Source organism: Solanum verrucosum, unplaced genomic scaffold (assembly GCF_900185275.1).
Source record: "Solanum verrucosum unplaced genomic scaffold, falcon-dt-bn FXZP01000060.1, whole genome shotgun sequence".
In the NCBI taxonomy this organism is placed as follows: Eukaryota; Viridiplantae; Streptophyta; class Magnoliopsida; order Solanales; family Solanaceae; genus Solanum; species Solanum verrucosum.
In genome coordinates this window covers 10,457,530-10,528,410 of record NW_026020129.1, presented here as the reverse complement: position 1 = coordinate 10,528,410, position 70,881 = coordinate 10,457,530, and the positions used below count along the sequence as shown (strand labels likewise).

At 32.1% G+C, this 70,881-nt stretch overlaps 11 protein-coding genes across 11 annotated transcripts; 10 read left to right on the top strand and 1 right to left on the bottom strand.

The window, feature by feature from the left end:
• Positions 1–416: 416 nt before the first annotated feature.
• Positions 417–4,656, bottom strand: LOC125826270 (uncharacterized protein At5g41620-like). Its single transcript, XM_049505592.1, has 3 exons — positions 3,975–4,656; positions 2,612–2,737; positions 417–2,048 (listed from the first exon to the last, which is right to left on the bottom strand). Exons 1-3 carry the CDS (start codon positions 4,365–4,367, stop codon positions 531–533), a joined length of 2,037 nt encoding a protein of 678 aa, XP_049361549.1. The 5' UTR covers positions 4,368–4,656; the 3' UTR covers positions 417–530.
• An 8,504-nt stretch (positions 4,657–13,160) lies between these two features.
• On the top strand, positions 13,161–17,766 carry LOC125826267 (cation/H(+) antiporter 18-like). The gene is made up of 4 exons (XM_049505588.1): positions 13,161–13,180; positions 14,751–15,012; positions 15,326–16,327; positions 16,412–17,766. The coding sequence occupies exons 2-4, from the start codon at positions 14,815–14,817 to the stop codon at positions 17,618–17,620; spliced, it is 2,409 nt and encodes an 802-aa protein (XP_049361545.1). The 5' UTR covers positions 13,161–13,180; positions 14,751–14,814; the 3' UTR covers positions 17,621–17,766.
• A 7,028-nt stretch (positions 17,767–24,794) lies between these two features.
• Positions 24,795–30,164, top strand: LOC125826268 (cation/H(+) antiporter 18-like). Its single transcript, XM_049505589.1, has 4 exons — positions 24,795–24,852; positions 26,166–26,418; positions 27,706–28,707; positions 28,794–30,164. The coding sequence occupies exons 2-4, from the start codon at positions 26,224–26,226 to the stop codon at positions 30,003–30,005; spliced, it is 2,409 nt and encodes an 802-aa protein (XP_049361546.1). The 5' UTR covers positions 24,795–24,852; positions 26,166–26,223; the 3' UTR covers positions 30,006–30,164.
• A 2,568-nt stretch (positions 30,165–32,732) lies between these two features.
• Positions 32,733–33,284, top strand: LOC125826756 (dirigent protein 5-like). Its single transcript, XM_049506095.1, has one exon. It carries the CDS (start codon positions 32,733–32,735, stop codon positions 33,282–33,284), a length of 552 nt encoding a protein of 183 aa, XP_049362052.1.
• A 2,132-nt stretch (positions 33,285–35,416) lies between these two features.
• LOC125826286 (dirigent protein-like) lies at positions 35,417–36,009 on the top strand. The gene has a single exon (XM_049505608.1). It carries the CDS (start codon positions 35,417–35,419, stop codon positions 35,984–35,986), a length of 570 nt encoding a protein of 189 aa, XP_049361565.1. The 3' UTR covers positions 35,987–36,009.
• Positions 36,010–37,281: 1,272 nt separating this feature from the next.
• On the top strand, positions 37,282–37,833 carry LOC125826755 (dirigent protein 5-like). Its single transcript, XM_049506094.1, has one exon. The coding sequence runs from the start codon at positions 37,282–37,284 to the stop codon at positions 37,831–37,833; it is 552 nt and encodes a 183-aa protein (XP_049362051.1).
• Positions 37,834–40,655: 2,822 nt separating this feature from the next.
• On the top strand, positions 40,656–42,361 carry LOC125826754 (uncharacterized). The gene is made up of 3 exons (XM_049506093.1): positions 40,656–41,652; positions 41,751–42,032; positions 42,162–42,361. Exons 1-3 carry the CDS (start codon positions 40,656–40,658, stop codon positions 42,359–42,361), a joined length of 1,479 nt encoding a protein of 492 aa, XP_049362050.1.
• A 5,152-nt stretch (positions 42,362–47,513) lies between these two features.
• Positions 47,514–51,402, top strand: LOC125826753 (uncharacterized). The gene is made up of 5 exons (XM_049506092.1): positions 47,514–47,932; positions 48,034–48,145; positions 48,231–48,518; positions 48,776–48,883; positions 50,977–51,402. The coding sequence occupies exons 1-5, from the start codon at positions 47,523–47,525 to the stop codon at positions 51,400–51,402; spliced, it is 1,344 nt and encodes a 447-aa protein (XP_049362049.1). The 5' UTR covers positions 47,514–47,522.
• A 5,945-nt stretch (positions 51,403–57,347) lies between these two features.
• On the top strand, positions 57,348–57,923 carry LOC125826288 (dirigent protein-like). Its single transcript, XM_049505610.1, has one exon. The coding sequence runs from the start codon at positions 57,348–57,350 to the stop codon at positions 57,912–57,914; it is 567 nt and encodes a 188-aa protein (XP_049361567.1). The 3' UTR covers positions 57,915–57,923.
• A 4,530-nt stretch (positions 57,924–62,453) lies between these two features.
• On the top strand, positions 62,454–63,210 carry LOC125826287 (dirigent protein-like). The gene has a single exon (XM_049505609.1). It carries the CDS (start codon positions 62,454–62,456, stop codon positions 63,021–63,023), a length of 570 nt encoding a protein of 189 aa, XP_049361566.1. The 3' UTR covers positions 63,024–63,210.
• A 562-nt stretch (positions 63,211–63,772) lies between these two features.
• Positions 63,773–69,880, top strand: LOC125826278 (protein PAM71, chloroplastic). The gene is made up of 12 exons (XM_049505601.1): positions 63,773–63,917; positions 64,662–64,719; positions 65,147–65,437; positions 65,746–65,799; positions 65,992–66,053; positions 66,318–66,386; positions 67,212–67,263; positions 67,358–67,432; positions 67,715–67,844; positions 68,081–68,151; positions 68,490–68,537; positions 69,662–69,880. Exons 1-12 carry the CDS (start codon positions 63,811–63,813, stop codon positions 69,692–69,694), a joined length of 1,050 nt encoding a protein of 349 aa, XP_049361558.1. The 5' UTR covers positions 63,773–63,810; the 3' UTR covers positions 69,695–69,880.
• The last annotated feature ends 1,001 nt before the right edge of the window (positions 69,881–70,881 follow it).

The window sequence follows — 70,881 nt, the reverse complement described above, 5'->3', positions numbered from 1 at the left end:
ATGCACAGTTGTTGTAGACTTATATAACAAAACACTATCAATTATATATGGGGACCCCCCCCAACCACCACCACAGAATAAGAATCCTATGTAATTTAGAAGCAAGTTTCTCATGTAACATGATGTACTCAATGAAACATTAAAGGTACAGAAATCATTCAAGTGGCCTAGACAAGAAGCATTCAACATATAATTAAAAGGACCATTGTAGTACCTTTCTGAGAAATGTACATGATGTGCAGCTAATGTAACATTTATCATCTAAACAGAAAACCTCAAAAATCTGCAGAGGAACTCAAACATAGCACTGACGGATATTCTGTTGCGTTTGAACTTGTCATCTCGTCCATCGTTATAAAAGGATCCGTTGGGACTCAGAAAACCAATATCTTGAATTCGTCTCGTTTTATGTTGTCCAAATACGTGTATCATCTCGTGGTTATTAGGAACGAATTAAAATATTCACATAGCACAGATCCTCGTGGCATGCAATAAAATGTTTCAAGCTACCAAAGCATTTGATTGTAGAACTAGAGGGAGATCTTGGTACCTTTCAATCGTGATCGTGAACGTTGACCCCTTGTTCTTGCTTCCATTAACTTGGCCTTCAAAGTGTTCTCCTTCAAATCTGGTGGCAATTTAGTTGATGACTCGGATATGTTCTCATGTGAGGGAAGCTTCTCCGTCCATTGCCTGACAGGACTAGCTCGAGCCCTTCTAACAGAAGTACCATAAGAAGCTAACTCATAATCATTTTCAGGTGGCATGTTTCCACTATCTGACAATAAATAATGGCTTCTAATTAATTCATCAATCATATAGTTTGAGTTAACTCCAGGAGTTCCATCAGCTTTGTTCTTTTTCCCAGAACTACCTTCTTCTGTTACTTCACATATCTCGAACTTGTTCGAAGTGCTTATTTCAACTTGGTTCTTTTCACTAGTTTCTCCTAGATCATTATCATCAAACTCGTTCCTGCTTTCACTTGGTAATGCAGCCCGGTTCATCTGTTCTTCAAACTTCACTTGTAAATTGGACATGCTGCTACTCTTTGACCTTTCGTGTAATGCAGGTTTCCTCAATATGTAATTAGGCCTCATTGTTTCTTCAGCACTCTTTTCCTTGGCACCATTTTCGCAGGGTCTCAAGTCAGAAGCACTTGGTTTTTGCAGCTCAAAACAATGTGAATCACTGCTAACAGAATCTTCGTCATCGCCCTCATCTTGCGGAGCGCTGCCAGCAACATTAAGAGGGATGGAATCCAGAGAACCTCGTCGGTAGGTGGGATCCCCTAAGTTAACATTATTCCTGATACCGGTTTGTTTAGTTTTAATAAATGTCTCTATTTCAGACCTGAATTTTTCTATGATTGAGCTTTTATCACCTTGACCATATTGAGGTTCCATTTTTGTCTGCATCCGTTCATCAATCCATGCTTCGGAAATGTGCAGAATTAGTTGATCACTATTAGTCCTTTCAGTCCAATCTTTGTCAGATTTATGTCTTACAGAATGCAACTCCTGTTCATAATGTCTTATTCCCCAAGCAAACTCATCACAAAGGTCTTCGAGAAGTTGTCGAGACTTTTTCTCTTTGTCCCACTCTTTCGAAGCATTGGCAAGAGATGTTTTCACCTCATACAGCTCCCTAGCCAGTCTCCGATGCAAGCTCTCTGAGCGTTTTCTTAGCTTTCTTTCATCTTCCAGTTCATCTCTGACAGACTGAACCGCAGCACTAATTCGATCTTGCTCCTTACTTTTCCTTACCACTTTATCCTCTGTTATCTGTTTCATCAATTCATCTATTTCGTGTCTATCCACTTGCTGATCTCGCACCAGCTCCTTGATCCGCACTCGAGCATGGTCTAATTCTTTCTTTAATGCTTTCACGAGTGACATGTTGGATGCATGCTGCTCTTCCAGGCCCCAGATTCTATTCAGTACTTTTAGAAGTTCTGTAGATGTTTTGAGGCTGTAGCTTGTCTCTCCAATCCTCCCTTTCAAGTCTATAGAACTAGACGATGTAACTGCAGCGTTGTAAGGTGCAATCTGAAAAAATTTATCACATGAGTTATTGCAAAGATGTTTTTGCTCATTTTAGCCAACACCTTTTAACATACCCACCCTCCTGAAAATAGATCCTCGCTAACTAGTTTACAGATATTGATTAGATTGGTCTAACAATAACTACGGCGAAAACAGACGTAGAAGATGAACTAAAAAGAAGACTGTGCATGTTGGTTAACAGATAGCTGATGACTGCAGTTACCAAGAGGATACTATGGAGCCAATGTTTTAAGTTACTAATCACTTTCTGGAACCATGAGATAAAATGATCCAATCAAGATGTTTGCAGTGAAAGAAGCTTCGAAGATTGAAATGATGAACAAGTAGAGCATGTAGGACATGTGATCTATGTCTGCAGAGAGTCAACTAAAGTCTTTGACGATTCTCGATGCTAAAGAGTATAAAATCCTATCACCTAAATTACTTTGAGATTTTCATCAGCTCTAAATTCCTTACTGAAATGTTGTATTGAAATGACCTAGAGAGGAGTTTAATTAAGTATCACTCGTAAAGATGTCATCAATGCAGATTAGCACTCTCTTTACCTCCATTGAACTGCCATAGCTTGCAGGAGATACAGGTTGAATCGCATGATTAGTCCTTTCAATCGATCGATGATGTTGCATCAATGATGCAGCAACATGCCGCCTCAAACTGCCCGCACTTCCTGGCTGGCAAAAACACACACAAATGTTCATGGAGAATGCTGAGCATTAAAAATCATGAAAACAAAATCAGACAACACGATAACTAAACAAGTTTCCCAGTCCTCGCTGGAGACCCAGTTAGAGGCATAATAATTTGTTGGTCCTTAAAAGCTTATTACACTGACATTCTCTAAGGAATCAAAGTTACAATCTTTAGTACAAACTAGGCATAGAGTCTAACTACTTGGTCACGGCTGTCAATCAACTTATTTCGGGGTTAATCTGTCCAACAACTCTAGGCTGACAAACCATAAAGCTAGAGGTATCTCTTGCACGCTAAGATACTCGAATCATAGAACCAATTTTGGGAGTATTTGAGTAAATAAAGAATCTTAGGCAGATGAAGAATGGCGAAGGTAGTAGTCATGTGGATCAAATTGAGATCAAATAAAAACAAAGCACAGCAGAGACAGAGAAACAGAAGGGGACAGCAAAAACCAGTAACTCCAACAACATCAGTCACCTCAAAGGTCCCAACTTCAGCACAAAAATCAAGAAAATCTAATCAAAAGGATCCATTAAATGACACATGGTTAGCTAAACTACCATGTTCTGCCACTATTAAACAAAAGGGTAATTGCCATTTAAGAGCTTATTAAGAAAAAGGAGAGAATTCTGATGAACTATCAACTCCAACACATCAGTCAGCTCGAAAGTAACCTCAAAGATTCCACTTTTACCACAAACAATCAAGAAAATCAAATCAAAAGGAACCTCCAAATGACACAAGATTAGCTAAACTAACAAATTCTTCCACTATTAAACAAAAAGGTAATTGACATATAGCTCCTTTTTTTCATTTCAAAAGAAGAAAGTAGAGAATTCAGATGAATCAGCAACTCCAACAACACCAGTCAGCTCAAAAGTAACCTCAAAGATTCCAACTTTACCACAAACAACGAGAAAATTTAATCACCAAATGACACAAAATTAGCTAAACTACCAAGCTCTGCCACTACTAAACAAAAAAGTAATTGCCACTCACAGAGCCATTAAAAATAGAGAGAATTCTGATGAACTAGCAACTCCAACAACATCAAGTTATCCAAAAACACTCAAAAATCACCTCAAAGATTCAAACTTTACCACAAACAATCAAGAAAATCTAGTCAAAAGGACACTACCAAGTCCTGCCACTACTAAACAAAAGGGTTTTTGCCATTAACAGAGCTAGCTATACAAGAAAGATGAGAGAAATTACCAGGTCAGGTGAACTTGGTGAAGGATCAGGATGTTCAAGAACCCTACTATCCTCATAAAGGTGGTGTCTATGGTGGCGATAAGGCTGAAGACGGCGAATTCTTGAAGATGGAACATTATTACTATTAACATGATGCATTTCAGAAAAAGGTATCTTGTATTGATGAAGCTCCCAAAGAATTGCAGCAAGTTTTCTAGCAGAAACACAAGAATTCTGAAAAGGGGTTTCTTTAATATGACTTTCTTGAACAACACAAACAACACTTTGTTGATGATTATGTTGGAGCCTCAAAAAGGGTATTACTGGTGTAGTGTGTCCCCCTCTTTTCCCTATTTTCTTCAACTTTTCCCCTAAATTTTCTTGCTTTTCTGCTGTCCCTTCTCCACTTTTCATCTCTCTCTCTCTCTCTATGTACACAATTTTCTATTGTTTCTTTTCTTTTCCCCCCCTTAACAACCCATTATCATTGAGTTAACTCAACTGTAGTAACTGCCACAGCTACTGCTACTCTGTATTGTGTACATCAGTAGAGTCTTTGAATTGAGTGTTGAATTCAAGATTCTTTGAGTATTTGTGTTGTTTAAGTTCAACATCCATGGCCAAAAAGCAAAAATAAATTAAGACTTTAATGGGGGAAACTCTATGGTTTTTTTGTTTTTTTCTATAGGTGTTGGTGTATGCATTGAGCTTAACATTAAATCCTAATGAAAGACTATGTTGTGTAGCCACATAGGCCTTGTAATTTTGTTGACTAATATGTTAAATAGTACAACTCATTTTACCTCCTTTGGATAAACCAATATTTTTGACAAAATAATTTTATAATAAAGTATTTTGTTGATATGGATAGAGTAATAATTATTAGAAAGTGAAAGTTAATACCAAAAGATGTGGTGCAGTGAATGGAGTTGTTCATTTCTTAATCAAAGGCTTTGAGTTCAAATCATGAATATGAAATTTCTTTTTAGTAGGAAGGTGGATCTCCGAATAGCGTCTTATTTGGTCGAATTTTGATTAGTTAAACTCTAATGCGTGTACTGAATACCAAATGGAAAGAAAAAGTGAAAGTTGACATTGCTAGCTTCTCTTGCTTTTACACTTTCTTTAACCTACCATGAGCATGCATGTTACCTTTTTTGCGTACTATTATCTCAACGTTATTCATTTCAATTTATTAAAAGAAAAAAGGTAACTAAAGGGAATAATGATTTCAAAATTAAGATATATATACGTGTGTAAAAAGTAAAAACACCCATATTTATATATTTTCAATGGTATATTATCTAAAGAACAAGAAAGAAGCGATAACGTTATATAGATATCTTCTATATGTGTTGATAAAAAGTTATAAATATATAAAATAATTAAGATGCATATGAATTGATCCGAATACCTCTAGCTTTGAAAGAAGTAAAAAAGGTGATACATAGGAACGTGATTAACAACGAAAATGCATGAATAAATAAAAGGAATTTAACTTAAACGTTGAACTTTCGAATTTTGACTTTTAAATATCTCTATATAGTGTTAGAAAATAGAAAGAAAAGGCTTAAGGCGTAACATTTATTATTATTATTATTATCTCAATAGACAGAATTAGTAATAGGATTAGTAATATTATTATTATCTCAAAAGATAGGATTATAGACAAATTCTCTCGTAATATCTTTTACTAATTATTTCAATATGATATCCAAACTGCTTTGGCGATAATACCCAAAATAGTTATTTTAACCCTAGACTATGACCAGGGGCGGCCCTTGCATATATAATTTGAGGCACATCCTCAAATTCTTATCAAGAATAAATTTTTGTTAAGTTTTTTACATAAAATTATATTATTTTGTTCTCCTTAATCCCATTCAAAAAAATCAATTATTTTTCACTTAATACTCATATTATTTATCTATTTGAATTCTTTTTTTTTTCAAATCTTTAATAAGGTAGAGTAATAGTCGGTCAAAAATATGAATCAATAGTCGAAAAGTGTTGAACAAAGTAAATTACAAATTCTTTTTTTATTTCTTCTTAAATTTTCAAGCAATACAACAAACATATTAAAGTAGGATATACCAAGTTATCAACTTCTTGAATCAAATTCTATGATTTTAATTCTTGTTTTTATTTAAAGTTTGTCAACTTATTACTAAAAATTATGTTAACAATTCATATAGTAATGGTCCCGGTAAAAGAGTGTTTTCTAATGTTGAATTGATAAAATCTTACCTAAAACTAATAATAATAAAAAAGATATTTAAAGAAATCATCTATAAAGAAAATTTAAGCAAAAATTTACATCTAAAAAGTTAGAAAAATAATTTTTAAATAAATATATATGAAGTTTATTTAGATTTTAGGCCTCTAATTGAAATTTTGCTTTAGGCCTCTAATTACTTTGAACCGCCCTTGACTATGATCGAAATTCTAGAGACATACCTTAACTAAACTAAGGTCTTATTACCCCATGAATCCATTTTTTTGTAATGTTTGTACACCTTTTTGGCTTACGTGGCATCCAAATATCTCTCACACGCCTCAATTGCGTAGAGTCACGGAGTGTGCCACGTAAGTCAAAAGATGTACAAAATTACAAAAAAGAAAAATGAATTCAAAAAACAATAGGACCTTAGTTTAATTAAAGTGTACTGCCTTTGAGATTTTGATCATAGTCTAAGGAGGTAATTGTGCTTTATTCCATAGATAATTACACTAATATGCCAAACTATACAACATAGAGTAATTATTAGTGTGGAGGTAAGGCTCACATCCCCCTCCATTTATGTACTTGCGTTTTAAGATTAAAAAAAAATAAAAAATGTGATAAAATAATTGATTAAATTATGATCAACACAAATTGAAGGAATTTTTTAACATTACATTGCAAGTATATATATTCTCGTCTTTTTAACAAAATCAAGAATATCAGATATCAATGAAATTCCTAAAACCAACATACATATTATATTGCAATTTATAGCATTTTTCGTATAATTTTTGAATATCTAAATTTTAATTTTAAACTATTGAATTAATCTAACTGATCACTTTAATTCTGAATATTAGTCAAATCGATTATATCATAAAATAAAACGTAACGAGTAAAAGTGAACAAATGGAGTATAATTTATCACACTTGTAATTAATTTATACCAAAAAATATGTAGGAAGCATGTCAAACAAAAGGCACAGAAAATTATACATGTGTCTTCTTGTCATCGAAATCCCTTTTTTTAAAAATAAAAAAGAAAAGAAAAAACTAAAGCATTAATTAAAGAAGAGCACTTAATTATTAATTAAATATATGTAATAATTAGCATTGATTAAGGTTTAAATATGGTGGTCCAAGGAATGTCCTGCTATCTCAACCAAGTCAAGGTTGTAGGGTATGAAGGCATAATTGTTCATAATACTACTTTTAATTATTAATTCTAACATTATTCGAAATAGATTAATTTTATCTTTTGTTACGTATTCTGTTCAAAAATATTCTTGTTAATCAGCTAACTGATCAAAAGATGTCCTCCAACTGTCGAAATAGCTAAAATATAATTTTTCTTTTCTTGAAAGTTGTAAAAAAATGAAGCAACATATACCATGTACGAAAACTCCTAATAAGAGGTATTTTAAAAAAATTGTGTGAGTTTCAAATCGAAGTTTGTGTCACCATGTTAAGATCATAATCATTTATCTTTGAGCTGATTTATCGCGTGCAAATTGATGAGATAATATCTCATATGGTCACTCAACTTTGCATACTTCACTTAGAAAGTCACTCAACTTTATTTTATAACTCAAAAGTCACTCAACTATTGATATTTTACTTAGAAACTCACTCAACTATTGATATTTCACTTAGAAAGTCACTCAACTTTCTAAATAAAATATCAATAGTTTGGTGACTTTTTAAGTAATGTATCAATAGTTGAGTGACTTTCTAGGTGAATAACTTAAAGTTGAGTGACCATATGAGATATTATCTCGCAAATTGATATTATAGTTGATGATCAGCTACACGATTATCGAAATAATAAAGAATGATTCTTACTGCGTGAAAAAATATTTAGAGAAAGAACGAAGAACTAAGTCCTTATTTGCTAGGCCCAAGCATGTGGACTGGACTTACTAGAGATGGGTACTGATGGGCTTTAGGCCTGTTGGATATTTCATAGAGAAAATTTTAGAAATAGCTATAAAAGTAAAAATGAAATTAGGCAAAATGACAAATATATAGAGTGTATTATGTGATATAGCTATAGTTTTGATTATTTTTAATACGTATCAATATTTTCGTGAAATTTTGCTATTCAATTTATCAATTGTATAAATTCCGAATTTATATAATTTGGTTCCTGATTGTATATGTATACGATTTGTGAAAAATTCATTATAAATTACCTTGTTTGTATATTGGCAAGCAAAATATACAAATGAAGTTCTAGAAAAATCGTAAAAGTATAACTACAAAATTTTGTATATACTTACCTTGTTTGTATATTTGCAAGCGAAATATACAAACCACAGCCTTCATTTGTATATACTTACCATGTATGTATATTTGCAAGTGAAATATATAAATTGGCAAAGCAAATATACAAACCGCAACCTCCATAGCAAACAGAACTATAGCTATCAAGTGCAATTACCGAAACCATAACTATACAAAATTATTATGTCTATTATTTTTGCTATTTCTGAAATTTTCTCTTTTATCATCACTTGCCCATTTGATGTTTAGGGAACTTTTAGGCTGATTATGTAAATTTCTTTTTTAGGTTATTATTTAAAATTTGTTCCAAGTTTTAAAGTCGTGCAAATATAGCACTTGAAAAATACTTTCCCATACAATGTTAGACTCGAATCTAATATTTTTTTTCCATGTATTACTCAACCTTACAAACTAAATATTGTTGGTCTAATTTTTTTTTCTCATAGACAATTCTTAGTTTTATGCACATTATTTGGTTGTTATATTTTTTGGGGGTCATTGTTTCTGTTGCCACATTTTTGAAACACAATTACTATATTCTCTTATTAATAGAAATAATAAAGGGTATTTAATTATAAAAAGATGGTTAAAAAAAGAGAGATTGTATTTAACTTATTATTTCTTGAAATGGACAAACTATCATGAAAATAGATAAATAAGATATACAATTAAAATATCCAAGATAAAACGAAATTTCACACTAAATTTATGAAGACATTGGAATTTTATGTTTATTGAAGGGGAGGCTATTTATGGTAACTGGTAGGGTTGTTAAGATTTTTTAAAATTTTCGGTACCCACATTGGAGCCCGACTAAATTTGAATTCACGCTAGGAAGTTCATATTGGGGTAAAACGCTCCCTAACAAAGGGGATTCCATACCATGGAGAGACCTAAACTCGAAACCTCTCGATTAAAGATGAATGAATATTTATCACTCCACCACAACCCTTGTGATTGTATGGTTGTTAAGATTACTGTCATGATAGCTACACTTTGGAATTATTATATCTGTTACAAAGATATTACTATTGTACTATAAATGTATATTACAGACAAAAGTTTTGTCATCGTGAATAAATGAAAAAAATTGTGCTATAAAATATGATTTTCTTATTGAATCAAATCATTGAAAAAACGCATGGAGGAAAAATAATTTTTCACTGAAATTATATTTTTTTTCACAAATTCACTCAAAATATTTATGAAAATAACTTATTAAACATTTTTCAATGAAAAAATAATGATTTTTTTAGTATTGGCCCCCTATTAAATTAAATATATACCGAAAATGTGTATACTTGGTTAATAACATAAAATTGTACGTTTTGTTGTTTAAATAGTTGGTTTTAAATTTTTGTTCTATAGAAATCAAATTTATGTCAACTAAAGTTCTTTGATACTTGAGTGTGACTTGTGAAATATAACGATATGAGAATATAAATTTATATCTAGTAAAAAAAATCATTTATCACGAGAACATAAATTAAAGAACTAACATAAAATATGAGCGAAAATGTACATGACCCCTAGTATGACTTGTAAAATATAACGATATGAGAATATAAATTGTATTCGTTCGTTCAATCTTGTTCAATTTCATTCAAGCTCGATTTTTTCTTCTTCTTCCTCTATTTCTTTTATATCTAGTGAAAACATCATATTTATTACGAGGACATAAATTAAAAAACTAACATAAAATATGAGCAAAAATACACATGTCCCCTAAAATCATTAGGTGATTGCTTTCACATTTTGACTTGGACCTGTAACTTACTACAACAAAAAAATATTTCCATACATGTAAAGTGTATCAAAACAATATTGATGAAAAAGACAGAATTTTATCAGTATAGTTAAAGGTTATTGATGTCCTTATGAACTTACTATAATCGAATATATGCGTAAAATTATAGTAAAAACTACGACGAATATAACTCGTTGTTAATCGATTAATCTGAATCTAATATATTTGACGTGAATTAAACATAAGTACATGTGTGAACACATATCATAATTGAAACAAATATTAGATTTGAACTCACAAAATCTTAAGTATAACGAAAAATTAAATTCTGAATTCGCCTCTAATTGATATAACATAATTATCACCAACATGAAATATTTATTTATTTTTAGATATTTGAAAAATATATACGAAGTGTTATTATGTAGTATACTTGCTAGTTCTTCTTTATCTATTATTCAATTAATTAATTAAATGTATGGCAATAATGCATCCAAATTAAGGACAAATATTAATTAATGTGCAACATGTGATGACTTGTGACAGAAAAAATACTTGCTACTACTCCATTTCGTTTTATTTTACTTGCTCTATATATTAAAAATATACATTTCATTCTATTTGTTCATTTTAGCAAGTTACTTGAGAGAGTTTCTTTTCATATTATTTTTAGTATTAAATAACTACATAAGTATAGCTAAATTTAGAGTTTCAAAACACTATCAATAAAATTAATTTAATAAAAACACTTCTGATTAATTATTTTTTTAAAAGGATGTTCAAATCAACATGAGTCAATTAATATGATATAATCAACGTGGATTGTAGTACAATGATGAAGCTGCTTCATCCTTAATTAGAAACATCAAATTTAAATAGTGAATATAAATAAAATTATATTGAGAATATCACCTCCTAATAACATGTTGTGCATGATTTGAATTTAGTCGATATTTTATGAAATGGAGCAAAGTACTCATTAAGCTATCGATTACACGTGTTCACTGACTGCAAATCACGAATATCATTTCTTTATAAACATTATCAATGTAAAATAATTATTTTATTATAGTTTTATTTAATAGTAGTAAAGAGAGAGTTAAGGTGCCGTAGAGGGAAAATAAAATAAATAAATTCGTCAACTTTTAGAGAGTAACTGTGTAATTTAGATGGGATCATAGATATCGATATTTTATAGGACTCTATAAACATATTTAATTTTAATTAGAATACTACAAGTCGTGTTCAATTAGAACACTATACAATAAAACATGTTAATTTTTACCATAATCTATTAAGTTGTGTTATATACTTATCGATTTATTGTTATGTATAGGAATAAATACATATTTATTTACAACAAACTACAGAAGAATAAGGAGATTATCTAGCTAACACCACTTAACCATGTGTCATAAATATAGCTAACAAAACTTATTTTTATGCTAACTAATAGAGATTACTATCTTAATTTATAGCAATTAAACTTTATCTCTAACATATACAAGGCTAAGTAGACAATAATTTGCGGTGCCAAAAGGTTAATGTCAAAATACTTGTTATATTTTATTTTTCGAAAGTTTACTATAAGTTGCAACTCTTCTTAATATGATCATTACTAATATATCTTAAAATATAATAAAAATATATAGTTTAACTCTAAAAGAATACTACGTGACGAATGAGACAGAAAAAATATTAAATTATGTCTCACTAGCATTATTACATTAATTAATTGAAGATCCTCTAATAATGCAAAGTTCTAATTGACTTAGCTTTCATGTGCAACAAATGGAGTTTAGAAAATGATCACTTGCAACTCCAATATAATTGTCAAACACTTAAAAAAGGATGACGATAATAAAAAGAAAATTGAAAGCCCAATGATAGTTGTATTTACTCTTAAGATTTGGAGACATTATCTACATGAAATAACGTGCAAGATATATACATAGCATCACAATATAAAATCTATATATTCAAGCAGAGAAATTTGAACGTGATCGACAATTTTGATTCAACCTTTTGAAATAGGGAATAATGAGTCCTACGTAATGCAAATATCAAATTAATTGACATTTTAAAAGATATATGAAAAATAAATTACGATAAATTTTTTAAAAAGAATAATCTTATTTCCTTTTTAGTCCGTTTAAAAAAGAATTACCTCTTTCCTTTGTTGGTAACATTTTAATTTCAGTTTTACACGTGACATGTTTAATGCCACAAGATTAAATGGTAATTTTGTACATTTGACATAACTTTAATTTAGGATCACAAGATTCAAAAGTCTTCTTTATTTTCTTAAACTCCGTATCAAGTTAAACTAGGTCATTCTTTTTGAAACGGAGGAAATATTTATTTAAATCTCAAAATTTAAAAAAAAACACGCAAATCAAAACAAAAATAGGTATTATTAGAAAAAAGTGTAGTCAAATATAGTTCCATCTTCAACTAAAACTCCAATAAATTCCACAAAAGTAAAAAAATATAGAAAAATCTATGACCAAACACCAACCTAAAAGAACCCCATTTTTTTGGGAAATATTCTTTTGTTCGTGTAAATAGCCAAACCACCCAAGGGTATAACCGGAACAAAAATAATTATTTCAACTCTACAAATACGGAGAACCGAAAACTCCATGTATGGGCCTCTTCTCTTTCTCTTTCTCTCGTTGCCCTTTTTCCTCACTCTTTGGAACTGTTAATTTTTTTTATATTTTTCTGTTTCGTTCGTCTCCCGATTTTTCTGTATCTTCTTCACATTTTCCAAAAATATTTCACATATAAATCTCTTCTTCTTTCGTAACAAAATTTTCAGAGAAAAAATTGATTCAGTTGAACACCATTTTTTCTCTCTATAACTATTTCTTTTATCCCACTTTTTTTATTTTATCTTATTATTATAAACTTCTCCAAGTTTTCAAGATTCAGATTCTCTCTATGTGTGCGCCATTTCTCTTGAAAATTTAGGTATGCATAAACCATTTTTTCCCCACTTATTTGGAAAAATATGAGGGAATAACGAAATGGGTCTGAATAAGTCTGAATGAATAAGGTGGATTTTGACTTGTTTGAGATTGTGCGAATATTGAGTGCATGTTGACTGATGAAATGTCAGAGACGAAAAAATTGGCATTATGATATTATGGTATCTTGAGTGCGGAAAATTATACTACTTATACATGATTAAAATAGACGTTAAATCCTATTTGTTTTGCCTTTTTTTTTTTTTTGTGTGTGTTTAGTTCTTTAATATTATGAAACTCTTAGTGGAAATTCTGACTCACGATTATTTTCTAAATCTTTTGTGTAAATTGAATCTGTCAACTTCAAGCCTTTTTTTTTTTTTTGGTTTATTCGATTTGTGGAAGAATTGTAGTAGGGTGGTTGGTGGTGATTTTTGGATATTTTGTGTAATTTAAAAAAAATATTAAATGAGAAAGTTGGCAGAGTTTCGTGGAAATAGAAGAAAATAACACGTTTTAGACTGCAGTTGTGCAGTTTTTGGAAATGTTTTTTTTAAAATTTTTTGTTGACTATGACAACTGTAGCGACTATAAACATACTAGTGATTTATGGGAGGGAGGGTGGTATGCTCTGCTATCTAGCGAGCCATTATTTTACTGTTTTGTTGTAAAGTTTTTTGGGACTTTTTAGTGTAGTTTTTGTGATATCAGCATTTGGCTACATGTCAAATGAGTTTTCATGGTGATCTAGGTGGTTCATTTATGGAGTTTTGTTTCTTTCTCATATGGTTTTTGCTAGCATTAATTTGTTATGGATTTGAACAAAAGTTGCATGGGGTGTTAGCGGCTTGACTAGTTCCATAGGGTACGTGTTTTAACTCTGTCCACCAAGGCCCGAACAAATGAGAAGTTGCATTGTTTTATTTTCTATTACTAGTTGACCAATGATTTCATTTTACACTAAAAAGTTCATCCTTGTTGCTGTCACACTATTACGACATGACGAAAATTTAGTGTTAGGAAAGTTTGTTGTATATATTAGTAGCAGTGTTCATCTTTTTAACGTGAGAAAACAACTTTTTAAAGAGTTTCCAGATTCCTTAAATAGATGTCATTGTTTCTTTGTTCCTTTTTTAAGCATTATGTGACACCACAATGTGTGGTTCTTCTAAAAGTTGTTTATTTAAAATTTGTACTTTAGCTTGATGCTTTGGGTCCCCTGTAAAGAGAAGGATTTTTGATGTTAGTATATGTTCTTTTGTCAAGTATCATAGTTGTGTGGGACATAAAATAATATTAGTAATATGTTTCACCAACCCTTTTTTTAAGTATTGATTTCTATTGCATTTGAAGTACGTGCTCCTGGTGTTGAGGTCTGGAGAGGATAGAGTGTACTATGTGCGAGCACTGGGATAATTAGAGTTACTTTGTCACATGGAATATTTTGTAAATCTATGGCCTTAATGGATTATAATTTAGAGTTCTTACTTATAATTTGTTTATCACACGGATATGTTCTGTATAAAGTAATTCTACATAGTCTGATTGGTTTTGGACATGATCATGAAATGCAGGTTTTGAAGGTTTTGGCTGTTTCTTGTTGATTTGGAGTTGTTTTATATAAGGACTAAGGCCAGCATGGCTACACCTGCAGCACCCCTGACTTGTCCAAAGCCCATGAAGGCTACCTCTAATGGTGTATTCCAAGGGGATGATCCATTAGATTATGCACTTCCTCTTGCCATTGTGCAGATATGTTTAGTACTTGTACTCACCCGAGTCCTTGCCTATCTTCTCCGTCCATTGAGACAACCGCGTGTCGTTGCTGAGATTATTGTGAGTGTTTCTTGCTTTTGGCTTTCTTTCTTTATTACTTTAATGAACTCAATTACATTTGGCTCTATGTGCATAGAAACACTTTTGAATAGAATGATTTATGTTAAGTTTGGTACTTTAAGTCTAAATTAGTAATTCAATTTGTTGTGCTCTGAACAGTTGGTGGTTGAAGGTAGCTCTGAATAGTTAGTGGTTGTAAATCCGATTTCTTTTGCATATTTCTGCTCACATGATTTATTGCTCCATAGAAACACCTACGAATAACTTAGCCCTGGCGCGAGAAAGAGGTGACATTGGATTTTTGTTTTGGCAGGGAGGAATTTTACTAGGTCCATCTGCTCTAGGCCGCAGTGAGAAGTATCTGCACACAATATTTCCACCAAAGAGCCTGACAGTGTTGGATACTTTAGCCAACTTTGGCCTCCTTTTCTTTCTTTTCCTGGTTGGGCTGGAGTTGGATCCAAAGTCTCTCCGTCGGACTGGAAAGAAAGCTCTATGTATTGCCATTGCTGGAATCAGTGTCCCCTTTGTATTAGGAATAGGAACATCCTTTGCTCTGAGAGCAACTATATCACAAGGGGTTAATCAAGGCCCTTTTTTGGTGTTTATGGGAGTGGCCCTCTCTATCACTGCCTTTCCTGTATTGGCTCGTATTCTAGCTGAACTGAAACTTTTAACAACAGATGTTGGTCGAATGGCCATGTCTGCTGCAGCAGTCAATGATGTGGCTGCATGGATTTTACTTGCTCTTGCCATTGCCCTCTCAGGTAATGGTAGTTCACCCTTTATTTCGCTTTGGGTCCTTTTGTCCGGGGCTGGTTTTGTTCTACTCTGCATACTCATTGGGCCTCCTATATTCACCTGGATGGCTAAACGTTGTTCGGATGGGGAGCATGTAGATGAGATATATGTGTGTGGTACATTGGCAGCAGTTTTGGCTGCAGGATTTGTCACTGATAGTATTGGTATTCATGCCCTATTTGGGGCGTTTGTGCTTGGAGTTCTTGTACCAAAGGAAGGACCATTCGCAGGCGCACTAGTGGAAAAAGTTGAGGACCTTGTATCCGGTTTATTCCTTCCACTCTACTTTGTCTCCAGTGGACTGAAAACAAATGTCGCCACTATTCAGGGGGCTCAATCATGGGGTCTTCTTGCTCTTGTTATATTTACATCATGCTTTGGGAAGATTGTTGGCACGATTGTGGTCTCACTCCTCTGCAAGATGCCTGTACAAGAGGCTCTGACTCTTGGCTTCTTGATGAACACTAAAGGATTAGTCGAGCTCATTGTTCTCAATATTGGCAAAGACAGAGGGGTATCTTTACTTTCACTTCTAATTTGTTGATTCTCGAGTTTATTTAATTCTAAGCTTACGTGGTTTTGACTGATCATTTTGCAGGTACTGAATGATCAAACATTTGCCATCATGGTGTTGATGGCTCTCTTCACAACATTCATCACAACTCCTATTGTGATATCAATATACAGGCCAGCTAAACTAGCTGTGACTAAATACAAGCATAGAACCATAGAGAGGAAAGACACGAGCAAACAAGTCCGAATCTTGTCCTGTTTCTACAGCACAAGAAACATTCCCACACTGATCAATCTCATTGAAGTTTCTCGTGGAACTGCTAAAAAGGAAGGACTTCGTGTCTATGCCATGCACCTTATGGAGCTTTCTGAAAGGTCATCAGCAATCTTGATGGTACACAAGGTTAAAAGGAATGGGTTGCCCTTCTGGAATAAAGGGGAGGTTTCGGATTCTAACCAAGTAGTAGTTGCTTTTGAGACATTTGAGCACCTTAGCAAAGTATCCATTCGACCAACAACAGCAATCTCTCCGATGAACAGCATGCACGAGGACATAATCACTAGTGCCGAGAACAAGAGGGTTGCCATGATAATCCTCCCATTCCACAAGCACCAGCGACTTGATGGACACTTTGAAACCACCAGAACTGATCTAAGGCATGTGAACCGCAAAGTTCTTCAGCAAGCACCATGTTCAGTTGGCATATTAGTAGACAGAGGTCTCGGTGGAGCATCTCATGTACCAGCTAGCAATGTTAACTTTACAATAACTATCTTGTTCTTTGGAGGCCATGATGACCGTGAAGCACTTGCTTATGGTATCCGCATGGCTGAGCACCCTGGTATTACACTAGTTGTGGTGCGTTTTGCTGTTGACCCTGCGCTTGCTGGGGGCAGTGTCAAGCTAAAGATGAGCCAGAACTCCAGTCCTGAGGTTCAACCTGAAGACGAAGTTGTTATTTCCAGGTTGAAAGAGAGTATCTCAACGGATGGATCAATCAAGTATGAAGAGAGGACAGTTAAGGATGCTACAGAACTTATTGAAGCAACAAAATCATATAACAAGTGCAATCTATTCCTTGTTGGCAGAATGCCTGAAGGACAAGTTGTTGCATCTTTGAACAAAAACAGTGAATGTCCAGAATTAGGACCTATCGGAAACTTGTTAACATCGTCTGATATCTCAACAACAGCCTCTCTTCTGGTGGTGCAGCAGTATCGCAGCCAGTTATCACAAGACGCGTTGAATTCGTTGGAGGATGGTGAGACATCAGATGGAAATGAATCTAACTAAAATAGTTAAATTGTTCGTAGTTTTCACAAGTACTATACATTGCATAAAAATAATAATCATATTAGATTAGAGGGAATTGCCAAATAAGGAAAGTTGTTAAGAATATATAGTTTGGCATTCCCTTCTGCACTAGTTTTATCATGTAAATTGTAATAGCTGCAGAATATTACTAATTCCATGTATATATTGTCATTAATGTATCTCAATTATGTGTATTCTAGATTAGCATCTTTCCATTTACTTTTATGTTTTAGTGTGTCTAAAGTTATGTTTGATGTAATCAATATAATAGTTGGACTCGAGTTTTACAGTACATATTCAACATTTTCTCATGGAGTGAAGTTTAGCAAGTGTATGGAGCAGATAATTCAAAATATAAAATTGTAAAATGGCTATAATTATGTCATTAGTCACCAAGGAAGATTCTTGTTGCTTGTTCCACTATATGACATTACTGGAAAATAATGCAAGAAAACTAACTTTTGGTCTTTAAAGTGTCTTCATCATCATAGAAAGGTACATTTACTTATTAACAATCATGTGTCCAATCTTATAGTAAATTTTTTTTTGTCAAACCACTATCTTGTAGAGGGTTGTCTCTCGCTTAGTCATTCATACTAGTAGTCGTAGAATATTCTACTGTGATGAGTTTCTTGTTATTCCATTTCTGCAATGTTTCTACCGTGCAATTCGATTATTGTATTATTTTGTAGTAGTGAATATTCCATTTTTAGTATGTACGTATGTCATGTTTTCTTTAGCATTTTGTCTCGGTTCTTTACATCCATTGTTTCTTTTTTCCAAACTATTTTGTATTGTTTTTACTTGAGTCGGAGGTCTATTGAAAACAGTCTCTCTACCTTGTAGAGATAAGGTCTACGTACGATACATTGTCCTTCCCATATCCTACTTATGAGATTATACTGAATATATTTTATGTTTTTTTCTCAAAGGGAGAAATGAAATTAAAGGAACAAATTAAAGTCAATATTGTAGCAAATCAATCTAATTGATTTAGTTGTTCATTGGTGAATGTTAGATTGATTTTGTATAATACAAGATGATAAAGATTTATGACTTTTGACATTTTTAATATCATTAATAATTACGTTTCAAATGTAGTTTTTGTTGTTGAAATGTCTACTATAACAATGTTTTTTTCTTTGGCATAATTATTTTGACCCATAACAAATTACTATAAAACTATAACAACCGCCAAAAGTTCGACTTTTCCACACATACATTATTGATGTCTAAAATAGATGTGTTGGACCAGATTTAAGTGGATCAAAATGAGTATGAGTAAGTAAATGAAAAGTTATTGACTTGTTCAAAAGTTATTAGAGTTAAAATAAATTAAAATACAAATCATAATCCAATTCTTTCAATTCTTAGAAATTCATATTATAAAATACATATATGATTGTCGAATATATATATATATATATATATTTAAAATACATCATAATTTCAATTTAATTACTACTAAAGCAACAGTAGTGCTGACATTATTGCCTTTGTTAATTTTTTCTACTATAATAATGGATCCAATAATCTCTCAAAAGACTTGAGAAAAAAAAATTAAAAAACATTACAACTCCTTAGTAATTAGTATAATGAAAGGCTAAGCTGAAAAGTAGAATAGTAGCTTAATACTCACTCCATCTCAAAATATTCAGTATCATCTTAACAAAAATTACGTTCATTAAAAAATTAATATTAAACTATCCTATTTAATTAATGAGACAAAAAACATAGGAGTGCTACCCTTTTTAATCTTGAATTTTTATGAAAATAGTTATCATAAGATAAATTTTTTTACTAATATAACGCTTATTTTGGAACAAAATGAGCATATAATTGAATGAATGATGTTATTTGGTAAATACAAAATTCAGTGGTTCATATTTTTTTGATTTGTTATATGGCTGAATTTAGAAATTTTTATAACAAAACGATTTGATGTGACCAGATTTAATTAAACAACCCTTATTAAGGAAAATTATGAATCCTAATTAAATCTTTCAAACTTACATGTCTATATTTTATATAGCAATATAGTACGTATACTAGAATACTCTAACAAACAATCCCTAATTAGTATAAAAACATTTTTTAGTAACAAATCAAATTTAGTTTGCTCCAAAATAATGTTTGGGGCATTCTTAGTATTAGATTATCAATCAAGGCATAATAATTAACGGTCTAGACTTTGTACTATTTGATATTTTATTGCGTGAAGGACTTTTAACGATATATTTTATTATTCTTCTCCAATATAATTTTTTTGTGTTCCAAAAGAAGAAAGTTGGAATCTACTCTCCACATCCATGAAAATAGCAATAGCACAAATAGACGTGTCAACCCAACTATTTTCTTATTTATTAATTTGCTTTAAGAAGGATTTTTAATTAACTTTAAACTAATTAAAAAAGTATTAAATCTTTGGTGATTGTGCGAAGGAAATAAGTTAATAACACCGTTAATTACTACTACTATTATTATTAGTATTTATTGTTTTATTATTAATTCAATGGGGTGGTTAGATGAATAATATTATTCATTTAAGGTACTTTGCTTTTGCTTTTTTTGTTAGGTGCATTAATACATAAAAAATAAAAATAATTAGAATAGTATAGACCAAAAGCAACGGTAGAAATAAAATGCAGACAAAAAAAAAGGAAAAAAAAAAAAAGATGTTAGTATTTTAGTAGAATTAATGGAGAAAATTGGAGAGCCACTATTGATGGCTCAACTTTAATATTTTATGGTTTCAACATGTGTAACCAATTACTTTATACCACCTAAAAGGGGAAAAGAAGAATAAATAATACGCTCTTCGTTTACTTTTACGTGTTCAGTATCTGAAAAATGAATTTTTATTTTTACATATCAATTTTTATTATATCAAGAATTTATATATATATATATATATATATATATATATATATATATATATTGTTTAACATTATTTTACTAAACTTTTTCCAAATCAAGATCAAACAAGCAAATTAAAAGAGATGAAGTATAAACTTTTATTGTTTTTTCTTTCTTCTAAAAGAAACAATAGTTTTAATAAAATTTCGAAAATGGGCCTAATTGATAGAGTTAATTGGACCCAATAGAACTTTGGGCCAAGCAACATATAGGGGTCATTTGCACTTTTGACCCTATTTCATCGTAACAAATAACTTTTTCGTTAAATATATATTTGTATCATAATATTTCATAAGTTATGCATGAATGTGACTTTTGTTTCTAAAGAACTTATGCCCCATTAAACATAAGTTCGATTGTTAAATAACAAAAAATATAAACCAATCTATTTAAAGAAAAAAAAGTGCAATTTTATGATTTTACCTCTACATAGTGTTATAGTTTCCTAATTACACTTTATATAAGATATTTTCAAAGAATTATTCAATAAAATTAGACTTTTCAAAAAATAAATATCGTTTAGAAAAAAACTCGAGAAATAAAGAAATGAACAAAACTTAAAGAGTAAGGCCCGTTTCTTTAGTAATACTATATAGAACAACTTTCATATATAGCAAATACAAAAATCATATTTGTATGCTATAGCTATAGTTTGCATAATCATATGTATATTTCGCTATACATAAATACAAAAGAAGCAATTTCTCATACATATATACAAAAGAAGCAATTGTATAATCTGTTTCGGTATACATATACAAAAGAATCAATTGTATAATTTGTGTTTGTATAAAAGCGAGAAAAGAGAGAAAGACAAAAGAAAACTGGGTAGGGGGAGATCTGTATTTGTATAATCATAAGTGTATAGGACGAAAATATATGTATTTGTAGTTGTATATACAAATTTATCTCACTTTATACAAACACAAACGCAATGTATACATTTGTATTGTATAAAGTGAGAGGCGAGTGAGAGTGGCGAGCGAGTTCTGGGAGAGGGGAACGAAAATATATGTTTATATACAATTTTCTCTCGCTTTATACAAACACAAACACATTTTTATACATTTGTGTTTGTATAAAAGCAAGAGAGGCGAGGGAGAGACTGCCAAGAGTCGCGAGCGAGATTCACCAGGGAGAGAGGCGAAACAACAACAGTTTGCTACAGGGTACAATTAAATCAAACTGTGATTATGACATTTAATTTGAATTAATAGTTTGTTATTATATATAATTTTCCCTACTATATATTATAGAACAAATTTTAGGTTTAACAAACATAAAAAACATATTTGTATGCTATATCTATAGTTTGTATAATTGTGCTCCATAACAAACTTTATGTTTGCTATGGGAGCATCAGTTTTGTATAAATCGCTGGCAGCCTCTCATTTGTATAAATCGCTGGCAACCTCTCATTTGTATAAATCACTGACAACTTCTCATTTGTATAAATCAATGACAACCTCTCAATTCAATTTTATGTCTTTGTATATATGCATAAAATTTGAATTTGTATACAATTGAATCGAAGTAAAACATTTGTATATCAAAATCTCTCTCTTTCTCTCGCTTTATACAACACAAATTATACACTGTAATTATATAATCTATGTTTGTATAAAGCGAGAAAGAGAGAAAGACAAAATAAAACTTGGTAGAGGATTTGTATTTGTATAATTTTAAGTGTATAGGACGAAAATATATGTATTTATATTTGTATACACAGTTTTCTCTCGCTTTATACAAACACAAACACATTTTATACATTTGTGTTTGTATAAAGTGAGAGAGGCGAGGGAGAGACTGGCGAGCGAGAAATTCAGGGAGAGAGACGAATGACAACTGTTTGCTACGGGTTATAATTAAATCAAACTATGGTTATAGCATTTAATTTGAATTAATAGTTTGCTATTTTATACAATTTTCCCTATAAGCGGGATATGAAAATATATATATATATACGCACTAAGTAAATTTTATTACTATGAAGATAAATAAACTGTTTTTGAAATACACTCTACTCAAGTACACACAATTTAATACATGAATTCCCATAATTGAAATACACTCGACTCGAGTACACACAATTTAATACATGAATTCCCATAGTTTGATTACTAATAAATACAACTTGGTGGATCAAAATTTGAGCAGCACTCAATACAACTGGAAAGTCAAAAGGTAATATATTTATGGTTGCAGTCACATGACTAATTAATTAAAACTGTAGTCTACATGCAATTGATGAGAAACAAATAAAATAGAAACAATTAAAAAAACTCACGAGCCTATCCATTTACCTGCTCTATAAATCACTTTATTTTAATATATATCACCCCATACTTGTTGCATAAAGATACATGAACATGAAATTACAAGTTTATATTTGATAAAAATAGGACAGATTAATTAACTTTTATTATAGTTATATATAATACATATAAAATATTATTATTAAAGATATTTAATTACATATCAACTAACTTTCAGGTGAACTGAGTAATGCGGATCAAACTAAATCGAGTTAATAAACGTTCATATTTTCATGGGTTAATTAATAATATTTCATATTGCACCACTTATTGTTTAAAAGAAAAAAATATCATATGCAAAAAAGAAAATTGAATTCCTAAGCTATATCAATTCTTTTTATTTAAATAATTGAAGTCTAGGGAACACTGTGAACAAAAAGATGTCTTTTAATTTCATCCCACTTTCCTTCTGGAAAATCACATGTATATATACTTTTAGTTGAAGGCTTGACCATGGAAAATAACGTACTAATTCATGCTTGCCCTAATTATATTTCGAATGTTCGAATAAAATTTCATACTAATAGCTAAAAAAAAATAAAATTATAAATAATACTATTAATAGTATCGATAACGGTGTGAGGTCTTTTCAAAAACTCGCATAAAGCTTGATAAAAGAAAACCAGATAACATCATTTATCATTTGAAGACCAGTGTTTAGTCCAATAACATATCAAAGTTCATAATTTAACGAGACGATAAAAATAACACAGCGATATATATAACATAGGATCCAGAATGTTAATCAAACATTAAGTTGCTCTAATTTACATTTCTAATCAGTTAAAATATTGTTAATGAAATGGTAATTAAAGGCAATCACATTATTTAATTTAATCTGTTACTGTCCACAGACATAATGTGAACTTTAATTTTTAGCCTATTGAGTTTTTTTTTTTGAATAATTCAATAGCCTAGTAAGTACTGCACGTGCTCTTGAAATTGACTGGCAAAAACATGCAGCTTGCTTCTTTTTCTAACATTTGCCAGCCATTAAAAAACTTTTCTTTTTATACTTATCTTAATTCAATAGCATTCCGTGTTCACGCCAGGTCTAGTTTGAAGAGTTGCATTTTAAAAAGTGTAATATGTGCCTACTATTATGACACAAATTAACTGATTTCATGACTCTAATTCATATAATTTATAGATCATGTAGAGATAATTTTATTATTGCGTTTCAATATAAAAAAAAACTTTAATGCATTTCGAAATTCTCTCTTGTCATGGTTAATTTCATATAAATAATCTGATCTCCTAGAAACATTTGTGGTAATATCTTAACTTTTTCTTTTTTAAAATAATAATAATAATAATAATAATAATAATAATAATAATAATAATAATAATAATAATATCTTACCAGCTTATTCTAACACTCATTTATTTTCTTACTTAGTGACAGATTTAAAATTTCTTACCAAATCAATTGATCTAGTGAATTACATAACATATATATTCTCTTAAAATAATTAATTTTCCTAAATACTTCAAGTAGAGGGAATTTTTTTTCCTAGTGACACTTTGAGTTTAAATAAATAGCCATATGTATTATTTATTCTATTCTATCGGTTTACTTTAACTAGTTCATTATGTCAAAAATATCTATTTTTAATATATCTAAAACATAATAATTCCTATTTTGTCCTAAGATTAATTACATAACATATTTCTCAAATAATTTCTTTAACATCTAAAACTATTCATCAGTTAATATAAATATTGTGATAAAATATTCGTATTAATTATTATTTTTTAAAAGGCGTGTAAAATTTAAAATAAACAAATAAAAATATACTGAGGAGATAACCATATAAATAGCCAATCTTCTTTTCTCTTCTCTTGTTTGGTTCCATTATTTCTCTTTTTTCTTTCCTCTTTTTTCCCTCACTCTATCATCTTCCAAAAAATAAGGACATATTCAACTCATAGAAATACTAACAATAGTGCAAGCCTTGTTGAATATTCGAAAATTATTCAAGATTATTCAGGTCTCTCTCTTTCTCTCGCTCGCTCGTTTTTATTTTTATTTTCATACATATAAACATATGCATATACGTAGAGAGTCAATTTCAAAATTCAATTTTGTTTTTTGATCGCGATGGTATAATACGTACAATTGTTGGAGTTTGTTTATATGTTTCGAGTCTAAATTTTAAACATTGTACTCTATAATGAGTCTATTTGACATGAATTCAAATTAGTAGGCAATAAAATGAAAAAAAATAAAAAATAAAAAATCATGATGATGCAAATAATTAGGATGGAATGTATAGGGTGATTGAGGTGGCAAGGTTTGAGAAAAATGAATAACCATGAAAAAAATGAAGACACGTATAATAAGGTGGTTTTTGTAGCATTTGTTAGATTGTTGGGGGTGGGGGTGGGGGTTGGGTCTGCTCACATTATGTACTACAAGCCAAATTAAGTTTTTAATGTAACACGTAAACGTAGGAATATTAAATGAGCGGGTTATATATAAATTTAAACAGATTAAAATGATTTAGGTTGATAAATAAATGACTAAATCAACTTGTTTAGAAAGTTATTTGAATTGATTTTTTTTTTTTAAAAATAGGTTATAATTAACTCAATTTGTTCCATTCTTATTAAGTCTTGATTGTTTTATAATTTTTGAAGTTCCTAATATTTTTTTCTCTCTTAAGTAGTACTTTTTTTTTTGTATAATATTATGTGATATTTTAGATTGGACACACTCCTTAAAAAAGTCACTCATCCCTAATGATTTATTTTTAGTAAATTATCCTTAATTAAATATAAGTACCTATTTAATAGTAGTATTATTCACACTCACTTATCTAAATAAGGATATAAACTTAAAAGAAAAAGTGAACAATTCTTCTTCACTATGTAAATATTATTTATTTAGTTTAAATATAAAACTTAAATGATCACATAGTAATATATTTATTTTTAAATTGCATGTCTTTTTCTTCTTTTTTTTAAGTTATTCAAAACTAATTAGACATATCTTGCTCGGGAAAGAAAAAAATAAATAAATGTACCTGGCGCTCTCTCTATTCTATAAAAATATAAAGTTTCTCCATGCACATATGTTTGTGCTAGGGATCTAAAAAGTCAAAAAAAAAATATTTAAAATTCAATTTAGGAAGATAAATTTTTTTTTTAGCAAAAATTAGTCTTTCCCTCTAATTTAGTGACTGAAATCCAAATCAGCATTGAATTTCATTAATCCTGTCTATATAAGGGCAAAAAAAAAGACTTTTTTTTTCTCATCTGACTCTGTTTTTTTGTTTTCTTGAAAATTTGCAGAAATTGAAGATAAAGATTGAATCTTTTTGAGTTTTGATTAAGTGGGGTTGTTTTATTATGGCTTCAAATGGAACTATGAAGTGTCCATCACCAATGAAAGCAACCTCTAATGGAGTATTTCAAGGGGATAATCCATTGGATTATGCACTTCCATTGGCTATTGTTCAAATATGTTTAGTGCTTGTGCTTACTAGAGTTCTTGCTTATATTTTAAGGCCATTGAGACAACCTAGAGTCATTGCTGAGATTGTTGTAAGTATTCTATCTCTCTGTGTTTTGATTATCGTATTATTTTGTTGTTATTTGTTACCATTCTTTCTTTCTTCTGTGAAATTTCACCGAGTATGTTGTTGTTGCTGTTGTGGTGTTCGGGTTAGCTTGTGTAGACTGGTGGTATTCAAATCAACTTGTGTGTGTCTTGACTATAGCACCGGACTTGGGATTTAAATTTGATGGGTTCAATCTTATGTTTTACTATTGAATTTATAACACTTAAAAGTTATAGGTTCAATTTTATTTAAGAAATAAGTAATAATTTTTGGCTACTCCTCTTGTGTTAAAAATGATGGGTTCAGTTGAATTCGTTGACTATATACTATATTTGCCACTCGAATACTTACTAGTACCTCTCATTAGTATAATAGATACCGAGTAACTCTGCTACCAAGACTTATTGTTTCATTTCTTTTCTTGATTTTTATTTTTCTCTCTTTTTCAATTTTCTCCAATAAACTTATAGTTGGATGTACCTCGATTATTTTACCAGATACTCATACACATATATATATTTAGGATTTTGTTGAAAATATAGATACTTATTATCTCTCACCAGCATAAGTACTTGATAACTCTAGTTTTTCCTTAAGTTTTACTCTAATTTTCACTAAGTTATCCCATGTGTTGGTGTTTTCAGATTTTTCTGAGTTATATACATTTGTGACTTTATGTTTTACAATTTTCTCCAATAAGCATATAGTTGCACTCTTTTAGGAAACATTGTTGGAAAAAACGATTGGTATTATATATATTTATGTTGCTTATCTTTTGATAAAGCTTATTTATATTGTTATCTTGAAAGTTCAGTATTCTTGTTACTTTTGTTAGATATTAACTCAAAACACATGGTCCCTTGGTAATTTGCCATTAACGCAAAGGACTTAACTATTTCCGTTACTTGTACTTCGATTATAGTATTATTATGTTGTTGTTATTGTTCCTGTTTTCAGAACGCTTTGTCATGCTATCTTTAGTATTTTGTCGTGGCTTCTTCACTTGTGTTACACTGTGGAAATGCAAAGGACTTGTTTAGAATTTTACGAGGAATGTATTAGAGATGAACTTTTTTGGATACATGCCACTAGTTATGAGTCTAAACCATTTATATTGGTTGAGTTTTCGTATATTAATGAGTTGTGATATCATGGATGAATGTTTGAACCACAATTGTGTTATGGCACCATAAGAACATGATTTATAATGTTGATTGGTACTACTTGTTAGTGCAAGAAATTAATTTGATCCGATTTTTTACTTTGTTAGGGAGGGGTTCTACTAGGTCCATCTGCTCTAGGACGCAACCAGAAGTATCTGCACGCTATATTTCCACCGAAGAGCCTTACAGTGCTAGACACCTTAGCCAATTTTGGACTCCTCTTCTTTCTTTTCCTTGTTGGACTGGAGCTAGATCCAAAGTCCCTTCGTCGGACTGGAAAGAAAGCTCTAAGCATTGCTCTTGCAGGAATCAGTGTTCCTTTTGCATTAGGAATTGGGACATCCTTTGTTCTCCGGGAAACTGTTTCTAAAGGAGTTAACCAAGGCCCTTTTCTGATCTTCATGGGAGTAGCCCTTTCCATCACTGCCTTCCCCGTTTTGGCTCGTATCCTGGCTGAACTCAAGCTTTTAACAACGGACGTTGGCCAAATGGCGATGTCTGCTGCAGCTGTCAATGATGTGGCTGCATGGATTCTACTGGCTCTAGCTATCGCCCTCTCAGGTGTTGGTCGTTCTCCTGTTATCTCGTTATGGGTCCTTTTGTGTGGAACTGGTTTCGTGCTACTCTGCATATTCATTGCTCCTCGTATATTTAAATGGATGGCTAGACGTTGTTCTGAGGGTGAGCCAGTGGACGAAAAATACGTGTGCGCTACACTTGCAGCTGTTTTGGCTGCATCATTTGTGACTGACATGATTGGTATTCATGCATTGTTTGGGGCTTTTGTGCTCGGAGTTCTCGTCCCAAAGGAAGGGCCTTTCGCAGGTGCTCTGGTGGAAAAAGTTGAGGATCTCGTGTCTGGTCTATTCCTTCCTCTGTACTTTGTGTCTAGTGGATTGAAAACGAACGTAGCCACCATTCAAGGGGCACAATCATGGGGTCTTCTTGTTCTAGTCATAGTTACGGCATGTTTTGGGAAGATTGTTGGCACTATCGTGGTGTCACTACTATGCAAATTGCCCATCCAAGAGGCTATAACTCTCGGTTTCTTGATGAACACTAAAGGTTTGGTGGAGCTCATTGTTCTCAACATTGGCAAAGATAGAGGAGTAAGTTCAGCTTGATTACACTTCATTTTCGATTTACTACTTATAGTTGTGTAACATTGATTTTTGACTGATGTTCGGTTTTGCAGGTACTTAATGATCAAACATTTGCCATCATGGTGTTGATGGCTCTCTTCACGACGTTCATCACAACACCTATAGTGATATCAGTATATAAACCAGCAAAACTGGCTGTGACAGCATACAAACACAGAACTATACAGAGGAAAAACCCGAGTAAACAGCTCCGAATCTTGGCCTGCTTCCACAGCACAAGGAACATTCCTGCAATGCTCAATCTCATTGAGGTTTCTCGGGGTATTGAGAAGAGGGAAGGGCTTCGTGTCTACGCAATGCACCTCATGGAGCTTTCAGAAAGATCCTCTGCAATTCTGATGGTCCACAAGGCTAAAAAGAATGGACTGCCCTTTTGGAACACAGAACAGGTGCAAGACTCAAATCAAATTGTTGTAGCTTTCGATACATTCTCAAATCTGAGTAAGGTGTCTATTCGACCAACTACTGCAATCTCTCCTATGAACAGCATGCACGAGGACATAGTCGCTAGTGCTGAGAGAAAAAGGGTTGCAATGATTATCCTCCCATTTCATAAGCACCCGAGACTCGATGGTCATTTGGAAACAACCCGAGGTGAACTTAGGCATGTGAACAGAAGAGTTCTTCAGCATGCACCATGTTCAGTTGGGATATTAGTAGATCGTGGTCTCGGTGGAGCTTCTCATGTATCCTCAAGTAACGTTGACTTCTCAGTGACTGCCTTGTTCTTCGGTGGCCATGATGATCGTGAAGCACTTGCTTATGGTGTACGTATTGCTGAACACCCTGGCATTAGTTTGATTGTGGTTCGATTCATAGTAGACTCTGAGGTTACCGGGACAAGTGTCAAGGTAGAAATGAATGACAAAACTAACCCCGAGGCTCGATCTGATGATGAAGAGTTCCTTGCTGATGTTAAACAAAAATCTTCAATAGATGGATCGATCAAATTTGAGGAGAGGCTCGTGAAAGATGCTCGTGGGACTATAGAAGCAATCCGTGAGTACAATCGTTGCAATCTGTTTCTGGTTGGCAGAATGCCTGAGGGACAAGTAGTTGTAGCATTGGACAAAAAAAGTGACTGCCCTGAGTTAGGATCATTGGGAAACTTACTGACATCACCAGAATTTTCGACTACAGCATCGGCGTTGGTGGTGCAGCAGTACCGCAGCCAGTTACCTGAAGAATCTCTCAGTTCTTTGAAGGAAGGAGAGTCATCAGAGGGCGAATGTGATTCAGAATAAACGTCGTTTTTGCTAGCAATTCATCAAGGTTTTTAAGTACTCAATGTACAGTACAATGCTAGTTACTCAAGGCTTATTATACATGACATTTGTTCTGTTATTGTAAGACTGAAAACTATATCTTTGCATTAATACTTATTGTTCCTTTATGAGTTTCAACTTTGTTGCCTTAAGAATTCTCAGTGTTTGTCTTTGTTGTTGAATTACAGTTGGATTTTGCTGTGGCAATACAGAGTAATAGATGATATCTGCATATAATGAGTTTAAGTTTTATGTACGGACTAATATTTATACGATCATGTCACTTGTAAGGTAATTGTAGGGTAGCTTGTTAGACTGTCATCTAACACTTATTATGACTAATAAAATTGTAGATCATTTTCTAATAAGATTTTCAGTTTACTTTTAGACGTAATCTTAGAAGTCCATAAGTTTGCAAGAACAGTAAAGAGGTAAATATTAAAGAGCAACTTTCACATATAGCCACTCAAAAATAACCTAATTACTCTCCATAGCTATAGTTTGATAATTACAATTCGTAGCTACATGTTATAGGGAGGAGAGAGGCGAGAGAGAGGGAAAAAAGTGGGAGAAAGGTGAATTGTATATGTATATCGGTTAGATAATTGTATATTATACATATGTATTTGTATATATGACAAGCGAGATTGGGAGAGGGAGGAGAGAGGCGAGCGAGAGAGGGCAGAGAGTGGGAGAGAGGTGAATTGTATATGCATATCGGTTAGATAATTGTATATTATACATATGCATTTGTATATATGGCGAGTGAGATTGGGAGAGGGAGGAGAGAGGCGAGCGAGAGAGGGTAGAGAGTGGTAATTATAGCAAACTATAACTATGATGAGTAATTAAGTAGTATAAGAGCCCGTTTGGATTGACTTAAAAAAAGTAACTTTTCAAAGTACTGGAACTTATTTTTAAAATAAATAGTTATGTGTTTGGATAAAAGTGTTGCAGTTGAAAAAAAAGTTGTTGATGTGTTTGGCAAATAAGTGTTGGTAAACACTTTTTTTATCAAAATGTCTGAAATACCCTTTAAGTTGTTAACATGATGAAATGTTGATTAATTTAAGGTTTTTATACTTTAAAAAAAATTAAAACAAAATTAATTTATATTTATCCATAAGTAATAATATTTTCCTATCATTCACATATTTCTTTACCACCACAAATTATTTATAAGAGGAATAATAATAATATAATAAAATAATAAAATAATAATAATAATAATAATATAATAATAATATAATAATATAATAAAATAATAATAATAAAAAAAAAAAATAATGATATAATAATATAATAATATAATAAAATAATAATAATAATAAAATATCACATATTTCTTTACCACCACAAATTATTTATAAGAGGAATAATAATAATAATAATAATAATATAATAATAAAATAATAATAATAATGATAATAATAAAATAATAATTAAAAAAAATAAAATAATAATGATAATAATAAAATAATAATAATAATAATAATGATAATAATAAAATAAAAAATATATAATAATAAAATAAAATAATAATAATAGTTAAAAAAAAATATAATAATAATAATAAAATAATAATAATTCAATATGGGCAATTTGGAAATTGTATAAAAGAATTAAGGGCAAAAAGGTAATATACTTGGTCAACATAAAAGGGTTTTTAAGTTAAAAAAAAAAAAGCTCCCCTCCCCTAGCTTTTAGCTTTTGGCTTAAAATAAGTCATTTTTGACTTAAAATAAGTCACTTTGATAATTGTCAAACACTCTAATAAGTCAAAAATTGGCTTAAAAGCCAATTTGACCAGCTTAAAAGCCCATCCAAACATGCTCTAAGTTTGCTTAACTGCATAATTTTCTCTTTATTAAATAACTATCTCGGCAAAAAGTGATCGGCGAAAAAATTGCTCCATGTTCATGCCACGTAGGGCCTATGAAAGGTGATATTTTGAAGTCAAAGGCTCTACTAATTCAAATTCGCATTGTGTAGGACTCGTAAAGAGAAAATACTTCTTATTATGAGTTTTTTTTCTTTCAAAACTCGAACTCGAAGTCCGTAAATTGAGCAAGTCATACAACCCCAAATATAGAAATAAAAATTGATGAATGAAGAGGGAATATGCCCACTCCTAAAATCTTAGTTTAGCATCAACAATGTGGTAGGTAATAAACACCCTCATTTTTTGTAAAATAATCAGCCCTGCAGCTTTGTCTTATTTGTTGAAAGGGTTCATATTTTATTAACATAATTACAAGATTTTCAAGTATGGAAACACTAAATAAAACAAGTCGGATTGTTAATTTACTAGACATATAATCTAAAAGAAGCGTTCTCGCAACTTAACTAATTTGTCTTACCCCAACCAGGGTTCTGGTGGAGTGGTAAGTACTTCTTCATCTTTAACCAGAAATTTCAAGTTGAGTCCCTGTGAGTACAAAATCGTGTTTGTTAAGAAACGCTCTACCTAATATATGAAACTTTCCAGTGCAAATCCGAATTTAGTCCGACCTACAGGATATTGGGTGGAAAGCAAAAAAAAACTTATTTGTCTTCCATTGAAACAAACAAATAAAGTTTTCTCCAAATATTGAACTAAGCTACTAAAGTATATTCTTCATATCACTAAATATAACAACATCATAATCTTTTAATTTCCACTATATAAACTTGAACAAAATCACTTAAATCTCTCAATATTAAACCATGGAGAAATCATATTATTATTTCAACATCATTTTTATTATTATACTTACTACTTTTCTTCTCATAGCCAATTCTAAAACCCTAAAACCTGAAAAACCATGCAAACAACTCGTTCTTTATTATCATGACATCCTTTTCAACGTAACAAATTCTGCAAATGCTACATCTGCAAATGTCTCAAACCCTCTTAATAACGTCCTAGGAGATTTCAATTTTGGGATGTTAGTAGTATTCGACGATCCAATAACAATAGATCAAAATTTGATGTCAACACCTGTTGCGCGAGCTCAAGGATTTTATTTATATAACATGAAGAGTAAGTATAATGCATGGTTTGCTTATACTTTGGTTTTTAATTCAAGTGAATATTGTGGTACATTAAATATTATGGGGGCAGATATTATTGAACAAAAAACTAGAGATCTTAGTATTGTTGGAGGGACAGGAGATTTTTTTATGGCTAGAGGTGTTGTAACACTTAGTACTGATGCTGTTGAAGGATTGGGGTATTTTCGTCTTAAAATGGATATTAAGTTGTATGAATGCTATTAGATAGTATTTATTAAGAATATTGTATTTTTTCGGGTTCGTTAAGATATGCACTTTAGATTTGAACACTCAATGATTAAGACTGTTTATTTTTAATATTTGAATGTGCATATTTAATTAAAGATTATATCAATAGAATATTATAAAAGATTTATTAATTCTAATAGAAAAGTATTACTTTTTGATTAAAAAAAATACAAAAATATTTTTATCTCATTGTTACAATGTATGTCTAATTTTCCAAGCATGGAATCATCCTTTAGGTTCTTTAAGTTGCCCACAAATTTTAAGGTGAATGTTTACTCATTATTTAATAATCCAAAAAGGAAAAAAAAAATGTCTTTAAACTATGTGAAAATGAACAAAAATATCTTTAGTTAATACTTTGGTCTAAAAATGTTTTTGTTGTCAATAGTTTGGTTAAAAAATGTCCCTACCGCTAATTAATTAACACCTTGTTTGGATGCATGGTTGTTACTTGTCGTTTTTGTTTTGATTGTTACTTAAATTCTATTGTATCGTATCATTTAAATCCATCGCTAGGTAACAACAAAAAGACCCATTTTATGTAACGACCAATTTGGTGTGATCGTTTCGTTACCTTAATATTTTCTTCTCATTTTATCTTTATTTATTATTTAATAATTATATTTCATCTTTTATCCTACCTTTTCATAGTAGCTCTACCTCGTACCTTACTTTTCTTGTAGGCTTATCATTCAATTTATGGATACGTGTAACGATGAAGAACACAGTCTATCCAAACATTGTATGCATCAAAACAATATAGTTCGATACAATACAATACATTATGAAATAATACGTAACAACCATTCAAACAAAGTGTAATAGTTTGATCCAAAAATAATCCTTAAATTATAAATTTTAAGTTAACCAACTTTTGTTTTTGCCCCAAAATATATCTTAAATTAACTCTTAGAAAAATGGTTGGTGAAATTGACAAAACACAAGTTGGCAGGCTCACCTAATTATACTAAGATTTCTTTTGTGATTATTGGCTTGATTGAAGTCTAACGTAAGCTATGATTTTAATTATTAAATAATGAGTTAAAATATGGTTAGCACTTTGATTCTCATTTTTAACTAATTTTATATTGATTTTAACTTTAGATTTAAGCTTTCATAAATTAATGGATTTGGATTCCTATTTTTTACTAGTTATGTGCAACTTGTTTCCCTTTCAAAAGCTGTTGTTTCCAATTAGGAGACTTAAAGGCTCCAATAATAGTTCTTTATAATTAGGTCATGACCCCATAACTAATACTATTAGAATATGATTTTATACATTGATGACATAAAAATCTTAATGGTACACATGGAATTTTAAAAAATTGACTAGTGGATCATGGTTATAGTCGTATAGGTCACATGAAAATTGATGGATGTTAGACTTTAGACATCATAACCAAACAAATGATACTATTATTATGTCTACACATTTTTGTTTACTTATTATTATTTGTTACTTCTATATTATGCATATATTCAGAAGATGAAAGCAAGTATGCAATTATATTCAGAGAATAGTTAGTATACGCAATATTAACTATAAATTATTTGAAAATTTAGGATATCCCTAACATACAAAAAATGTTTTATGTAAATATTTTGACTAAATTTCTCATGAGTCGATTTGACACCTACATATCAATCTTGTTCTTTATGAATTGTTAGACTGAAATTTGTTGAGTTAATAAAGGGACGGATTATGTTTTCATGAGCTAATTTATCACCTCTAAGAGTAATCGATCCCAGATTATTCACCCTCCAAAGGCCAATTGAGCCATCTCGATCGAGGGACGACTACTACTACTATAAAATTTTATAAACTTCAAATTCTGAATATATATGTTAGTTATTACCTACCAAGAAAAGATTCTACTAACATAGACTTGAAGATAGGGAAAAGAATAATTGCCATACGTTTTAATTTGTCTTAGTATTTACGTCTTATTTTATCCTACATGGAAATAAGAGATCCCTTAAAAGCCAAGTTTTTAAATTTTTGGACCATATTCACTATCACATCACAACAAATTGGATCCCAAAAAAATCCTTATATAAAGAGATGAGATTTAAAAATAAAATTCACACCAAAATAATAAGTAACAAAAATGGAATCAAAAATTTCAAATTCCATAGCCATTTCATTTTACCTTCTCCTTATAATAAACTTCTCTATAGTTGAATCGTCGAATAAAATTCACGCACATCGCCCTTGTAAAACCCTAAGTTTTTACTTCCATGACATATTATACAATGGTGAAAATGCCAAAAATGCAACATCAGCTATTGTTGGAGCTCCAGCATGGGGAAATCTTACAAAATTAGCTGGACAAAATAATTTTGGAGATTTAATTGTATTTGATGATCCAATTACTTTGGATAATAATATTCATTCAAATCCAGTTGGAAGAGCACAAGGTTTTTATATTTATGATAAAAAAGAAATATTTACTTCATGGTTAGGGTTTTCATTTGTTTTTAATTCAACTCAACATAAAGGGAATATTAATTTTGCTGGAGCTGATCCAATTATGAATAAAACTAGAGATATTTCTGTTATTGGTGGAACTGGTGATTTCTTCATGACTAGAGGAATTGCTACTATCATGACTGATTCCTTTGAGGGTGAAGTTTATTTTCGATTACGAGTCGATATTAAACTTTACGAGTGCTGGTAATAATTTTAGACGTTACTATGTTATTGTTGTTTTTTTTTTTATTATTTGGTGAATGTGTGGGGTGGTGGGAAGGAGGGGGGGTGGGGGGGGGGTTATTGATTGTTTCTTTCTTTGTGTTGAAAGATATATTGTTGGTTAAAGATTAGAAGAATTCTATCTGATATATGGAGTTTTATTTTGATATAATTATTTGGTATCTGAAATTTATTGTTTGATTAGTAGTTTGATTCACACAAGTCACGGCATAAATTTCATTGAAGGGTGAAGTTTATTTTTAACTATGTGTCGATAATAAACTTTACTAATGCTGATAATAATTTTAGACGTTATTGCTGTTATTATTATTGTTATTGTTGATGATAGTAATTTTAGACGCTATTGTTATGATTATTAATTTATTATTGGTGTTGTTGTAATAGTCGTTTTTCTTGGTGAATGTGTGGGTCATTTATTAAATAACTAAATCCTGGCAAAAAGAACGATCGGTGAAAATTTTGCTCCATGTTCATGCCACGTAGGGTCTATAAAATGTGATATTTTGAAGTCAAAGGCTCTACTAATTTAAATTCACATTGTGTAGAATTCGTAAAGAGAAAATATTTTTTATTATGAGCTTTTTTATTTTCAAAACTCGAATTCGAAGTCTGTAAACTGAACAAGTCATACAACCCCAAATATAGAAATAAAAATTGATAAATGAAGAGGGAATATGCCCATTCATAAAATCTTAGTTTAGCATCAACAATGTGGTAGGTAATAAACACCCTCATTTTTTGTAAAATAATCAACCCTGCAGCTTTGTCTTATTTGTTGAAAGGGTTCATATTTTATTAACATAATTACAAGATTTTCAAGTATGGAAACACTAAATAAAACAAGTCGGATTGTTAATTTACTAGACATATAATCTAAAAGAAGTGTTCTTGCAACTTAACTAATTTGTATTACCCCAACCAGGGTTCTGGTGGAGTGGTAAGTACTTCTTCATCTTTAATCAGAAATTTCAAGTTGAGTCCCTGTGAGTACAAAATCGTGTTTGTTAAGAAACGCTCTACCTCTAATATGAAACTTTCCGGTGCAAATCTGAATTTAGTCCGAACTACAGGATATTGGGTGGAAAGCAAAAAAAAAACTTATTTGTCTTCCATTGAAACAAACAAATAAAGTTTTCTCCAAATATTGAACTAAGCTACTAAAGTATATTCTTCATATCACTAAATATAACAACATCATAATTTTTAATTTCCACTATATAAACTTGAACAAAATCACTTAAATCTCTCAACAATTAAACCATGGAGAAATCATATTATTATTTCAACATCCTTTTTATTATTATACTCACTACTTTTCTTCTCATAGCCAATTCTATAACCCTAAAACCTGAAAAACCATGCAAACGACTCGTTCTCTATTACCATGATATCCTTTTCAACGTAACAAATTCTGCAAACGCTACATCTGCAAATGTCTCAAACCCTCTTAATAACGTCCTAGGAGATTACAATTTTGGGATGTTAGTAGTATTCGACGATCCAATAACAATAGATCAAAATTTGATGTCAACACCTGTTGCGCGAGCTCAAGGATTTTATTTATATAACATGAAGAGTAAGTATAATGCATGGTTTGCTTATACTTTGATTTTTAATTCAAGTGAATATTGTGGTACATTAAATATAATGGGGGCAGATATTATTGAACAAAAAACTAGAGATCTTAGTATTGTTGGAGGGACAGGAGATTTTTTTATGGCTAGAGGTGTTGTAACATTTAGTACTGATGCTGTTGAAGGATTGGGGTATTTTCGTCTTAAAATGGATATTAAGTTGTATGAATGCTATTAGATAGTATTTATTAAGAATATTGTAGTTTTTCGGGTTTGTTAAGATATGCACTTTAGATTTAAACACTCAATGATTAAGACTGTTTATTTTTAATAATTGAATGTGCTTATTTAATTAAAGATTATATCAATAGAATATTATAAAAGATTTATTAATTCTAACAGAAAACACTACAAAAATAACAGCATTTAGCGACAAATTTCAGCGACAAACAATATTCTGTCACTAACTAACGACGGATTAGCTACGGAAAACTAATTTGGTTGCTAGAATATCAAAGGAAATATTGGGATCTTCAATAGTGACGGATTAGCGACAAAAATTGAAATGTGTCGGTAAAATTGGGCTCTAAAATTTGGCGCCTTAATTTGCCTACGAAAATAGCGACGCATGGCGGATGACAAAATTGATAATTTGTTAGCGACAAATTTAACGACGGAAATATTTGTCGCTAGTGTTATTTTATTTCTTGCTACAAAAAATTTGGTCGTTGGCTAATTTCTTTTAAATTATATAGAAATATTTTAGCGACAAAATGAATATCCGTCGCTAAAATCGTCACTAAATTTTACCCAAATTTTTTAGGGCTCCAATATTTCCCTCTCAACTTAACACTTTTCCCTCATTTTCACAGACAAAAACTTACCTCTCATCTCTCACAAACAAAACCTCTCATCCCTCATTTCCCACTCACCGTGAAAATGGAAAAAACTTAGTGTGTGAGAGTGAGAAACATCTCTCACACAGAGGAACCTCCCATCGCTCCCCACCCACTCGCTGACCCACCCACCATTCAGTAAGAAAACTCTCTGTGAAGTGAAAGTTTGTAGATTTTGGAAGAAGTTGAGTTTGATGAAGTGAAAGATCGAAATTTCACAAATTTAGGTAAGTTTTCTCTCTATTTCAGCTCTATTATGTTTCTATTTTACTTGTAGAACAACAATTTAGCAGTAAGCTCTACTTTGTTTGTAATGTAAGAATTCAAGTGATAGTGTAGCAAAAAGATTTTGGAACTGTTGTTTCTGATTTCTTATGTATTGCTTTTGTGAAGATTTGAGTTCTGTATTCACTCGCTGACTCTTTTTGGGATTTGCTTTCTGCTTGATTTGTATATATTCCTAAGTAAGATTTATTTCATTGTCTTTAGTTTTACTTATAGAGCTTAACCCCTCCTCTCTAGTCAATGACGATTCTTATTCTTTTAAAACATTTCTCTTACAACTATAGCTATCAGAGACAACACAAGAGGAAGTAATAATGATTACATATGAATTCGGGACAACATTGTAAGGATAATATAAGATTTTTCTTGAATATATATTGCTATATTCTTTTTTTTCTTCTGTTTGTAACATTTTGATTCATTCTCTCGTATGTTCTATTTTCTGTTTGTAACAATGATTTTGATGTTTTCTATGATTCAGTCTCTAAAAGTGAATACCCATATTTTTTTCTTGTAACGACAACATGATTGATTCATCGTTGCTGGACATCAGGTGTTGTTGCTTGGAAGTTGCTTCATCACTGCGTGAAATCAAGTGTTGCTGCATCATTGTTGGAAACTTTTTGCTACTGCTTTAAGGCTACTTCATTGTTGCTGAAAATTTGTCGCTACTTCTTGGACACTGCTTCATCGTTGCTGGTTTATCAAAAGGTAATTTTAACTCCGAAACCTCATATTTCTTTGTAAATCAAAAGGTATTGTTTTTCTACATTTTCAATTTTCTTCACATATTTGATATTTTATTTACAGATTTGGCTGAATCTCAAAGAAATTTAAGGTAAAGTCTTTGAAGATTTGTTTAGGTAAAGTCTTTAAATTCACAAGTAAGTCTATTTTTTTATATATATTTCATTGTATCTCTATTTTATATGCTTTTCTGTTCATATTACTTTTCTATTCATATGTATTTCTTTTGACAATAATTTATATGTATTGTATTTGAACTCAACCAAGATGTCGTATATGAATTTGTGTTCCTCTTCTTCATTTGATTGTCGTTTCCTTTCATTACCTTTTACTTGAGTAATTGGTTGAATTGTCCAATTGTTGCAAGTTTAAGAATTATGGTTTAATACAGTAAAAATTGTTTTTAATGTGGGTTTGGGTTAAAGTTGTTAACAAGTTATTGAAGAAAATCTTAAGAATAACGACTATATATAAACTTACTTGCTTGCCTTTTGTTCATTTTGTTGTATTATTTCTTTATATAAAAATCAAACATTTAAATGAAAATCTCTATCACCAAAATTGTATGAGTCGAAAAAATCTCTTCCTCTTTGATTACAAGCAAAAGCATAATAGGTTATGTATAACTACAACTTTTTATTCCTTCAGAACCTGTTGACTAAATGGTTTATATAACTAATTGGTGTTGCGTTCTAACATGTTTTGTGTTCTATTAAAGTTTTAAATCTTTGTTGACACTTTTGCTTGTCATTTTTTTTTGTGGTTTCAATTGTTTTTGCTAAACTATTATGTTATTGCTTTATTTCTAATTTTTTGGATAACTCTAATTATCTTGTTTATTCTAACATTAAATAGGAGTATGAATAATCTAAAACGTAGTTGGATGTACGAGAGGTTGGATGGTCGAGGAGCTATTAATTCTAGTTTTATAACTGGTGTCAATGACTTTCTCAAGTTTGCATGTTCTCACAGAAATCACATGAGTGGTGACGAAGTTAGATGTCCATGTAAAAAATGTCACAACATTAATTACATGGATATTGAAACTGTTAAACTGCACCTTTTTCGTTTTGGATTTGTTGAGAACTATTTTGTTTAGAAGTATCAAGGGGAAAAAGAAGTGATTAGTGAGATGTCTAGTGATTTACCAGGTGGTACTCAACCTGGATTGGGAGATAATCCATATCGCCAAATGGTTTTGGATGCGGCTGGATCAAATTTTGGCCAGGGTTCATCTTCGCAATGTTATAGAAATATCGAACCTGAGTCATCTTATCATTATGAACCTTCAATGGAGGAAGTTCCTGATCTTTCAATGGAAGAGGAACCTAATCCTGATTCACAAAGGTTTTATGATTTGCTACAATCAGCTGATAGAAAATTGTATCCTGGTTCTTCCCTCTCTCAACTCGCATTAGTTTCTAGGATGTTAAATATCAAAATGGAGAACACTTTGTCACAGAGGGGTTATAATCAAATGATGAAACTATTTAAAGAGGCTTTACCTGAAGGTAATCATGTGTTGGATAATTATTATCAGACCAAAAAGCTAGTGCGTAGCTTGGGTTTACCTGTTGAAAAGATTGATTGTTGTAATTCAGGATGTATGTTGTATTGGGATGATGATAAGGATCTAACATCTTGTAAGTTTTGTGGCTATGAGAGGTATAAACGCCAAGTTGGTTCTCGTAAGAGAAAATTGGTTCCTTACAAGAGAATGTATTATTTTCCTCTTATTCCTAGATTGCGAAGGTTATATGCATCTCGTGCTACAGCTGCCGACATGAGATGGCATCATAAGCATATACAAGAAGAGGGGGTAATGCGTCATCCATCAGACTCTGAGGCTTGGAAGCACTTCAATGAAACTCATTCTTTTTTTGCTGATGAACCAAGGAATGTGAGGTTAGGGTTATGTACTGATGGTTTTCAACCATTTGCTCAATCGGGAAGAAAATACTCTTCTTGGCCAGTGATTGTTACTCCATACAATTTACCTCCGAGAATGTGTATGAAAGAAGCTTACATGTTCTTAACTATCATTGTTCCAGGGCCACACAATCCTAAGCAAAAAATTGATGTTTATCTACAACCTCTAATAAAAGAATTGACTTTGTTGTGGGAGACAAGTGTAGAAGCATTTGACATCTCAAAAAGCAAAATTTTCAATTAAGAGCAGCTTTGATGTGGACTATCAATGACTTTCCAACATATTCTATGTTATCAGGATGGAGTACCAGTGGCAATTTAGCATGCCCTTATTGTATGGAGGACGCACAATCCTTCAGATTACATTATGGTGGGAAAACAACTTGGTTTGACAGTCATATGATGTTTCTTGATCAAAACCATCCATTTAGGAAAGATCGTAAAAACTTTCTTAAAGGTCATACTGTTACAAGATCGCCACCACCTGTCAGAACGGGACAAGAAATTCTTAATCAAATCTGTGAGTTGGGGATAAGGAAGGTAACTGAGTTAGATGCTGAAGAAGTTAATAAGAGATTATGTAAGTCATGTGGTTGGAAAAAACGAAGCATCTTTTGGGATTTGCCTTATTAGAGTTCTAATATGATACGGCATAATCTTGATGTCATGCATATTGAGAAGAATGTCTTTGATAATGTATTTAATACAGTTCTTAATGTTGATGGCAAAACCAAAGACAATCCCAAAGCACGTCAGGATGTTGCAAAATACTGCAATCGGCCAGAGTTAGCAAGAAATCCCGATGGAAGCTATCCCAAGGCTGCATATACAATAGACAAGAATGAAAAAAAAGTCTTGTTTGATTGGTTGGAAGGTGTGAAGTTCCAGATGGGTATGTTTCAAATATGAGTCGATGCCTTGACACAGACAAATTTAAGTTATTTGGGATGAAAAGTCATGATTGCCATGTGTTCATGCAACGACTATTGCCAATTTCCTTTCGTGAGCTACTTCCTAGTAATGTGTGGCAAGCACTTACAGAGTTGAGTTTATTTTTTAAAGATCTAACTTCAACTGTTCTTCGAAAGGTGGACTTAGAGAGATTAGAGGTACACATCCCACAAATTTTGTGTAAGTTAGAACGAATATTCCCTCCTGGATTCTTTAACTCCATGGAACATTTACCCGTGCACCTTCCATATGAAGCAAGAATTGCTGGACCTGTACAATATAGATGGATGTATCCTTTTGAGAGGTAAATATGAAATATTTATGCAGTTATATAGTGTCAATATGCTAGTTCAATATGATAATTTAATTTCTTACATATATAGGTACCTTCGAACTCTTAAAAATATGATAGGCAACAAAGCTAGTGTTAAGGGTTCTATTTGTGAAGCATACTTGATGGCCGAATCAACACAATTCTTTTCTCATTATTTTGAACCTCATGTTATGTCACGTCATCATAATGTGTCCCGTAATGATGATGGTGGTGTTATGAAAGATGATGAAGAAAATTTATCAATATTCACCCATCCAGGAAGGTTATCGGGTGAAGCCAAAAAGAGAGATTTGTCTCTTGAGGAAATTACGGCTGCCCAAACTTATATTCTTCTAAATTGTCAAGAGGTTGAGCCATTTGTGAGGTAAAATTTAAAAGGTTATACTTCTTTCATATAATAAATTTGTCCATATATTATGAATTTATTTTTGACTTATTTTGTTGCAATGAAGCATGTATGTGCAACGTTTGCAAGAAGAGTTTCCGAATCTCTCTCAAGATCAAATAGATGAGAGTCTCGAAACATATTTTTCTGTATGGTTCAAGGAATATGTAAGCCTAATTAAATCATCACTATCATTTAAAATATAATGTGTCGAATTGTCTTGTGAATTTGACTAAATCTTATCATATTTTTTTTAAATAGGTTCGATCCAACCATATTGAAAATGAATACTTGCGTAGTCTTGCTCATGGACCATTAATAAGTGTGTATTCTTATCCAGTGTGTTTTGTTAATGGATACAAATTTCACACAGTACATCGCGGTAGTGCAAGATCAACAATGAATAGTGGAGTTTGTATCTCTGATCCAAATACGGGTGATTACTATGGAAGGATTCAAGAAATTATACAAGTGGAATACCGTAGAGCACCTTTAAAGCAAGTTATGTTATTCAAGTGTGAATGGTTTGATCCGGCATTAAATATTGGTGTTAAGGTGCATAATCAGTATAAATTGGTCGATGTTAATCATCGTCGCCAATTTAAAAAATATGAACCTTTTATTCTTGCGATGCAAGCAACTCAAGTGTGTTATATGTCTTATCCTAGCACAAAGAAGGACAAGGATGATTGGTTAGCTGTATTAAAAGTCAACCCTCGAGATGTCATTGAATTACCTGATGAGGGAGTGATCACAATACCAGAACCAAATCTTCCATTTCAAGTTGAAGAAGTTGAAGTTCATGAGATAGATATGAATATTATTGTTGATGAAACTATACTTCTGCATGATCCAAATGGGGAGGCAATTGAAATGGATGAACCAATTGATTATGGATTGTTTCCAGAGCATCATGAATTAGATGAAGAATTTACAGAAGATGAGTATGAAACTGAGAATGAATCTGAAGAGGATGATGAGGAGTTCGAAGAAGAAATAGATACAGACTAGTGTATTGATAGTAATGTGCTACAATGTCTTTAATGACGTTTGTTTATAGTTGTAACGACTCGGAAAATGATAGAGTGAAACTAGAGCCTCACATGTGAGTTTGGAGTCGAGAACTTAATGAAATGATTATATTTGAATTTGACCCAAAAGTTCTTAAAAATGTGCTTCGGAAGTTATCGGAAACTTGTTTAGCTGTATATTAAAAGATCCGTTTCGTTTTTCGAAAATCCGACTTCATATTCTTGTTTAGGGGGTCAAATTGAGTGGGAAATGGGTCTAACCCAAATTTTAGAGCAACCGTATCAAAATCCGAAATTTCCAAGTGAAGCTTTTTTCGAGTGTCTACTTTGGAGGGTCATATCTCCTAGCACACAAATTATTTGGGTGGCCAATAATATATCCATGGAAAGCCCTTTGAGTTAGCTACCTAACTCACTTCGTTTCACCTCATTCGGAGTTCGGACGAAGAAGTTATGCCCATTTTCGTAAAGTCTGTCCGACAGAAAATGCAAATTCCAGTAGCTAATTTTACTGTTCATTACTGTTCACCCGCCTGAAAATTTTTCTATGTGTTGGACCATTTTTTTCAAAGGACTTATATTATTTCCTATATACCATTAGTTCATTCCCATCCCTAAAAACATTTCCCTCTCTACAATCCTCCATTTAAGAAAGTCAAGAACTTGGAGCTAGGGCTTGGTTTGAAGGTGGTGTCTTCATCAATTTTCGTGGGAGATCATAGCAAAGGTATGGTGGTCTTGATCCTTGTCTAATTTTCCATTCAAGGAGCCAAATCCAAAGTTACTTCAAAGTATGAAAAATCTAGATTTTCACTCAATCTCATGGGTTCTTCCATCAAATGGTTTTAAAAGGTTTCTAATGGCACTTTATGGTTATATTGTTGTTGTATTGACGATTTAAGATGAAAATACTCCATGAACCCATGATTTCTCTCTATTCCTAGTTTATGCCTTTATGAAGTGGGTTGCTAGATAATGAATGTATATGATTCAAACTTGTTTAAAGGTCTTTAGATTGTTGAAGTATGTCATTACCCATGCTTATTTTATGGTGTATTGTTGGTGTATTGGTATGTGAGGCTTATGGCCTTAAAGGCATAGTATGAGAAATTGGAGTGTTACCATGACATTATACGAATGAGAATTCAATGAAGATAATGTGATCATGTTATGAATGTAAATGTGTTGTTGTAGGTTGTTCACTGGTTTGGTTGCATAATTACTACCCTATTTTCCATGCTCTTTGATTCCATTACATGTCTTCAAGGTGTTTGACAAAATGTCCAACTATGGAGAATTGATGAATCGATGCTTTAAAGTTTGAGTTATGAGATGTATGGAAATCCAGAGATGTGTTGATGACACTCATGAATGTTGATGATATAATATGAAAGATTCTTCAATATAAAGTATACCTTGAATTGGTAGGGCTTATGCATCATTTTCTTGTATAAATGATTATATTGTTGATTGTTGAATCCTTGGATCGGTAGGCTTATGGCACCCTTCCACACATGCTTATAATGAACCTTGGATCGGTAGGCTAATGGCACCCTTCCATTAATGATAAGTAATGAACCTTGGATTCGGTAGGCCTATGGCACCTTTCCATAAAGGTTAATGATGAGACTTGAATCGGTAGGCCCATGGCACCCTTTCAAGAGGAGTTAATGAGTTTTCCTAAATGTACCTTGAATCGGTAAGCTTATGGCACCCTTTCATGTGTTAAATAATATACCTTGAATCGGTAGGCTTATGGCACCCTTTCATGTGTTAAATAATGTACCTTGAATCGGTAGGCTTATGGCACTCTTTCATGTGTGATGATGTCAAAGTAATGAACTATTCTATGGGAATGTAGGCTAAGCACCGAGCGGATTTGGTTAGATGGAAACTCCCCCGACAGTTAGGCATGAGTTTCAATGATCGTCTACCTTATCCCATAAACTATGTGCCCGCATAGGAAGCTAGTGGATCCATTAAGCTATATATACCGGTCTTTCTTAGGCAAGTAGACCACCTCTTTTCGGTGTGGGGATTCATGACACCGGATTCCATGACAAGCTCTCATGGTCTATGTCGGTTAAACGCTTACTTCCCATCATGTGAGATTTCATTATGGTTTCTTGACAGGTTCTACAAAGTGTAGGTAGTAATATGGGATGCTACCTATACATTACACGAGTAGGCTTGGAGAGGGTCATAGTGAGTTTCTCTAAATCCTAATGACTGTGACATGAATGTACCCTAAATGAGGTTATTAAAGAATGTTGGCTCTTAAATGCTTAATATGTTATGCATGTTATACTTGGGTTATATTACGAGTTATTTTCCCTTGTCATGTCTTAATTAATGATATACCTCTTATGTATGAATATTGTGCAAAGGTGAAAGAAAGGAATGATAAGTTACTTTAAGTGACCTAAATGTGGTGCCTTAGTATGGATGGTGGTATGGGACGTCATCCATACATTGCACGAGGTATAGCATAAGGGTTTCTTGAGGTGAAGGTCCAAGGTAAAGGTTTTCATGTTGATATTGTTTAAAGGTGATATTATGACTTAACTTGATGTTATGCTTGTCTTGTATGTCTTTTATGCTATTGTTCATGATATTTCAAAAAGGTGGCATAATGCATGGTTTCTAACTAAAATGTCCCTTTTTAAGCATGTTTTGCATGGTCATCATACTTAGTACATTTTGTGTACTAACCCATATTCTTCATATTTTTACTATAAGTGTAGGTTCCGGCAAGTGATCCCTCATAGCTAGTTTGAAGTGTTGGATTGCTTTCCTCCAAGACTTGGTATGTCCTCATGGATTCGAGGACAAGACTTTTAAGTTCTTTTGTTCATGTAATAGACTTCTTTTGATTGTAAAGGGCTGTGTCCCTACTTATGTTTTGCGACTGTGTCTAAGATGGTCATGTGAGACTTAGACTTCCGCTGTGTGTTTTTAAAGTTGTTTTAAGAAGTTTAAATGTGTGGATGTAAATAAGTTTTTTTTTTATTATTCCGCACTATTTTCATTATTGAATGCAATGAATGACTATGTGGCTTGTATAAGACCCCTTCGGGATCGAGTACGCCTTGTTACGACTTGGGGTTGCTCCCGGGTCGTGACAATAGTAGTATATTTTGGATGCTATTTGTTTCTTGTGGAAAAACAGTGCTTACTGATTGTTGTATCTTTTGATAGTTGTTTATATAGTTGGAAGGCATTCTCAAACTTCTGTTTTTCCTACTTCTGGACATTCTCAAGTTCAGTTTGGTCCATGACATGTGTGAAAGAATCTGAATATTTCTTAAAAGAGAGAAATTATTTAACTCAGATTTGATAAATATGATTAACTTTGTTTTTTTTATAGATATGACACGAGGCAGAGGTCGAGGTAACACAAGTCGTGCAAGCAAGATGCCAATTGGAGGTCGAGGTAGCACAAGTCGAGTTAATATGCCTACTGTTCCTATTCCCATAACTAGTTCTCAACAAGGTGGTATTAGTTCTTCTAGTGGACCAAATAATATCATTCAAGTTCAGACTTTAGTTCCTACTATTTCGCCTCCTGTTCAAACATCAGATCAATGTAGTACCCCATCAGTTCATCTTGAACCAGCCCCTGTAATACCTAATAGGAGCAATGCAATAGGTAACGGTGCATCTACTGATCAGAGAAACGTAACAGGTGACTCTACATCTAGTCAAAACAACACAATAGGTGAAGGTGAGAGCAATAGTAACCCTGAACAACGGACGCTTGTTTTTCTTTCTGCTGCCGGGTTAGTGTGTGTTTGCACTATTATTATTAATATACTGTGAATTTCTGTATCAAAGAGTTCATATAATATCTTCAAATTTTTTTCAGGTTGGAACCTTCAAGTACTTGCTCTAATCGAATATGTGAGTCTTTCAAGAGTGAGCTTGATCCCAAGGGAACTAATTGGAAAAGTGTCCCACATGAAACAAAAGATTTTTATCTAGGGGAATTCGAGGTATAATATTTCAGCATTTTAATTAAAAAGGTTCATCAGTTTTATAGTTTGGATACTGATGTTGTTATTTATAAAACTATTTCAGAAGGAATTCTATTGGGATCCATCCATTGATAGTGAAGTGAAGATACAATCGCGAAGGAAGACAGCGAGAAGGTATAGTGATTTCATTTCTGGCTTAAAAAAAGAAGGAAAACGGCCAAAATATATTTCAGAAGAAATATGGGAAAGTTGGATGAGTATTTGGAAGAAACCTGAGGTTATTGAAAAGTCAAAAATAAATTCAAGAAATCGTTGTGGCGGTCAGGATGCAGTTGCCAAAGGAACTCACACGGGAGGCTCTATTACCATTGGAGAGCATCGTAAAAGACTTGTAAGTATATTTTCACGCACCCTTCATTTACTTGTGCCACAGTGACTATTTGCAATTGAGTTAGCATTCAAGTTTTTTCTCTAAGGATTTTCTAGAATTTTGTGAACAAGAAAAAACATTTGTTAATGTCGATGTAGTGCTAATATGGATGTGTCTCCTAGCTAACCTTACTTTGTTATGAACTAACAGATATGGTCTCGAATTACACTACCATGCTTTTATATTTTCATGTTCTTTAATTTTTTTTTCTTGTATAGGCTATTAAAAATGGTCGCGATCCAACACCAAGTGAGATACATTTGCATGTCCATACACATGGTCATGATGGAAAATCTTTTGTTGGTGAACGAGCTCAAATCGTGCATGTAAGTTCAATATTCTTACTGCTGATCCTAAGGTGCTTTCTAATCTCTTCATTTGTGGCTGGTGTTATTAGTTTCAATTGTTGTGTTCTTTTCAGTCTTGATCCACTGCTCATTATATCTCTTCTTACTGTTGATAATACATGAGTTGATGATCCTAGTAATGCCTATATCTCTTTTTACTTCTCAAATAGTTTAGGAGAATGGTTAACATTGGATGACTTGGTTTTCTCCGTTCCCTTATGATTATTGGCATGAAGCTTTTATGATCTGCTAAGTGGTTGAAAAATCTGAAGGTTCTTGCCCCTTTTGGTGACATCTCTTCAAAAGGGAATGTAGATTTCTTGTGAACTCGATTTCTTATTTTTATATTGTTGTTGTGTTTATTTTATACAAATCCAGATTTCTTGGGAACTCGATCTAGCAAACATTCCCCTTTTCGAGCTTCATTGTTATTGTCGGTATTGATTTTGATTGGAATAAGTTGCAGGTGCTTCCCCTTTATTTTCGTTCTAGCTTCTGTTATTTTTTATTTTGATTTTGATTGGGACAAAATTGATCAAAGTAGCTAGACATTGTAGTTGTTTCCCAAGGGATGCAATTGTTTTCTGGCATTCTGAAAGCCTGTCAGCAACCACTGCTAAATCCTCTTGCTAATGACAAAGTTCACATACCATTTTTAATTTTCTTCTTTTTAATTCACATCGATGTGTCTATAGAGGAATGACAAACAACACAAAATAGGTTGAGAGAAAGAACTATCTGTTTTATTTTTAGTTCACCATTTGAACCTTAGCTTCCTGGGCTCTTTTACTAAGCTTTTTTATGCTTTCCAACTGGTCCTTGCTGGCAGTTTATATTGTTTGAGTGCTCAAATCCCTTTCTATAATCTTTATTTTCAGTTCAATTTTGAGAGTTGTGTTCTCTTCTCTAGACACTTAAGCTTGACAAAGATATCAAGATCAGTAGAAGTAGGCGTTGTAGTTGTTTCTCAAGTGCAGTTTTTTCAGATTTCAATCCTGGACTGAGCCAGCCACACAATCTACCGACTCCACCAATCGTGGCCTATTTCTAGTATCATTGCTGCTAGGACCATAACAGAAGACACATGTAAGTCTTCCTGCAACATACAGACCTTCTTCAGTAATGGGTCTCCACTGCTCAACACATGAAAAATTAATTCCCAGACCAACATTAAGTCCTCTTAGGATGTGCACTGTATGGAGAACATAAAACAGTTCCTCTGGAAAAAAGCCTATCATCAAAAGAAACAATTTTCAGAATTGTTTTACAGTATATGCATATTTAATTCACCAGCTGGTTCAACTGTCAACTGTTATCACCATGTGAATGAAGGCAAATCAATGTTGTTAACTGCCAATATACTATTGTTTCCAAAGGTGGGGACTTATGGTTAGACAATAGGAAACTTGCTGAAGTTTACTAGGTGAAAGGCATTATCTGTGGTTTTGGAATATCACAAGTAAAATTATAGATTGGGATCTTGACTGCAGTAACTAGGAAAAAAAGACATTTTCCTTTCCGCAACCTAGCAAATTAGGAAAGAAAGATTTATGTTTTCTGACACTCAGACTTATCTGACCATTCTTTCAACTTCTCAAGTTCTACCCTCAGACTTATTTGACCATTCCTCAACTTCTCAAGCTCCTCTCCTAGATTATTGTTCACGAGATCAACACGAGGACTAGTGTTAATCTGGAATTCTGCTTTCGATACATTTCAGTCAGTGTTTTTTATGAGCTGTGTTCTCCTTCTCTAGACACTTAAGCCTGACAAAGATATTAGGATCAGTAGAAGTAGGCGTTGTAGCTTAAATAGTTGTTTCTCAAGTGCAGTTTTTTCAGATTTCAATATTTGGTGTTGATCTGGAATTCCGCTTTCGATATTTTATGTTGGTTTTGTTCAAAATTTAGTCATGTGAACTTTGTTTTGAGCAGTTTGTCTGTTTTTATTCTTAGACCTTTTTTAACTGCATAATTTTTTAAACAAATGAGAACTCATTGCTGTTAGTTGAGTCTGTATGTGTCTATTGTTGTTATAAATAAACAATTTCACTAATTTTCACTTTTTTGCAGGAAAAATATCAAGAAATATTACAGAACCAAACACAAACTCAATCTGAAGTTGATCAATGGAAAGCATATTATCAAGCAGCAGGAGGGGAAAAGAAAAGAAGGATATATGGTCTTGGAGCTCAAGCAAAAGTATTTTATGGACCAAATTTTCGTGTCTCTTCTGGATCTGATGCTTCTGGCTCAGTACCATGTCCAAATGCTCAAACAACACCGACAGAAAATATGGATGAGTTAGTGGTGCGAATGATTCCTTCGCTAACTAATCACTTGCTTCTTATATTTGTAGAGCAGGTACGTAGTTTGATTTCTCCAGCCTCATCTCAAGCAAACTCAGCTACCAACCATCCATCAACTATTGCACCTGTAATTCCTGCTCCAACTGCAAAAAATATCGATGAGGATTGTGCATCGCTTTCTGAGGAATGATTGTGGCTCTCTAGTATCTCTTAGTTAGTTTTTGTTGGCTAGATTTTGTTGCAAATGCTTTCAGCCATATATTTTGCTTGAAATTTATCATTGGGGATATTTTGAACTTGGTAATATAATTTGCACTTAGCTATGTATTTTGGATCTTGTAGAATATTAATTTCTACGAATTAAGTTAATTTTATGATTATATAATATGTGTTGAAATGTGTATTTAATTACACAAATAAAAATATATTGATAGATTTGTGAAAAATTATTTTCGTCGCTAAATGAATGGAGATGAAATTAGCAACGGTCGCCCTATATGATAAAACGATGAAATAATATATAAAATGAGGGATAAAATTTAAAATACACAACGAATTGTTTTGTCGCTAAAGAAATTGGTGACGAAAGTAGCGACAATAATTTGGTCGCCAATATGTTGAGACGACGAAATAAGTTACAAGAACAATGATGTCACGACCCGAGAGCATCCCCAAGTCGTAACATGCGTATTCGACCTCTCGGAGGCCTCATACAAGCCCTTAGCATTCATCACATTAGATATGTAAAATAGTGCGGAATTAAAAACTCTTTAAATAAAATCCCATAAGACTCAAAGGTCACTTTTAAAAACATCATTCAAAAGTACACAAGCGGAATACTAAGTCTCTTAGCCATCTTAGACATAAACGTGAAAACATACTAGGGACACGGCCCTTTACAATCAAAAGAAGTCTATTAAGTCTATTACAAGAACCTTATCATAAAACTAGAATAGAAAAGTCTTGTCCTCGACATATGAGGACATACCACAAGATCTTGGAAGAACTTCAAGTTCCAAGCTTACTATAGAACCCGCTTACTTTCCGGAACCTACACTTGTAGAAAATAGAGAAATATGGAATTAGCACAATTAAGTACTAAGTATGATGACCATGCAAAAACATGCTAAAAAGGACCTTTATTTGAAATATATGCTTTCATGCCATTTTTTATAAAACCTTCATATCACAATTATAAGAGACACATTTCACGTCATCATCCACATATAAGACAATACCCACATAATAGACATACTCAACTAGTACCAATGTACAATACATGAACATAATCGACAAGTAAGCCTTTTCATCATTTCATGACCTCTATCTCAAGTTACCCAAAGCCACACTTATGTGAAACATGAAGTGACCGCCCATACAATCTCTTTATATACACCTAAGTGTTCCTAAGGGTTACCATAGATAAGGAATGTACCATTACAATATAACATACTAAATCAAAATTCTTTAATGAACCACTTTAAGAGACATTTAAGCATTTAGGGGACTTCCACTTAATAGTCATTTAGACTTAGGGAACTCACTTTAGCATCTTCTAGGCCTACTCGTGCAATGTGTAGATAGCATCCCATACTACCACCTACACTTTGTAGAACCTATCCAATAACTAGAGTGCACATCCCACATGATGGGAATAGGCATAACCGACATAGACCATACTAGCTAGGCATGGAATCCGGAGTCTACCCTACTCCGTGGAAGGTGTTCTACTTGCCAAAGGTAGAACTAATAATCAACCCATGTAGGCACATGGTTTAGGGGATGTCCAAGGATGTTCATTGTGCCCTAGTCTCATACTCAAGTAGGGCCACCATCCTAACCACATCCACTCGGTGCTAGCCTTGTTTCCCATAGAGTATTTTCATTCACATATGTACTAGAGAGGGTTCCTTTTCTAGTTCAACCAACTCATAGTGTCTCTTCCCAAGAAAGGCCCCATTTCTTAGTTATGGCGAATCAAGGTTCATAAGGATAGCTCATTTGACTTTCTTAGATAAGGATTTTCATGCCGTTCCGGCTCCATCCATCTCTAAGTCTATCATCTCACTCAAGAAGGGAACTTCGCCCTAAGGCCCATCCTTCAAGGTTATACATTTACTTAGGAAAGCTAGACTTATGAAAGGGCACCATTTCTTAGTTTTGCCGATTCAAGTCTTGGCCTAGAATTCCTCTTTTAGCATTTATAGAAAGGGCACCATTTCTTAGTTCTAGCCCACTTCACACATTCATGCATTCAAGACTTTAAGTAACAAGGAGGGACACTGAAATGACCCAAAAAGTTCTTAAAAAAGTGCTTCGGAAGTTACCGGAAACTTGTTTAGCTATATATAAAAAATCCGTTTCGTTTTCCGAAAATCCGACTTCATATTCTTGTTTAGGGGGTCAAATTGAGTGGGAAATGGGTCTAACCCAAATTTTAGAGCAACCATATCAAAATCCGAAATTTCTAAGTGAAGCCTTTTTCGAGGGTCTACTTTGGAGGGTCATATCTCCTAGCACACAAATTATTGGGTGGACCATAACATATCCATGGAAATCCCTTTGAGTTAGCTACCTAACGCACTTCGTTTCACCTCATTCGGAGTTCGGACGAAGAAGTTATGCCCATTTTCGTAAAATCTGTCCGGCAGGGAAGGAAATTTCCAGTGAGCATTTTACTGTTCACCCGCCTCATTTTTTTCTAAGTGTTGGACCATTTTTCCAAAGGGCATATGTTATTTCCTATATACCATTAGTTCAATTCCCATCTCCAAAACATTTCCCAAAACACCTCTCCCATACTTAGACACAAGAACAAGATATAACACTACAATAACACTTTGTACAAGACCACCTTATAACCATAAGAATACCTTCGCATATTTACCTTCACATAGTACTATAACACTTCATAACTTGATAACACTTTTAATTCAATAGATAATGCCTTCAAGGCCATATTCATAATACAATCCATAATTAAACACCTCCACCATAAGTGGATCAAACCAAGCAAGAACAATTATGTCAATAATATGAGATTAAATCAACTTACCATCCTCCAAAGTCATCCTCAACATTAATCAATAGATATAGAAAATCATAAACATCAACAATACAATCTATTCTAAGCATAAATTCATCAATACCCAATCATTATCAACAAACCCATTTCGTAAGTCAAATATAGAAGTTTGTGAAATCAAGGGTTCATGAGATTTTTCACTTGAAAGCATCAATTTAATATCAACAATATCACAATCCATCATTTAAAACCATTTAATGCAAGAACCCTTGAGTAGAGTAACAAATAGAAGTTTTTCATAACTTTTGAGAATTGAAAACCCTTTGAAATTGGTTCTAAAGCGAAAACTAGCTTTAGATAAAGAGCCACCATACCTAAGTATTGAGAAAACCCACGAAAATTTGATGCAAGAAACCTTAGCTCCAACTTGACCTTCTTCTTCTCTTCCTTCACTCAAGAACCCTAACCCTTACTCTTTTAAAAATGGAACAAAATGATCCACAATCAGCCTAACACAATAATATAACCTCAAAAGAAAAGATTTGTGAAAAGACCAAAATGCCCTTAAATTTCCGGACGGACTCCTTGCCAACTGCCCAACTTTCAAAGGGCATAACTCGCTCATACGAACTCGGAATCGAGCAAACTCGGTGGCGTTGGAAAGATTGTTCCAAGGGATTTCCAAACATAACTGGAACTACTCCTGGATCATCCTGAGCTAGGAGTTATGACTGCTCAAAGTTGGCCAAAAACTCACTGATTTCCACACTTGGCCGAATTTCCAGATTTTGAACTTTTTTTCCAAAAGTGACTACTTCCAATTTATGCTTAAACTTTAAAAATTCATACGTTAGGCTCTAGTTTCACCTATCTATTTTTAGGGTCGCTACAAATGACATAAATTACAAAAATAGTGACAGATTTTTCCGTTGCTAATCTTGACAACGGATAACTTTCGTCGCAAATCCGTCACTCAGTTTGTGACGGATTCAATTTTTTTGTCGCTAAATGGTTAGCTACGCGCAATATAGAGATGAACAATATTTTGTCGCTATTCCGTCGCTAAACCAAAATAGCGACGGAATAAGCTATTTAGCGACCGATTTTGTTTGTCGCTAAACACAGTTTTTTTTGTAGTGAAAGTATTACTTTTTTATTCAAAAAAAATACAAAAATATTTTTATCTCATTGTTACAATGTATGTCTAATTTTCCAAGCATGGAATCATCCTTTAGGTTCTTTAAGTTGCCCACAAATTTTAAGGTGAATGTTTACTCATTATTTAATAATCCAAAAAGGATTAAAAAAAATGTCTTTAAACTATGTGAAAATGAACAAATATATCTTTAGTTAATACTTTGGTCTAAAAATGTTCTTGTTGTCAATAGTTTGGTTAAAAAATGTCCCTACCGCTAATTAATTAACACCTTGTTTGGATGCATGGTTGTTACCCGTCGTTTTTGTTTTGATTGTTACTTAAATTCTATTGTATCGTATCATTTAAATCCATTGCTAGGTAACAACAAAAAGACTCATTTTATGTAACGACCAATTTGGTATGATCGTTTCGTTACCTTAATATTTTCTTCGCATTTTATCGTTATTTATTATTTAATAATTATATTTCATCTTTTATCCTACCTTTTCATAGTAGCTCTACCTCGTACCTTACTTTTCTTGTATGCTTATCATTCAATTTATGGATACGTGTAACGATGAAGAACACAGTCTATCCAAACATTGTATGCATCAAAACAATATAGTTCGATATAATACAATACATTATGAAATAATACGTAACAACCATTCAAACAAAGTGTAATAGTTTGATCCAAAAATAATCCTTAAATTATAAATTTTAAGGTAACCAACTTTTGTTTTTGCCCCAAAATATATCTTAAATTAACTCTTAGAAAAATGGTTGGTGAAATTGACAAAACACAAGTTGGCAGGCTCACCTAATTATACAAAGATTTCTTTTGTGATTATTGGCTTGATTGAAGTCTAACGCAAGCTATGATTTTAATTATTAAATAATGAGTAAAAATATGGTTAGCACTTTGATTCTCATTTTTAACTAATTTTATATTGATTTTAACTTTAGATTTAAGCTTTCATAAATTAATGGATTTGGATTCCTATTTTTTACTAGTTATGTGCAACTTGTTTCCCTTTCAAAAGCTGTTGTTTCCAATTAGGAGACTTAAAGGCTCCAATAATAGTTCTTTATAATTAGGTCATGACCCCATAACTAATACTATTAGAATATGATTTTATACATTGATGACATAAAAATCTTAATGGTACACATGGAATTTTAAAAAATTGACTAGTGGGTCATGGTTATAGTCGTATAGGTCACATGAAAATTGATGGATGTTAGACTTTAGACATCATAACCAAACAAATGATACTATTATTATGTCTACACATTTTTGTTTACTTATTATTATTTGTTACTTCTATATTATGCATATATTCAGAAGATGAAAGCAAGTATGCAGTTATATTCAGAGAATAGTTAGTATACGCAATATTAACTATAAATTATTTGAAAATTTAGGATATCCCTAACGTACAAAAAATGTTTTCTGTAAATATTTTGACTAAATTTCTCATGAGTCGATTTGACACCTACATATCAATCTCGTTCTTTATGAATTGTTAGACTGAAATTTGTTGAGTTAATAAAGGGACGGATTATGTTTTCATGAGCTAATTTATCACCTCTAAGAGTAATCGATCCCAGATTATCCACCCTCCAAAGGCCAACTGAGTCATCCCGATCGATGGACGACTACTACTACTATAAAATTTTATAAACTTCAAATTTTGAATATATATGTTAGTTATTACCTACCAAGAAAAGATTCTACTAACATAGACTTGAAGATAGGGAAAAGAACAATAGCCATAAGTTTTAATTTGTCTTAGTATTTACGTCTTATTTTATACTACATGGAAATATGAGATCCCTTAAAAGCCAAGTTTTTAAATTTTTGGACGATATTCACTATCACATCACAACAAATTGGATCCCAAAAAAAATCCTTATATAAAGAGATGAGATTAAGAAAATAAAATTCACACCAAAATAATAAGTAACAAAAATGGCATTGAAAATATCAAATTCCATAGCCATTTCATTTTTCCTTCTCCTTATAATAAACTTCTCTATAGTTGAATCGTCGAATAAAATTCGCGCACATCGCCCTTGTAAAACCCTAAGTTTTTACTTCCATGACATATTATACAATGGTGAAAATGCCAAAAATGCAACATCAGCTATTGTTGGAGCTCCAGCATGGGGAAATCTTACAAAATTAGCTGGACAAAATAATTTTGGAGATTTAATTGTATTTGATGATCCAATTACTTTGGATAATAATATTCATTCAAATCCAGTTGGAAGAGCACAAGGTTTTTATATTTATGATAAAAAAGAAATATTTACTTCATGGTTAGGGTTTTCATTTGTTTTTAATTCAACTCAACATAAAGGGAATATTAATTTTGCTGGAGCTGATCTAATTATGAATAAAACTAGAGATATTTCTGTTATTGGTGGAACTGGTGATTTCTTCATGACTAGAGGAATTGCTACTATCATGACTGATTCCTTTGAGGGTGAAGTTTATTTTCGATTACGAGTCGATATTAAACTTTACGAGTGCTGATAATAATTTTAGACGTTACGTATGTTATTGTTATTTTTTTTATTTTTTTTTGGTGAATGTGTGGGGTGGTGGGAAGGAGGGGGGAGGGTTATTGATTGTTTCTTTCTTTGTGTTGAAAGATATATTGTTGGTTAAAGATTCGAAGAATTCTATCTAATATATGGAGTTTTATTTTGATATAATTATTTGGTATCTGAAATTTATTGTTTGATTAGTAGTTTGATTCACACAAGTCACAGCATAAATTTCATTGACGGGTGAAGTTTATTTTTAACTATGTGTCGATAATAAACTTTACTAATGCTGATAATAATTTTAGACGTTATTGCTATTAGACCATTTCCAACCCACCTCTATTTTACTCTCCATTCTCTATATTTGGAGAGTAAAATAGAGAATGGGCACTCCAACCTACCTCCAAATCACCCTCTATTCTTCAAATTTAGAGAGTTGAATAGTAGTTCTCCAAATTTGGAGAACTACTGTTCATACTCTCTATTTCACTTTTTCATTATTTTATTATTATTTCTATTACTTTCTAATTAACATATTATTTTACATATAATTCCATTAATTAAATATCTAATATTCATAATTCTTTTTTAAATGTAATATAATATTTTAAAAAATATTATTTAATATATACTATTTTAATTTCAAATTAATTGTATTTTATTTTTTTCTAATTTTCGTGAATAATAAAATTTTATTTTATTATTAATTTTCATTATAAAGAATACGCAAAACTAAAATGGCAAGATGAAAAAATTTAATTTAAAAAATACAATACATGATATGATAATTTAAATACAAGATAACAATACAATACATAACATAATAATTTAATACAAGATAACAATACAATATAATGCATAACACAATAATTTAAATACAAGATAAAATACAATACATAACATAATAATTAATTGATCACAACAATAATTTAGAAATCCGGTAGGTCTTTTCCAGATTTAGCACTATTCGGAAAAAAATTAGGATATGATTCCGAAAATTGTTGCGATTGTGGTTGTGATTGCGGTTGTGATTGTCGATTTCTTTTTTCAAGTATTCGTTGTTGTTCTCATTGCAGGTAATCACGAACATTTGGATCACTAATAGTTTCTAAATTTTTCACTAAAATTTTAGTTTCGTCTCTAAATTCCTTGGCTTTGATATATCTATCTAGCCTTTCGCCGTCCTGTTGTTTGGATGTAGCAGACTCTAATAACATCTTCCAAGTCGATTATTTTCAGTTTCGAAAAGTTTCATAGCTGACAAAAGACCTTCATCTTTTGATCTCTTTAATTTTGATTTCTTCACCCCAATAGGCCGTTCAAATGAAGTGTAATGACCTGAAAAATTCTCATTTAAATTAAGAGAAAAAGATGATAAGTTAGGAGATGATACTATAGGTGATGTAGGACTAGGAGCCTCAGACTCGATTGCAAAGTAGAGCCTTGTCCTCGAACTTTTTGCAATTATTGTAGGATCGTCACGTTTTTGGAGAAAAGAAATGCTACATGATATAATGACTACATGTATTATACTGCACAACATGATAATTGAGGATAAACGTGATCTCAATGCACCAATTCAAGATGCCGTAGAGGCTCCAACTCCAACTATAGAAATGGTGGTAGATTAAAATCTCCGGTTTGAACAATTTTTAGCTAGACATAAAAAAATTATGGACAAAAATGCTCATTTTGAACTCCGTAATGCATTAATAGAGCATTTATGGGAGCAACGTAATAATTTTGAAAATTTAGTGTTTATGTAATTGTATGTCACTTTTATTTGAATTTGTCCCCTAATTTATGTATTATATTATATTTTCTTGCAATTTATGTTATTTAAAAATTTAGAATAAAATATAATTTCATATCACATTAAAAATTATATAAAGTAATTATTTGGGAAAAAAGAAATAAAGGATTTATATTATGAAATAAGAAAATAAGAATGAAATAGAAATAATAATATAATATTGAGAATAGAGAAAAAGATTCATTTTTAGAGAGTAAAATAGAGAATTGGGTTGGAGTTGGTTGTCTAAAAAAATAGAGAACTCTATATTTGGAGAGTAAAATAGAGAATTGGGTTGGAGATGCCCTTATAATTATTGTTTTTGTTGATGATAGTAATTTTAGACGCTATTGTTATGATTATTAATTTATTATTGGCAGGGGCGGCTCAAACCCGTGGGTGGCCTAAGGCCAAAATCAAACTAGAGGCCTTAAAAAAAAATTTAAAATTATATATGTTTTTATTTCAAATCTATTTTTCTAACTTTTTGAGATGCAAAGTTATTTATAATTTTTGTGTGTCAATCTCTTCTAATAATTCTTTTTCAATCGATAATATAGCCAAACCACTTAATCTTTCTTGAGACATTGTTGATCTTAAATTAGATTTTATTATTTTTAATTTTGAAAAACTTCTTTCTGCTGAAGCAACTGTTGCAGGAATTGTTAACATTATTCTATAAGCAATGTAAGCATTTGGAAAAGAATCAAGTATTTTTATTTGATCAAGTATCTCAAATAGAGTATTGCCTTCTACTTGTATGATTTTCCTTAACACTTTTAATTCAGAAAATAAGTCTAAACCGTCAATATCCCAGTGAGTATTATGTTTTAAGGAACATTCAAGATTAAGACAATTATTTTTTGAATTCTCATCATCTAATGATCTCAATTTTTTCCCACTAAATAGAAAACCAAAAATATTTTCATATACTTCAAATTGTTCAAATCTAAAACATAAACTATATTTTTTGAAAATTGAAATTATCAATAGAACAAGTAAATTCTTAAGTTTTGATTAAGAGAGATGTAAGATTAGAAAAGAAAAAGAGAGAAGAAATAGAAGAGAGGAAGAGAGAAGGATAAAATATATAAAAATAAATTAGGTAAAAAAAAAAAAAAGATAACTTGTACAATTAAAAAACTACACATTGAAAAGGTAAAAAGTAATAGACATATCAAATCATCTCATTAATTTCGTTTGACTTTAAAGTCTTAGTTCTATTTTTTTTTTAGTTTAATCCTACCTAAGAAACCAAAAAACGGGGCCCCCTAAATTTGGGGGCCTAAGGCCAAAGTCTTTTTTTCAAAGCTTACCAGCCGCCCCTGATTATTGGTGTTGTTGTAATAGTCGTTTTTCTTGGTGAATGTGTGGGGTGGTGGGAAGGAGGGGGTTTATTGATTTTATTTTTTTTGTGTTGAAGGATATATTGCTGATTAAAGATTCGAAGAATTCTATCTAATATATGATGTTTTATTTGATATAATTATTTGGTATATGAAATTTATTGATTATATTCCCATAATTTAAATTTCGTTGAAAGGGAAGTGTGATCTTTATCGAGAATTTTCTTTATTTTCGGCTGAAACTCTATACCTTTAATTTAAAAGTGAAAGGATCTAAATCATTTCACCGGACTTTTCAGGGTGATTATAAACTTGATAAGTACTATACAAGTTTAAGGTTTCATATTTTCTTGGATTTTTTTTTCTACCACATCCAAGCTTAGACATATGGTGTAATAAAATAAGCCAAATCCCTCCTTATTGGTATACATTAAGATTCATCGATTATATTTCAGCCATTCAGTGATTCTAATCTATTTGAATATTATTGAAATTGATATAGTTATCCACTATTTTTTAGTTGCTTAAGTTAAAGGTCTTTCAGAAACAACTTCTCTTCTTCATAAGGTATAACCGTATGAATAAGATTTTCGTATATATTACTATTCCTAAATCTCACTGAATATTTTATTGTTATACTCATTATTTTTTAGTTCAACATTGTCGGTTAATCAGAAAAATAAATATTGTTTACGTAGGTCGAATCTTTCAGAAAAGGTTGGTAGTTTATACTATAATTATATATATCAGTAGTTTTTTACGTTTTTATTATTGACTTTTTTGTTCCTACTGTCTCGTCAACTGTTTCTTTGTTGAGTTAATAATTAGGGAATCTGATTTGATTAATTAGTTATAGTAGTTCCCTCTCCTAATCAACCTAATGAATTAGAAGCCGTCAGAATTTCAACTTCATGAATTTAAAAATATTAAAACAACTTCACGTACTATTTCTAAACTTAAAATGCATAAATTTCTTAATATAAATACATTATTTGTATGAAAGTTATTAAGATCGATGAACTTTTACTTCCATCGTAAAAAAAAAGGTGTGAGTTGTGACCAAATAATCTTGAGTTTAGTAGATTCTTCATCCACATGATACATAATAATTAAACCTATTGTTTATATCCACTATAGTTACTTAATTTTAGCTAAACATGTATTAGCTAAGGTAGGTTCAACAAATGAAAACAAATCTCAAATATTAGAACTAATTAAATATAAGTGGTTATTTAATTAATCCAATAAATTTATGATGATGATACATCACTATCCCAGCTAATATTTAGGTACTTATTAATTTAATTCTTCGACAAAAAAAAGTACTATATAAAGTGACTAAATGTAACCAATCCATCCCATCACTTAACAAATTTTGTGTAACAAAATGTATTCCTCTAAGTCATTATTCACATTTTTGTTCTTTCCATTCCTTCTTCTCTCCATTTCTGCTCATAGCTACACTCATCGCGCTCGTGCTCCTTGTAAAGAAATGGTATTTTTCTTTCACGACATAGTTTACAACGGGGAAAATTATAAAAATGCGACTTCAGCTATAGTCGGTGCGCCGGAATGGGGTAATAGGACCATAATGTCAAGCCCTAACAACTTTGGGGACATGATTGTATTTGATGACCCTATTACCCTTGATAATAATTTACATTCACCTCCAATTGGAAGGGCACAAGGGATGTATTTTTATGATCAAAAAGATACTTTTAGTTCTTGGCTTGGTTTTTCATTTGTGTTTAATAATACTGATTATAAAGGGAGTTTAAATTTTGCTGGACATGATCCATTGATGAACAAGACTAGGGACATTTCAGTAATTGGTGGTACTGGTGATTTTTTCATGACTAGAGGAATTGCAACATTGAGTACTGATGCATTTGAAGGAAGTGTTTATTTTCGACTTCGCGTTCATGTTAAGTTATACGAGTGTTGGAAATTACTATAGTTTTTGTTTGTGATGTGGCCCTTCTCTGGACCTTCAGCATAGCGAGAGCTTAGTGCACTGGACTGTACTTCCGATGTTATTCTCTTTTTCATGTTGATTTCTTGACTTCTCTTTGTTTTTTTTTTCTTTATGAGTTGTAATTTGTGTGGTTATTGATTTTGTTTCATCCTTCAGTTTAATTTCTGTATGGAGGTTTCAATTTATAATAAGCTCTTAGAGTGCATATATAATATGAAATTTGGGAGCCAATTAATCTGTACTTTGTATATTATGTTTCTCAAATATTTAGTCAAAAATACAAATGAAAGGAAAAATATGTGCCACCTAAAATAAGTATTTCTTATTTTTTAATTTAAGTTTTCAAGTTTAGCGTGTAATATCACTTTAGTTGAAAAGTGCACAAAAATCACATAACTATAATATTCTTTTATCAAAGTCACATAACTATATTTTATAACAAAAAAAAAGTCATAGTTATCATAAATTCAACCTTCCGATGAGTGATTTCGATGGATAAAATTTAAATATAAAGTATTAAAAGCAATTAAAAGTTTGGATTTTCTGATAATAGGAATATGTATACCTCCTTTTATTTAATCAGATTTCAATACGGACATCGATGACGACGATTTAAAAAAAAAAACATGAAACGGTTTAACTGGCGCGCCTTTTTGATGAGGTTATCCAGAATTGTCCTGGTTCTGTCCACTCCCGTTTCTTCTCCTCTTATCTTTCTCAAAAATCAATTTTTTCTGCTCCTAAATTCTGGTAAAAAAAAAATTCAAGAATGCGAAGCCTAGTGCTCTCTTGTGAGAGCAGCAGATTTCTATTTAGACCCTCATTTGCATTTCCTAATTTCTCCCCTGCTAATCCTCCTCTAATTGCAATTTCCAGGTAAAATTTGTTTCTTTAGCTGCCCTTTTTAGTCTTTTCTTGAATAATTTGAGCATGAACTGTTTCAATTTCAGCTAAAGTTTTCTTTTTTATTATTGTTATTATTATCTGGGGTTGTTTTGTTCTTGTTTGTTGTCAGCTGGTAGAAGGGTGTCCGTACATTTTGATTATGAAAATACTAGTACAACATCTGGATATATGATATGCGAATCCAAGATTTAAACTTTATGGGTTCGAAATTTCAATATTTACTGAAATTTTAGTGAATTTTCATGTTTTTGCTCATTTGAACATTGTGTTAGGACCGAAATAATTAGGTGTCATGAGCTAGCAAAGCAAACCTCGAAAGACCATGAGTAAGAAGACAAATGAGAAATATACCCAAAGAGTAAAGACACAAATATTTAATGTGGTTCAGTCAATCGACCTACGTCCACGAGAGGAGATGAGCAATTCACTATAATTTTAGTGATTTTTATGTATAGGCTCAATTGAACATTGTAGAATTGTGCAAACCACCTCATCTAAATTTAGATAGGACAATTTTAGGTACTCAACATTTCAGTTTCTGGAATTGTGAAAATAAGATTGGCTATGTTTGTTTTATTTGTTATAATATAATATGATGATATGATCAATTAAACTTGAATGAAGAAGTGAGGATTCATATAGTCGACTCCAATATGTTTGGGACTAAGGCGTAGTAGTAGATGCAGTTGTTTTTCCTGATTGGGTTGTCTGCAGGTTTTCTAGGCGGCATTCTCTTTGCAAACAACATGGATGGTTTGAGGACATCTCCAAGGTTTTTTCCTGTTCTTCAATTTTAATTTTTCCTATTTCATTCGGTAAAATCCAAATGGTTGTGAAGTGATTTTTTTTTTGGACTAAATAACTTATCTGCTTCAAAAGGGGTGAAAAAAAAGAGTAAGCTTTTCTGCGAGAATTGTGATATACTAAGTAAATATATTTTTTCCTGGAAAGCATTTCATTAGCCAAATTCTTCTTCGTCCTATTAACTCATGGATCGTAGACCCATATATAATGCCCCTACTACTTTGACAATCATATTTGTATTGAACTAGCGTTATGAAATTGGATCTTTTCTGATTACCAGTTTATTCTTGTTGTATAAGAGCTTTTTTATGCATTGGTAATTTGATTATCTCGAACTTAAAAGTTTTAGGTCTCACTGTGAAGATATATGATCTGACATTCTGGATTCTTCTTAGGTGGTCAGGACTAGGAACTTCAAAAGATGTTACATCACAAGGTCGGCTTATGGTGCCGATGAATGCAGTAGTACAAACAGAACAGCATTGTTAAAGAGGAAAAATCAAAGCAATTCTGTTCTTCAAGTTTTAGACATGCCAGAGAACAATTATCTGAAAGCTGTTGTCCTTTCTGGGCTTTTCACTCTTCTGTTCACACAACAAGCAAGTGCTGCTTCAGAGGTTGCCACTGGCTTGCAGTCGTTTCCTTTCTTCGGGGACCTTGGAGATTTAAGCACAGGTTTTGCTTCAGTTAGGAAAATCTCTCAGCAGCTTCCATTTCTAAAATCTCTCTGTTGTTTTACCTTATCTGAAAAAGGAAATAATAGAAAAAACGAAATAACAATGCCAAGGATAATAACTCAGTACATGGAAATCATTTCATGCAGCATCCGCCGACATTTGTATCTTGCTTTATTCTCCTTCAAGGAACACATAGCACAAATTTTCATCTGTATTGCCTTTTTTTTTTCTCCTCATACTATACTTTATTTGAGATTGTGAAGGAAAAATGTTTCACCAGAGAGTAATTAAACCTCCTCTTCCTTCTTTTTTCGCAGGCGTTCTTGTTGATATTCTTTTCTGAGCTTGGGGACAAAACCTTCTTTATTGCTGTAAGGGGATTTATCATTCAAAAGCTAAATAAAGATGATACATTACTGTCTGAATAAAATGATGATAGAAATGATTTTTTCATGTGCCTCATCGAAGAGAAACTCCGTCTGATTTGTTATGTTATCATGTGGTCAACAGAAACATTTCTTTCTTATAAGTCCTCATTATACTTCCATAACTAATATGAGCAGGCTCTTTTAGCTGCTAGGAACTCAGCCGTTGTCACTTTCCTTGGGACTTTTGGCGCACTTGGGTATGTTATCTTTCAGCATTCAATATTCAGTATGTCCTCTTAACTTCTGTATCTGATACACGTGAACACAATGTTTCCTTTTCAAGAGCTAACATATATTCTTGACTAGTTCTTATAACATTTGGTTCTCGTGTTAAAATTAAGAGATTGAAGAACTCAATAAGGTCAATGCAACTTATCCAGCACAACTTTTTAAATTTCCTGGAAGATGTTTTATTCAGAAATTTGTTCTCTTTATGTTAATTCTGTCTGTGTCATTTGCAGGGTAATGACAATCATATCCGTTGTTCTCGGACGAACTTTCCACTATGTCGATGACGTTCTTCCTTTCAGGTTCTTTAACCTTTTCGTTTGGCATAATTATGCATCTTAAGTATGTAGAAACTCCACCTACTAAAAAAGCAGATTGTAAGAAATTATTTCCGACAATTCATAGGAGGAGGATTCTATCTAATATTCCCGCATCACGTCCATTTCATTTCTTTGATCGAAGTGCCTAGCATACTCTACTCTTTACTATAATTTTGTAGTGTGCTTTGGATCATTTAACTATTTCTTCTAAATGCAATTTGATTATGTTTTTCTGGGTAAATTCTCCTACAAACTCTCTAACCTTATCATGTTGTTATTGTTATTTCGATTAGAAATTTGAGCAAACAGGATATTACAAATTACTTCAGAAGTCGGGTAATATGTACCAAAACTAGTATATATCAATATTGTAACTATAGAATGTGAAATTGTGTGTTAAAGGCTCATGATTCTGTAAATTATGTTCAAATTGTTTGTCCTAGGTTGCATCCACTGACCTGGTACCACATTTCTGTGCGAGAATATGTTTGCCCTTCTTCATTTTTATCCAAATTAATGTGTTTTCTGGTGTATTAACTTCTTACATGTTAAGAATCTCCTGCTCGTTATCTCAACCTACAAACCATCTTTTCGTCTTTTCACTCTTGGAATAAGGAAAAAAAAATACATTGCTGTGATCTTGATCAGTTTTTCTTTACATTGGGAAGTGTAGTAACCTGCATGGTAATTTAGATGGATCGCTTCATTTTATCAAATGGACTTCAATAGCATCTTCCAAATATTTAAATAACGGAAATATCACGAGTGGTTCATCTGTTATACCCTGATGCAGCTTCCTAAATGCAGGTTAGGTGGAAATGATTTGCCAGTAGATGATATTGCTGCAGTTTGCCTTCTGGTAACGCATGATCCTAATATTTAATATACAATATGCCTTGCACCCATGTGTCAGGTGAAGTTGACATGTCTGGCCATATTCAATTTTGTCACAGGTTTATTTTGGAGTGTCAACCTTGCTTGATGCCTCCTCCAGCGATGCCATGAAAGCGGAAGAGGAGCAGAAAGAGGTAATCCTATCAGCATTCCTTCTGCTATTAAGTATTTTTCTTTTTTTTTCAAGATGACAAGTAGAATCACTGCAAAAAAATGGGGTTAGGGGAAGGGGAAATATGGGAGGGGATTACAAGGTGGGGAGTCGAACCCTCACCAACAAGGTGAAAGGTAGTTAACCAACTACTAAGATTCACCGAACAACACTTCATTATCAGACGTCTATTGGAAGTTAAAACGTTTGGGGCATCAGCAAATGAGCATATTCTAATTGTGGACCTCTTTGCTTTTGACACCAGGCCGAGCTGGCAGTTTCGGAATTTTCAGGAAATGGTGCTGGACTATTGTCTGCTGCAAGCACCATCGTTAGTACATTCGCGTTGGTATTTGTTGCTGAGTGGGGTGATAAATCATTTTTTTCTACAATAGGTTAGTTATACACAGTTTGATGCAGAAACTTATGTTTTTACCATTTGTTCGTCTTATGAATCAACTTGTACAAGAGTCTATGCTTTTCTAAACAGCCAGACATTATGCAATCTGAAAACAATCACGGAAGCTGAATAAGCAAACACTTTTTTATGAATTTCAATCTCTGTTGGATGAATTTATCTACGAGTCCTAGACTTGATTATTAACTTCAAGTACACAATATCTACTTTCAGCTCTTGCTGCTGCATCTTCACCTCTTGGAGTCATTGGAGGGGCATTAGCTGGTCACGGAGCTGCGACTTTGGTAAATACAGACTTTTAACTAAGCATTTCTGTTTACAGGTATCATGTACAATCTGCAACGTGACTTCTTTTGCAAATAATAGCAAGTAGAACATCTAAAGGAAATTTTCTTCAAGATATGCAAAATAGTGTTTAAAAGACTCGAAAACCTTCAATGAATTGCATAGTGCAACTTTTTTCTAGACGTAAGAGTACCGTGGTTAAATTTCTAACCGACATCATTTTAGTTAAATGAATGTGACCATATTGATATATCGATGCATTAGCTCTTTTTCTTGCTTTCTGTGTTGGCATTCAATACGCGTAAAAAGTTGATTGGTACTGAAATTTTCTTTGCAGTTGGCTGTTCTTGGAGGTTCTTTACTGGGGACATTCTTGTCTGAGAAGGTAAGATTACTCTATCTGAATAATTAAAGAGACAGACATTTATTTGATCCTCTGAATCTTCTGCTCGAAACAGATTTATCGTCTAGATTTCTTCTACGGAAGCCACTATAACAAGAAAATGTTCTATTTTCAAATTGCTAAATAGAAAAAGTTCATGCTTTTTAGCAGTAATGAAGTACACACTGGCATAACATCTCTTCATTTCTTTCAAGTACTTAAAACGGAAAAGGGTCAAAAATGCTCTTGAACTATTAGAAATAGAATAAAGTACCCTTCATTTAGTTTTGGTCCAAAAATGCACTTGAACTATTAGAAAATGGCAAAAATACCCTCGTCATTCCCTAACTGGTCCAATTATGCCCGTTAATAGGATATGGCTCATATGGACATGATTGGGCCGGTTTGTTACCAACGAGGGCATTTTTATCCCATTTCTAATAGTTCAGGTGTGTTCTTGGACCAAAAACCAAACAGACGGTAAGTTTGTTCTATTTCTGATAGTTCAGGGGCATTTTTCACCCTTCTCCGTACTTAAAACTACATTAGTACCTCTGGTTAGACTCAACAGAGTTCATATAATATTTTATTATGAGTTGCTTGTGGAATAATTAACTACATAATGACTAAAGCACAAGCTGTATTTTTTAAATCAAATCTCCCAACCAGATCTTTCCAGTTTAAATAATCTCATGATTACGCGACAAACAGTGCTTAACCCAAATTTATTTTCTTAATCATCCTATTACCTACCTTCATTAGTTAGTATTTTTTTTCCAGTTGACTGAAGAAGTCATCTGGAAAACTCAAAATGTGATGCTTTGTGAAGACTTTGGACTAAATCATATCTTGTTAAACATGAAAAATGCCTTATTTTTAGCAACATGTCACGTCTCGTTTATAATATTTATCATCACTCTGAAAAGGAAAATGACTTTCGCTCATAAGTGATGGAAGTTGATTTTCCTCTTTCGAGAAATGATTTTCTTATGAAAAACGTTTGATTTCTCATAAATGACTTCTGTCGTACCAAATGCACCTAAAGTTTCTTCTTCTTTTTTTCAGATATTTGATATGATTGATGTTTATTTGCACATTTTATTAATGAACAAAATGTCTTATTTCAGGTTATTGCCTACATAGTGGTACTCTCTTCCTAGTATTTGCAGCTGTGACAGTAATAGAGATAGTGAGTTAAAACAACAATAATTTCATTCTTCTTCTAGCAAAATTCAACTTTTATATATATTAGTTATATAATAATTGGATTTACAGTCAAATATTTATAGATGTCTTAATACATATTGATATTATAAGGTCTGAACAAAAGATATTGATTTCACGTGAACTCATATGTTACGTTACAGATCCACCTTTTGCTACAAGTACTCTTCATATCGAATCTTATGGTAACTTGGAAAATAAAATAATATCGAGCCTTATGTTGTCGGCCAGTGTATATATATGTTAAATTGACAAAGATTAATTATTATATGCAATATATCATTTCATTGCTGGGGATCTATTACAACCATTGAATGTGTACATTTGTCAAGGATGGAAATCATGGTTTAGAGTTAAAGAAGATTTCAAAACCCCAATACTTCTCAAGTCTTTTTGATCCATTAAAAAAAACATGTTTGTTTTTCCCAATATAATATGCCTTTAGACACAACCCAAAAGTCATTTTTTCTATATAATTAAAAAATAAAATATATAATATATAGTTGTAGATTGAAATAATTAATCTAGAATAATAACTACCCCCACCATGGATGGACATATATAGCTATACTTTGCAAAATTCAATTGCACTCACTATGACAATAGTTGTACACTTAGTATCAATTAAACGAAAGGGCGGCTTGATATGATATTATTATTTTATTCTGATAGTTGATTGATGAAGGGTAGTCTGATTCAACATTGTTATTTTGTTCTAATTGTTGGACAAGATGGTGTTTATAGATGTATATTACGTCAAATCGACATTAAATCCCTTGAGACATAGGGGACCCCCCAAATTAAAAAAAAAATTAAAGATAATCCATGGTCCCAAAAAATAAGTCATTTGTCAAACAAGTAATAGTAATACAGTACAAACACAGATTTGTTGATAATGTTAGTTAATTAAGTATGCATTAAATAATTGTTTTTGAAGATCTGGTGAACTCAGACATATGCAAACTAATTTTGAATTGAACTATGCAATTTATTTATTTTATCTCAAAGTTTGCCGCATAGTGGAAGAAAAAAATCTTGTTATCGAGCATAACTCTCTTAAATAGATTTTACGGGACTTAAATTCAAATTAGCTGAAACGTCAATACAAATATCAAATATGGAA

Bases quoted from the DNA above. Each gene is read 5' to 3' on its own strand.
- LOC125826270 (XM_049505592.1), bottom strand. From the start codon at position 4,367: ATGAAAAGTGGAGAAGGGACAGCAGAAAAGCAAGAAAATTTAGGGGAA. The intron at 2,738-3,974 runs GTAATTTCTCTC...TGTTTTTGCCAG, and splicing joins CACCAAGTTCACCTGACCTG to CCAGGAAGTGCGGGCAGTTT. The intron at 2,049-2,611 runs GTAAAGAGAGTG...AAATTTTTTCAG, and splicing joins GCTATGGCAGTTCAATGGAG to ATTGCACCTTACAACGCTGC.
- LOC125826267 (XM_049505588.1), top strand. From the start codon at position 14,815: ATGGCTACACCTGCAGCACCCCTGACTTGTCCAAAGCCCATGAAGGCT. The intron at 15,013-15,325 runs GTGAGTGTTTCT...TTGTTTTGGCAG, and splicing joins GTGTCGTTGCTGAGATTATT to GGAGGAATTTTACTAGGTCC. The intron at 16,328-16,411 runs GTATCTTTACTT...ATCATTTTGCAG, and splicing joins ATATTGGCAAAGACAGAGGG to GTACTGAATGATCAAACATT.
- LOC125826268 (XM_049505589.1), top strand. From the start codon at position 26,224: ATGGCTTCAAATGGAACTATGAAGTGTCCATCACCAATGAAAGCAACC. The intron at 26,419-27,705 runs GTAAGTATTCTA...TTACTTTGTTAG, and splicing joins GAGTCATTGCTGAGATTGTT to GGAGGGGTTCTACTAGGTCC. The intron at 28,708-28,793 runs GTAAGTTCAGCT...TCGGTTTTGCAG, and splicing joins ACATTGGCAAAGATAGAGGA to GTACTTAATGATCAAACATT.
- LOC125826756 (XM_049506095.1), top strand. From the start codon at position 32,733: ATGGAGAAATCATATTATTATTTCAACATCATTTTTATTATTATACTT.
- LOC125826286 (XM_049505608.1), top strand. From the start codon at position 35,417: ATGGAATCAAAAATTTCAAATTCCATAGCCATTTCATTTTACCTTCTC.
- LOC125826755 (XM_049506094.1), top strand. From the start codon at position 37,282: ATGGAGAAATCATATTATTATTTCAACATCCTTTTTATTATTATACTC.
- LOC125826754 (XM_049506093.1), top strand. From the start codon at position 40,656: ATGTCTAGTGATTTACCAGGTGGTACTCAACCTGGATTGGGAGATAAT. The intron at 41,653-41,750 runs GTGTAGAAGCAT...CTATGTTATCAG, and splicing joins GACTTTGTTGTGGGAGACAA to GATGGAGTACCAGTGGCAAT. The intron at 42,033-42,161 runs GTAAGTCATGTG...TATTTAATACAG, and splicing joins AGAAGTTAATAAGAGATTAT to TTCTTAATGTTGATGGCAAA.
- LOC125826753 (XM_049506092.1), top strand. From the start codon at position 47,523: ATGACACGAGGCAGAGGTCGAGGTAACACAAGTCGTGCAAGCAAGATG. The intron at 47,933-48,033 runs GTTAGTGTGTGT...GGAACCTTCAAG, and splicing joins GTTTTTCTTTCTGCTGCCGG to TACTTGCTCTAATCGAATAT. The intron at 48,146-48,230 runs GTATAATATTTC...AAACTATTTCAG, and splicing joins TTTATCTAGGGGAATTCGAG to AAGGAATTCTATTGGGATCC.
- LOC125826288 (XM_049505610.1), top strand. From the start codon at position 57,348: ATGGCATTGAAAATATCAAATTCCATAGCCATTTCATTTTTCCTTCTC.
- LOC125826287 (XM_049505609.1), top strand. From the start codon at position 62,454: ATGTATTCCTCTAAGTCATTATTCACATTTTTGTTCTTTCCATTCCTT.
- LOC125826278 (XM_049505601.1), top strand. From the start codon at position 63,811: ATGCGAAGCCTAGTGCTCTCTTGTGAGAGCAGCAGATTTCTATTTAGA. The intron at 66,387-67,211 runs GTTCTTTAACCT...TCCTAAATGCAG, and splicing joins GATGACGTTCTTCCTTTCAG to GTTAGGTGGAAATGATTTGC. The intron at 68,538-69,661 runs GTAAGATTACTC...GTCTTATTTCAG, and splicing joins GGACATTCTTGTCTGAGAAG to GTTATTGCCTACATAGTGGT.